Raw genomic sequence first — 72,089 nt, forward strand, 5'->3', positions numbered from 1 at the left:
ATGCTTAGTGTGCAAGAGGTCCTGGGTTCAATCCCCAGCACCTCCATTAAAATAAATAAACCTAATTACCACTCCCCCCGCCCTCCCAAAAAAGGAGAATGTGTCCTCCTAAAAACAATCCTCAGTAATAAAAATATTATTTTAATATTTTCTTTATGATTATATTTCAGGTGAGAAAAGGAAGACGATAACTCCTAGAGAGGAATCAAAACAATATTTAAAAATAAAGCCTTTGTGTCATGTCTATAAATTTCCAGTCACACAAATATATTTTTTAAAGACTGAATGTTTTAGATACACATTCTTGCGTGTTTAAAGACTAAGAGAATTATGTAAAAAGAAAACTGGCCTGAAGGATTTCTCTTCTTTGGGGCTTAAATCCTCTTTGTAACAATACTTATTTTTTTTGTCATAAGATTTTCCCCTGTAGGCCTTAAATTTAAAGCTGGAAGTTGAAGTATACAGCGAAATGCCATTTATATAGGGTGTATATGCATGCACACGGAACAGTAATGTATACTTTGCAAGAACACAAGAAAACAAATTCACCTTGAATACACTGGGATGGTTACCTCGTGGAGGTAGCCGGGACCGAATAAAGAAATAAAGACGAGAAATGTATTCGTTTTCTTGGACTGCCATAACATAATACCACAGACTTGGTGGCTTAAACAACAGAGATAAATTTCCTCAGTTCTGGAGTCTAGAAGTCCCAGATCAAGAGGATAGCACATTTGGTTTCTTCTGTGTGGCCTCTCTCCCTGGCTTGCAGATAAATGATCAATCATTATTGGGTTAGGGCTCACCCTAACAACCCACGTGAACTAATTACTCCTTTAAAGGCCTGGTCTCCAAGTACACTTACATTCTGAGATACTTAGTCTTCAACATATGAATTCTGGTGGGACACAATTCAGCCCAGAACAAATTGGAAAAATAAATAAATAAAAGAGAAGGGCTTTGCCTGGCCTAAAAATGATAAGGTGTCATGACCTGAGGGAGGTACTTATTCTGGACATCTTGCTCTAGGTTTCAAAACACTTGAAAACATGCATCTCTCCAGTAGGCAGAAAACGGCTTCTCGAAATCTGCTCTGCAGAAGTCATACAAATTAGTAAAATCTACAAAAATCTTCATGAGTATTCTTAGTATGGAGGAATGCTGGAAATATGTATATGGTTTGTCAATTTATTAAGTAAAGTATAGACATATATTTAATATAAATTTACATATCCTTTAAAACTTTGTCTATATGGATTATAAAAAAAATTCTCAAGTTAGAAAAGTAAGTTGTAGGGAATATGATGTATTGGGATTTTTTAAAAGTTCTTTCTATATGAATGATACTGCAGAATGCTATTAATATTAATTAACTTTATTTATATACTGTAAAAAGTAATGGAAGTGCTATAATTTGGTAAAGAAATATATGTGACCAAAAAAGTATTTGCAGTATAATGTAAAATATTACTCTAGAAAATAAAATTTATTTATAACAGTAAATACGATTAGGGACAGCATTGAAAACTACCATGGTAAACAAAATTGATATTTTTAGAGAATGCAATTTTGTATTTCTTTTATTTTGCTTAATTTATGTTTTCTTTCTTTTTTATTTACATTTTAAAAATATTTTCCAGCTTTATACAGATTATAATTGATAAATAAAATTTGTATGTATTTCCAGTGTACAATATGATATTCTGATATATGTGTATAAAGTTGATGTGATTATTATAATTAGCTAATTAACATATCCATTACTTCACACAATTTTTTTTCTTTTGTGGTGAGAACACTTAAGATGAACTCTCAATAAAGTAAACCACAGTGTATTAAAAAGGGACAAAATAAACAAAATGCATAGATCTGGGATAAAGAGACCCTAGTTCAGATTTTGATTTAATTCCCCACAATTTTCTCTTTAAATGTTAGCATAGATTGAAGCAAGCATGACTAGGGTAGCGTATATATTTAAAAAATTTTAAAAAGTCCATTTCAAACAGCAAAGAGGAGACTAAGACATGGAATCTGTTTATTTGCTGAGTGAGTACACAATGGGAATAAAGTATTGTTAGTGGAGTCCATTCAAAATATTGGCTCTGTGTATACACGAGCCCGCGAAGAAGACAAAATAGACGTAATAAAAGTGCAGTTAACCCTAGAGTGTGTCATTCATCTCTAATCTTTGTTATCGCTGCTAAAGATTTTCAAAATATTGATGTCATTTTAGTAAATGACCAGATAACTTAATTTTCTTGAGTTTGCCAATCTTAACGCAACTTGTTTGTTGGGAGGCTATCATAAGCCAAAGTTAGCTATAGTTTGACAGTCTATGGGAGACCCAGAGTTAGCCTATATTTTTCTCACGTTTTTTTTTTTTAACATTTTTTATTGATTTATGATCATTTTACAATGTTGTGTCAAATTCCAGTGTTCAGCTCTCATGGTTTTTAATTAAAAAAAAAAAAAAACTTCCCAAATGCTCATTCTAGCCTTGAGATTAAAAAATATGAACACAATCAGATTGAAAATTCCATTCTGAAGTTCAAGCTTTATTTCTTATTCAGCTTAGATTCTTGAAGCAGCTTGTTCATATTGTGTTATAATCAGAGATTTAGTTACTTTCTTGCCTCTTGTCTAACCCACATATTTTTCATGGTTCGATTTTATTTATATTTAATATACAGCGACTGCTGTGACATATACATTACTAATTTTCTGGTTAATGGTACTCCACGTTGACTATTTAAGACTTTTTCTTTCACCTCTGCAAGTCCAAATTTGAGCAAAAATTTGTCATGATCTGCCTTACCTCTAAAAAAATTTAAGTTCCAATATGACCTTGAAAATCATTTGGGACTTAAATTATCTGGCTGCCATATTTATTCAATTGAATTGGAAAAGAGTACAAGGAGTTTTAAGAGAAAGTGTTTTATTCAGAAAAAGAGAAAAAGAATCTGGTAAAACATTCCCACTTTTTGATGCTATAATCAGAGTGACAGGGTATTAAACAACAATCTTTGGACTTAATTTGTAACTGAATATTAAGATATTAATGGGACATTTTGCATCGATTGGTTAAAGTTCTCTTCAGAGCATCTTTTACTTCTTTGTTCCTCAGGCTATAGATCAATGGATTCAGCATAGGGATCACTAGGGTGTAAAACACAGAGGTCATTTTATCAATAGCAAAAGCATGGCTGGATTTGGGTTGCAGGTAAATAAACAATAATGTCCCATAGAACACGACCACCACTGTCAGGTGGGAACTGCAAGTGGAGAAGGCTTTGTATCTCCCCTCCGTTGAGTTCATTCTGAGAATGGTCACAAGAATAAACATGTAAGACACAAGAACCACCAAGAGGGAAGAGAGCAAATTGCACCCTGAAAAGATCAAAATGATCAATTCTAACTCATGTGTGTTGGAGCAGAGCATGGATATCAGAGGCAGGCGGTCACAGTAAAGGTAACTGATGATGTTGGAGTCACAGAAGGACAATTGAAATAACTTAATGGTGAGAAATAGTGACACAAAGGTGCCATAGAGATAGGGAGTGAGTACCAGCCCCCAACACACTTTCTCTGCCATGATGACCCCGTACAGAAGAGGCTTGCAGATGGCGACATAGCGATCATAGGCCATTGCTGATAGGATGAACAGTTCAGTGATGATGAAAACCTCAAAGAAGGCTAGCTGGGTGGCACACCAATGGTAGGAAATTGTATTTCTGTGCACCACAAAGTTGATCATCATTTTGGGGCCAATGACAGCAGAGTAACCAAGATCAGTAATCGACAAATGTCTAAGGAAAAAGTACATGGGAGTATGTGGCTTGGAGTCCGAATGGGTCAAGATAACCATGCCCAGATTGCCCATCACTGTGACCAATATGCCCACCACTATATGACCAGGAAGATTCCAAAAAGAGGTGCCTGCAGCCCTGGGCTGTCAGTGAGCCCCAGGAGAATAAATTCTGTCACTTTGGAGATTGCAGTATGATTATGTTTCTCCATATGGTTCATCCTGGTGACCTGTGTGTAAAATCAGTACTGATTATACTTGAGATGCTATCTTCTAAGAGAATTTCATACATGGTGCATGAGATACAGTCATTTTTCTTTGTCTCAAATTGTAAATAAAGATTCCTCTTCCCATCAGGCCAAAACTATACACATCTACATTCACACTGCAGTGAAAGGGCCTAATGATTAGCTTTTTTGATTGTAATATAAGTTCCTGACATTAAGCTTTTGATTGCTGAGGATTTCAAAGACATCCTTCTCAAATAAATATATTTCCAGCTACACAATCAGGTAGCCAGCCTTCCCTGTCTGTTAAATTCTCTTTTAGAAAATCCTAGATGATATAGGTAACTGACTGCTTGATTGACCCTGCTTTTCCCTTCCTGCATTTTAATTCCTACTCATGTTTTAAACGCACCATTAAAAAGTGAATCTAGGTGTCCCACCCTTGACCACAATCAAGCCAGAACTCATGGTATTCTCTCTCTCCCTCTCTCCTCAGCCTCTCTGCCTGGCCCTGAGTATGCCATGTACCCTCCAGAATGTGTGCAATAAACCTTGTTTTTCAAAAGTTCCCTGAAAATTGTTGCTTAGGTGCATCCTGCAATTGTAACAAAATTCACAAGGGCTGGTCCAGCCACCACCCAATGGCTCTGGTTGGGGAAATGTCTGTGGGGGCCCACTGCAAATAGTAAGGGGCACTAGAGTGCCCACAGGCTTTCCTCGTTGATAGAATCACTACCAATAGGCTGAGACTAACACGAAACACAGATTCACTGACACTTTAGTAAAGCATGTTTTAAGGGGGCAAGACATTTTGAAGACATTTTTTTGAGATGGCTACTATGGCCTACTTCTTTTTACCCAAGTCTTTTGAAATATATCAAGTGACTTATTATATTTCAGGTTTTAAAAATTTCCAAGTAATTTGTAAAAGAAAAAAATCTACACCCAAACCATAAACCTTATATTATTAACAATCACCATATCTGTTTAAAGTTGCAAGACACAAAAAGACTTTCTAAACAGTTGGAGTGATGAGTTAGACGGTGATTAGAAAAACCTCTGAGTACTGAGTACAAATTCCAGTACTTTTCACCAACTATAGCCCAGCTTGTTTTCCCAACAGAAGATCCAATGTTATAATATTTTAATTTCAGAATTTCATTGTTAATATCTTTGTCCTCATTTGCCACATTAGTTGTTTCTGACTATTGAATCACCTCGAATGATCTTCCAATCATACATCCCTCTTCTACATAAAAAGGGCTTGGCCATTCTGATTATTTATCAATGCTGGTGGATTATGGAAATTGATGTAAAGAGACCCACTGGAAAGAAGAATACAAATGAATATCAAGCACTGATAGAGAACTCATTAAATGCCAGGCATTTACCTGAGCACTTTACATATGGTGATTCATATGATCCACACAATAACTCTAGGAAATAAACTGTACAGTCAGCTGTCTGTTTTCACAGGGGATTGCTTCCAGGACCTGCTGCAGATGCCAACATCTGCAAATGCTTAAACCTTATGGTCCACCTTCCATATCCACAGGGGATTCTGCATCTGCAGATTCAACAAACCATCACTGATGAACATAGTAGCATACGTACTGAAAAAAAGATCTGCATGTAAGTGGATTGTGTAGTTCAAACCCATGTTGTTCGAAGGTCAACTGTATTAGCATAATCCATCTGAGTGTCAAGGAAACTGGGGCACAGGAAGTGAAATAACTAATGTCACCCAGGAAATAAGTGGTATTAATAAAAGTTACTCTGTCTTCAGAATATATCCTCATAAACACAGAGACATTCTTCTGCTTTATTAAGGTCACCCTAAGCAGAGAGGAAAGGAAAGTGGGACAGGAGGGACACCAGTTGAATTAGGATAGAGAAAGATTCTTGTTAAGATAGATAACTGAAGCATTAAGTTTATTTGAAAAACTGAAATGATCTAAATGCACAGAACAGAGTATCAGAGATGACATAACAGATCTGTCCTGCACACGAGTCCTACTGATGACCGGAAAGTACATTGCAAGGGGAGAAACTGTTTTGCAGAACTTAACGCCCTTCAAGCTCTACGGTGATGATTGGGTTTAAGCTGTATGTCCTGAGAAATTGTGGAATACCAGTGTTTTCTACTCACCTTACTGGAGAATCTGCTTTGACTTTTACTGTTTTAATCCTCATTGTCTGTTGCAGAATGTTTTTAAGTGTTTTGCTATCCCCTTGAGACTCATTTTGTTAACGTTTTGATCTGATTCAAGGATTAAAAAAATGTACCTAATCACCTGAGGGAGGGTGCCTTGTATACCTGTTAATTATTCTCCAAATGTTCTACTAGGAAAAATAAAAATATTTTGTGCCTGGGTCTAATGAAATAAATTATACATCACTAAACACTGAAAAACATAAGTATAACTTTGTCAGCATCTCAATTACAAAATATAATATGCATATTAGATGTATCACACACACATGTACACAAAATGCACGAGCAAATGAATAAATGACTTTGTAGCAAAAGATTATGCAATATTTGATAATACAGTGTCCATTAACCAAGAATATTTTTGATGGACATATAATCCTTATGTCAACCTACAGGTTGACAATTGCAGGTTGAATTCCAAGGATTTCTCTTTATCATTGGTTTTCAGACATTTTATGTGATGTGATTTGGTATAATTTCCTTTCTGTTTATCCTGCTTAGAATTATTTTAGCTTCTTATATCTTGGGTTATAGGGTTTCTTTTTTTAAAATTCTGTCCAACATTCTTCCAATGGTTTTGCTGCACCATGTAATGTCTTCTTTCCACTTGGATCTACACTTAGATGTACAGTATGTAGCTTGTTATTTTTCTACAGATCACTAAGACTATTTTCATGGTATTTATTCAGTATTTTTGTTTCTCTCTGGCTTTGTTTTAGGTAACGTCTGTTGTTATGTGTTTAAGAGCAGTTACTGTTTCTTTTTCACTGTATAATCTGCTGTTACCCTTATTCAGCAAATATTAGTTTATATCTAGTACTCTATTTTCATCTCCTGAAGTCCCATTTGGTTATTTTTAATCTTTTTTTTTTTTGCCTCCTCAAAAGGTTAGTGTTTTTATTAAGTTATTCAGTATGTTGAACGTATTTATAATAAATTTAAAGTCCTTGCCCAATAATTCCATCATCGTGGTCATCTAAGAATCCATTTTAATCATCTCCTGGATGAGATCACATGTTCCTGCTCTCACATACAACTAGTATTTGGGATTGAAGGCTAAATATTGTGAATTTTTATGTTAATAAGTGTTGCATTTTTTTCTGTCTTCTTAAAAGAATGTTAAATGTTTTAAACAGGGATTTGGTGGCTCTGTTTAGGACTTGTTTTCAAATTGTATGAGCAGAAGTCTAAAGTAGATCTTACCTCTGAGATCCTCTATACTGGATGCCCAGGTGTTGAACAAAGATTCTGCTTTCTGGCTTTTTGTAACTATAATGTCTTCCTGGGCTTTGTCATCTCTGGAATTATTCAGCTTATAATTCTGTGATTATTCTTTGTTAATAGATTTGTGCATTTTGACTGTAGGCATGACCAAATTAATGTTCAGTAAGAAACTCAAAGAAATCTTGTAAAATTGTTACTTTGAATGTAAATGGATTAAAGTCTCCAAAGGCAGAGACTAGTAGAATGAATTAAAAAAAAAATCACGATCCAATTATCTGCTCTTTAAGAGGATTACTGTTTACACTGCTGTTTTGTGCAGAAAATACAATGAAAACATGATTGAAAAGATACCTGCCATAAAGAAAAAAAAAAAAAAAACCTGGCAGAAACAAACACAGTTTGGTGACATAGAGTTTAATAAATGTTTCTGTTGGGAGAGATGGGGGATTCTGTGGAACCATTAAAGGAAGCATTGGATCAACAGCAAGGAATGTTGGGATGTTGGGGAAGGAGTGACATTTAATTGAGATCTAAAATATGAAGATTCATTTGGCTGAATATAAGCAAAACAATGCATTTACCTGTGCATTTTAATTAGCCTTTGCTCTGGAGCCAAAAAGAATGCAATTATATTTATTAGAAATATTATCAAGTAACGTTTGCCTTTTTCATAGTTTATTAAAACAATATTCCGTATTGGGTATTAGGTACAAAGTTTGCATTGATTCTTAAAGATCCTATAAAAGGCGTTTTTTACTTCTTTGTTCCTTAAGCTGTAGATGAAGGGGTTAAGCATGGGGATCACTAAAGTGTAAAACACGGAGGCCAGTTTATCAGTATGGAAGGAGTGAGCAGAGTTAGGCTCCATGTACATAAAGAGTAGAGACCCGTAGAATACAACCACCACTGTCAGATGTGAACCACACGCAGAGAAAGCTTTTCTCCTGCCCTCTGCAGAACGCATTCGAAATATGGATATCAGAATCAGTACATAGGACAGTAGGATGGCCAGGAGGGAAGAGATCAAATTAAGTGCTGAAAATAGTATGATCAACAATTCTATTTCTTGTGCATTTGAGCAGAGCGTAAGTAACAAGGGGACATCATCACAGTAGAAATGACTGATGACATTAGAGCCACAAAAGGGTAAAGTAAAAATCTTAATAGTGAACATTAGAGCCTGAAAGGTACCATAGAGATATGGGATGCCCACCAGCACATGACAAAGTCTCTGGGACATGATGACACTGTAGTGCAGAGGGTGACAGATGGCCAAATAGCGATCATAGGCCATGGCTGACAAGATAAAAAATTCACTGATAATGAACATAAGAAAGAAAGCCAACTGTGTGGCACATGCATAATAGGATATGGTATTTTGATCCACAACGAAATTTACCAGCATCTTGGGACAAATGACAGTAGAATTACCAAGATCAATGAAAGCCAGATGTTTGATAAAAAAATACATAGGTGTGTGTAGATGAGAGTCCACTTGGGTCAAGGTAATCATGCCCAGATTGCCCACCACTGTGACTGTGTAGATGATGAGGAAGACCCCAAAAAGGGGGACCTGCAGTTCAGGCTGCCTTGTGACTCCCATCAGAATGAATTCAGTCAACGATGATAGATTCTGTTGGCCCATTTAGTCCAGTTAGCTTTTCTGGGAAAAAACAGTGGGTTTATTATTAGTTTCATGTAGCGTCACCTACACAAAGTATAATATATGTAGACAGAATGGATGTTTTCTTAGTAATAGGACATTGGAAAATAATTTCCACATCTGATTTTGAAACTAAAATAAATGATAGACTCTTTTACTTCCCAAGAAAGGGTAGTCAAATGAAACACATGCTCTGTTATGACACATGAGATTCTAAAGCATCAGAAATATTTAGAATATATCCATTGATTTAGAAAAATCCATATAGGTGTTAACAGAGAAATGTTAGACTTCATTTCATCTACACAATCATATCCCAATTTTTCTTTTGTACACTTCCATTTTTGTCTGAGAATTCTTGCAGTGCTCTCAAATTGTACAAAAGTGTATATAAAGAACATAACACTGGAATTTTAAAATATTTCAGTGATAAGTGTCAACCTCTGCATTTTATAAAATTTATGTAGGAAGTCAGTAAAACCAAGTGGAACCACTCTGATTGAAGATAATGAACCTGCTTTAACTTAATCCACCTGGATTCCCTTCCTTTCACATTCAGTTTCTTCTCCATGAAACTCTGGAGCCCTGTAAGCATGATTTTCAGTTGGAGGAGTCATTGGAGTTCAACATACTCAATCAGGCAAAATGCAGGGTAGAATTATTATAATGTAATAAAATGCTCAGTTCTAGCCTGCCCAGTCCAAATGGACCAAGGCAGAAACTCCTCTCTATCAGGTGAAAATTCTGGGAGTTGTTGAAGAAAAATTTAATCAGTCGATCTAAGAAAGAAATGGAGGATTTTATTCAAACCAAATTGAGGATTATAATCCAGGAACAGCCTCTCAGAAAGCTCTGAGAACTGTCCACCTATTAGAGGTCAAAACATAGTTACATAATTTTTTGAAACAGAGGAACGTGCATTAAGTGATGTATTATTGACAGTTTACACGATCCAGCTCTACCCGTACAAGGTGAGTAGTGGGTCATGGGTCATCGTGGTCCCTGACAAGATTAGAAAGGAAAGCTCTCTCCTAAGGAGTTACCTCATTGATAGAACATTGCTCTTTATGGCTGAGCTGATGGGTATTTCTGCTGATGGGGGCGGTTTGGTACATAATGCAGGCACTCAATGCACAGAAGGGGGGAGAAGAGCTTAAAAGGCAGAGGAAAGTTTTTATGTTTAAAGTTCTTTGACTTGCCTTAGAGTATAAATTTTTATTTCATCAGAGCTGTCAGGGAGGAAGAAATTTTCCTCTACCCTTCTAAGTTCTTTTGGCTGGTCTAAGAATTAAATTGCTGTGAGACAGATTAACAGGAGAAAATCAAATAAAATTTATATACTGTGTATACATGAGAGAGACCCAGGAAATTTGAGTAACTCGCCCAAATGACTGAAGTCCTCACCTTAAATACCATCTTCAGCTAAAGACAGAAGAGGATGTTGGGGGTAGTGGTTTGAAATTTCAAAAGTGAGGGAGGCAATTCACATGGAGATGGAAAAGCAAGTATTTGGTAAACAGATGTTTGCTGGGCCATGCACAGACAATGGTACACAGCGTGAATACTGATCTCATCTCGATGCACTGCCTGAGTTTCCCTCACCACGCTAGGCAACTGTCTCTTTAGCTGCCACTGGTGATAGTTCTATTCTGGGAACAAGCCATTTATCTAATTACTTGGGGATAAGGGAGAAGTTCAATGTTTCTTCCTGAATCTTTTGGGCCTTGGTGGTTTTCAGGTGGAAATAATCCACATGCCAAAGAAACTTTTGGTGGAGGGGGGGAGTTGCTCCCCTACAGAGTCCAGCAAAATGTCACCTGGAGTATGAAGCCACCAGCGGCACTTGGCAGGACTCTAGATATCGCTCGTTTTTAGTGTGGATTTAGCCAGTTCGATCCAAGGAATAGGAATGAGGGAGGAAGGCAATAGTGAATATTGCTGAGCCATTTCTCTCTTTTTCCTGGATGATTCTGTCTGTTGTTCCTCCATTGAGTCCCATTCTGCTTACAGGATTTTTGTTTTGCTTTGTTTTTTTTTTTTGTTTTGTTTTGTTTTGTTTTTTTTTACCATTTTACAAATAATAGTCAAGTGTTTCAGGACCTTCTATTAAGGTTTTCCTGCAGAATGAGAGACACACTGAGTTAAGCAAAGGAAATCAAAATTCCAGTCCCGATCTTACCACTCTGAAGTTTTCAGTGTTGCTAAGAATGATTCTAGTGTTTACTGAGTTTGTCTCCATTTTCAGTGTCAGTTATTACTTCCCTCTGAAGATGTCTTGATTCTTTGGGCTTGCCCATTCTAGTAAGAGAATGTGCTAAGTGAAAAATACAGTATTGCTAACTATACACAATGTTGTACAGCAGATCTCTGATACTGTTCATCTTGCATAATTTAAATTTCATATTTGTTGATTAGCAATTCCCCGTATGATCCAGCAATCTCATTTCTGGGCATTTATGAAAAGCATTGCCATCAGGATATTAAAGTGATATTAATACCTTGCCCATTCTTCTTATTTGGGAAAGGATATCTCTGGTCATGTTTGGACATCTTGATGCAACATTTTATATACTTCCATTTAGGGCTAACCATTAGCACAGGCAGGATACAAAAATGACGCAAAAGGATGACTGCTTTTCCATCCTCAGACCTGGTGATAGCAGTTTGGAATTATTTGGGTTTCAGGGCTTTCTCCATAACTCTTAAATAATTCTATTTATTTGCCAGTCTACTAACTCAGTTTGTAAAGCCTGTTCTGAAAAAAAAAAAATTAACCAAAGGGTAAGCAACCAGTAGGGAAAACAAGCAGACAACTAAAAAAATCTATATATTCATGCATGGGAGTTTATCCTTATATAGAAGGACTTGTATCCTTATATTCAAATTATGTTCATTTAAAAATATTGCAAAATTTTATAAAATATTATAATATAGTACATATTGTAACATATTATGTTTCAAACATTGCATTGGATGTGTTTATATAAAACTATACTTATCAAATATTATATAGGACATATACTAAGAAAAAAAGTTTAATCTGAAATTCAGATGTGACTGGGTATCCTGTATTTTATCTAGAAATCCTAACCTTAATAGATTCTAATAGATGAGATCAGCGATGATTTTTTCAGATATTTCCAACTTCTTCTTCACATGCAATATCCAAATGCACTTTCAACATTCAGAAATCAAAAGGATATATGACATCTAGTAAATTCATAGGATTTAAAGTCCTAACAATACTGTAGTACTCCAGTTAAAAAGGGAAATAATGAACTTTTGTGGTATAAAGTATCAGCTGTCAGTGACCATAAGAGTGTCAATGGTCAGCAGCCAGAAACCATGGGAAATTACCAACACCCAGGTGATAATCAAAATCAACCTTCCTCTCTACTCACCTTTAATGAAGTACTGGGTTTTCTCCAAAATTACATTTACTTTTTCTCTGGGTAGGGAGAATATAGGCCTTTCCTCTCTCTTTGTGATGATGCCTGAGGAAATAGCATATAATTTATTCAGATGATTAAGCCCAAATTATCTCAGTGATTTTTTTTAAATTGCCTGTGGTGCTTACTAATTATCCAGGCCATCCTATATACTCCCTAGTGAAAAAAATGTAACAGGCAATTTAAGGAAATGGACAAAATAAGATAAATGATCTGTACAGTTTATGGAGACCTACATAAATGCACTCACTCCCATGCAGAGTCGATGATTAAAGTAACAATGGAAAATACTTTGACATCAGCTTTATCCTAGTAAAACTGGAACAGTTCAAAACTCATGATACATTTTACGTGACATTATCATCATCACATAAGATTTTTTCTTTGAATTTATTATTCAGATAAAACTATGTAGTAGGCACTGGGTTAAAGATATATAAAGAAATTAAAACCTCATCTTTAAATGAGTGCTATACCTGCCTTGTCCTTTCCTATGGTAAACCCACAACGATTGTTGCAATGCCATGTATTACTCTAATGATTGCCTCAACTGTAGTGTTTCTTGAGCTGAAATCCCACCACTCTTGGGTAATGTTCAGTACAACCTCATTAAGAATAAAATCTAATATAAGATACTACTTTCCTTCTCGTAACATTTCGCTCATGCCCTCTTTCTCTATAACTTCCATATGTACAAGAATTGAGGGAAATTCACATACAGCTAAAGATGCATACATTTTGAAGAATAATTTATTTGTTCCTAATACCTAAATCAAGATATAGAACATTTTCAACACCAAAGACATCTCCCTGATGCTTTATACCCCCTACAACCTAGACCATGCCCATCAGGAGGAAATTTTCCTTATCTCTTGACTCCCCAAATAATATTGTCCCACCTCCAGCAACTGCAGCTCTGGTTTCTACCCCTAAACTTATTTTTCCCATTTCTGAATTTCATATAAGTCGAATCACACAATACATACTTTCAATCTGGTTTCTTTCATTCAGTATAATGAGTTTGAAATTCATCTCTGTTGTGTTCTTATGGATACACGGTCCACCGTGTGCATATGCCACGATTCCTTATTCTCCTATTGATGGATATTTGAGTTTTGATTTATTATAAAAAGTCTAGTGTAAACACTCCTATATAAGTTTATTTGTGAACAGGTGGATTAATTTCTCTTTGTTAGATCAAAGTGAAATTATTTTATCATAAGGTAAGTGTATATTTAAGTTTATAGAAAACTTCAAGCTTTCCAAACTTACTATAGCATTTTACATCACCAACAAATATATATGTGATGTCCATTTTCTCCATATCTTTGCCAATATTTGATGTAGATTTTTTTTTTATTTTGAAATGGAACCTGGGGGAAATCATTTCATTGTGATTTTAATTTTCATTTACTTGATGACTAAAGATAATGAACACTTTCCTTTGTACCCATGGGTCATTCATCTAGCTTCTTTTAAAGTATCCAAACTTTTGCCCATTTTAATGTGATTATTTTTCAATCAGTTTTTTTGGAAATTTTATATGTGTGCTGGATAAAACAGCTCTTCCGAATTTTCTTCTAGAAGTTTTATTGCTTCAGTTGTTTGGCCCAGGATCCTGCAGTGATACAAAGCAGAGTTGTGCTACCACTAGGAGGGGCAGAAAACTCTCTCCCACCTGAGCGCTCCACATATACAGTCAGATGTGGGAAAGGGGATGGCGTATGTAGGAGAAGCCATAAAGTAGTGAAGCCCCAGCCCATGGTGCACAGACTCTCTGATGACTGAGAAGGTAGCAGAACCAAGAACCACTCTCTGTCATCACTTTAAGGGTTGCTTTCATTTTCTTGTACATTTGTGTGTCAAGGAATTTTGGATTCTATCTTGGACATTGTAATATCATGCTACAAAGATGTCTGAATATTGTTATATACTTCTTAAGAGGGTTGATTTTATTTGTTCTTTTTCTTTTATATTTTATCAGAAAATTAACATGGTTTGACTCAAACTACAAGTCCTGTCTCCTGGGTGGTAATACAAATGTTACTTCATATCTTTAGCTCTGTCTGGCATACTGGGATCTGCTCCACACTTCCATGGCTCAGGGTCAGTTAACTTGGTACACAGAGTATGAATCTAACATTCCCTGGCTTTCCCCTTCCTGGAATTCATCCTTTATTTTCCTTTGACTGTGTTTGTCCCCATTCTGGCTTTCCGTTCTTTAGCTCAGAAAGGCAGTGTGTTATATACAAGTTTCCCATTTGGAGTGGATCAAGGCCTTTCTCAAAAAAAAATTTGTAAAATGAGAAAATCACTGGTTCCATTCGTGTCTAATGCCTTTCAGACTCTGCCTGATTTTCTGTCTCCACTGATTGCAGGCTTGTTTTGTTTTGTATTTTCTAAGATATTAGTTTTTTAACTGTGAGGTGGCATGTCTTAGCAAAGCTTACTTGGTCATTACCAGGAACAAATAAGGAAAATGTATATTTCTTTGAGTTTCTAAATTATGTTTTTGCCTGATACAGAATTATTGTTTGATATTTTTCCAGTGTTTTAAAGAGGTTGCTCAATTTTCTTCTGCATCCCATTATTTTTGTCACAAAGTGTGTGTTCATTCTTATCTTTTTTTTCCCTGTATGTATTATTTTTAGGTCTTTCAAGTGTCTACACTTTTAATGCTTTCTATTTAATCTCTTGGTACTTAAGTGTGGATAATTTCTATTGTCTTATGTTCAAATTCACTAATTTATTTCTGTAATGTATAATCTGCCTTTAACAAATACACAATAAAATATTCATATCTGATATGGTATTCTGCCCTAGTCACTCAATTGGGTTTTCTATCATGATTCTTCTCTTTTTAATATTCATGTTTGCCTTGGAATTCTTAGAAATGTTTATCACTGTTTTAAAGTTCTTATCTGCCAATTCTATCATCTCTGGTTTTCCTGGGTCCAGATATGATGATTTATTTTTCATAATGTTAATATTTATTAATGTTTCATAATGTCAATGGTTATGCATAAAATATTCCTTCTTCTTCAACATGCATATAAATATTTCTTTGGATGTTGGACATTGTGACCATTTTTCAGTTGAGTCCAGAATTTTAAATCTTTTTTCAAACAGTGTTGAGCTTTGTTTTGGCAGGAAATTTATTTACTTGCAAGTCTGCTTAATCCTTTTGTGAGCTAATGTGGAGTTTTGTTAGAGTGGAGTACAGTTCATCCTTTCCTCTGGGGTCAGTCCTCTCTTCTGCTGTCTCCACTGAAAGCCCTAGAGATTCAGTGAGATTCCTCACTAAGATATGACAGAACTTGAATGTGTCCCAACCCTGTGTAAACTGGTGGTTTTCATCATGCAGATCCCTGGTGGCTTCTTTTTCCCTGGTAGCTGTTATGATCTAGCGTTATGGAATCTCACCTTAATGAGTAGATGCAGTTTAGAAATCAACCAGCATCTCACGTTGATATGCGATCACTTCGTCAGCTTGGGTGTCTCCACTCCAGTACCCAGTTCCACGTGTTCCAGGCACCTTATCCCTTCCTGATCTGACTTTGTGTCTTTATCTTGACATGGTTGTTGTCTTCTCCATGTACCCACCATCACTCCATGTCAGGGACCAGAATCATGTCCCTTCTCTCACAGGTCCTGGTTTTGTGCTGAGAGACATCAAATATATGAAAACTTCTGTTACATGCCTCCCTCTAATTTTCCAGTTGTTTTCAGCAGCCTATTTATTAAAATTCAACATTCCAGGTACCAAGACTGACAAAAGCCCTCAGGAAATGCATACTACCAGTTTCCCTCCCGGTCTAATTTGAGCATCCTTCCCATTTTTCCCTATAGTGATGTTCCATGTTTTCTCCATGATTTATAAAAGCCTATTTCCTGTTTTAGTAACGGATTCCTAGATAATCTAAGTGTCTTTGGGAGTACATTTATTATTCAATCTTTCTAAAAATGAAGATTTGATCATTCTGGTAACCCCCTTGTCTCTGGTGTGTAACATGATGCCTAGAGGGTGGCATCCTTCGGTAAATATTAGTTTGATGAATGTAAGCCTTGAATTTACACATTTCTAGAATTCTTTCCAACGTACTCTACACAGTAAGCTGAAATTAGTGACAGGCGACCTAACCATCAGAACTCGTGTTTGTGTGTGTTGTGTGTGCATGTGGTCTTTAAAGGGTCTTTAAAAGTAACAGCATTTTCGGGTTCCTTATCTTGAACATCTGCATAAAGACAAAATTTGTAACAAACCTAGCAATGTCTAACCACTTATCACTTAGGTCATTTTCTGTTCTATGGAGGAAATTCTTCTCAATTATTATTCCTATTATATGTTACTGAATTCAAGAATCCCCTCCCCCTAGCTTGATGTTTTCTTAAATTCTTTATAGCATTTTAGTTAATTACAGACTTTAGGGAGATTTATGAGTCATGGGAAAATGTAAAGTCCCTTAAGAGCAGGGCCTCCCAAGGTTTCATGCATTGCTCTGTAACATTTAAGCTGTAAGGGCTCATTAGAGGCTGATGTAAAATGTATATGTGTATACAGTTCTCCCTTTTATCCAAATTTGTCCTCTTGGAGGAAAAAACAATATGTTAAGACTTTATTTGTTGGTTCAGTATTCTGCTTGTTGTGTATTAATAGTAAAGATTTACCTTCAATCCTTTTACCTGCAGGTGTCTTCAGTTACATACTATTAATATATTGTTTTTGTTATAAGTAAGAAAACATGGAAAAGGACATGAGGTTTCTAGAGCTGAAATTTTAAAATATTTTCTTTTGGTAAGTTAAACTTATTTTATAAAAACTGATCTTTTTCTTTTCTTTTTAGAATTTCCTTATTATCCGAAAGTTTGTTTTAAATCAGATAGAATCATGAATGTTTACAATATTTAATCCAATTCCATTCTATCCATGCCACCTCTGTCATTCAGTTCTATTCACAATACCACCTGAAGTTATGCAGGAGATGGGCATCCCTGAACAAGGAATATAGTTTAATTTCTAAATTCTATCTGGAAATCCCATCTCCTTAATTATGCTTTCAATGAACACTATTCACAATCCTTCTTTGAGAAAATTTTATTTAACTGGTACTCTAAAACATGAGTCAGAGAGCTAGGGGAGCTTTCTAACCAACACACGTATTCCTGCAGTGATGGAAGTGTTCTGTAATTAGTGCCATTCAATGCAGTGGCTACTAGCTGCAAATGGCTATAGAACGCTTGAACTCGGGATTAATTCAAAGAGCAGAAATTTCCTCTAGTTCTATTTAAATATTCACATAAAGTTACTAGCTAGTGTTTTGGATAGTTCAGGTGTCATGGACTAATGTTATATTTGGTTTTGAAATACCTAGATTTAATATTATTGCTGAAAGAACTAATACATTTTGGCAAGTATTTTGGTAGTGGCTAAGAAGCATATAAGAAATTGTGTGATGTAGGTGTAATTATGCTCTGTCTGAGAGAATATAAATTACTTTACCAAAGTCAATAAATCAATAAATGACAGAAACATATTTTAAAAGCAGTTTGGGCTAATGCCAACCACTTCCCTTTTTGTGGCAACTGAAGTATATTAATTAAAGTAAATCAATAGAATTGACATAGATAAACCAAATTTTATCATTGTGTTTATATCTTTATTCCTAAAAATACACTTAAGTATATTAATTAAAATAAATCAATAGAATTGATGTAGATAAACCAAATCTTATCATTGTGTTTATATCTTTATTCCTAAAAATATACTTAATCTTGACTAAATATAGAATATGGGAGAGCTCTATTCTATTTTGGATATATATATTTTCTTCAAAAAGCAGGATATATTAGAACAAAAAGCCTAAGTAACAAAAAGTATTTAATGAATGGAAACTGGATTTAGAAAACCATAACAGTTTATATACATGTATGTATATATATATATAATTATATAAAGGATAAGAAAAAGTATTCCAGACCAATAGGTAATTGTGGTTATCTACATGTTAAATTTTATCTTATCTATGTATGTGTGTATGTGGGTATATACATATATATATTTATATATGCATAACTATAATTGATATATTAAATAATTAAATATAGAAAATATTAGGCATATAATTTTTATAGAAATTTATATAACAACACATAAATAAGTATATAAGCATAATGTGCATAAGAAAAAAAATCAGCATATAATTTACTATGTCTTCTAACTGCTCCACGCAGGCAAGATGTAGTTCTCTGTGCTCTGGGTCTCGCAGTTGAGTGAGTCCACTGATGATCTCCTTCCATGGTGCTGATAAGGAGGCATCTGAAGGGGCCAGAAATTTAGGCACTTTTAAGAGGATCATGACATCATCTTTGGTGGTCAGAATCCCATCTCATAATCTTTGTCTATCTCTGCTTATATCATAGTGCTTTTGTGGATTAGTTACATAGGTAATAGTAGAGCTCATTTGAGATCTTCTTGTAATTCACTTCTTTTATATCTAAAAATGAGGAGTTTTAAAGAAGGCTTAAATTAAATTTTGTAAATTTTCACTTGTCATCAATGTCCTTCATGCCAGGTGTCATTTTCTTATAGAGGCAGGCACTTTGGAGACAAAGTTAAATTTGTAAGAGCCAAAATGCATTTTCATCATTTTCTTACAGAATAGAACTACACGTAACACACACACACACACACACACACACACACACACAAATCAAAGCAATCTAATCAAGCTCCAAGGACAGAATCCTATAATGTTTCTGTTATCTTTTAATAATAAATATCAGATTCTCCTGTGTCCATTCTAACTCGCATATATTTTTCACCTCAGACTTCAAGATAAAGAATTAACCAATGGCTGAAGAGAATTTTACGGTTGTCACTGAATTTATTCTCTTGGGACTGACAGACCGGGCTGAGCTGAAAGTTGTGCTTTTTGTGTTGTTCCTGGTGGTTTATGCTGTTACTTTGGTGGGGAACCTGGGCATGATCTTCTTAATCCAAATCAGTCCCAGGCTCCACACTCCCATGTACTTTTTTCTCAGCTGCCTTTCATTTGTGGCTGCCTGCTACTCATCTGTTATTGCACCAAAAATGCTCACCTGCTTCTTGGTTGTGAGGGAAACCATCTCGTTCTCTGCCTGCCTAATGCAGCATTTGTTTTTGGGGTGTTCATCACCACAGAAGGCTTCCTGCTGTCGGTGATGGCATACGACCGTTACGTGGCCATTGTCAACCCTTTGCTTTACAAGATAGCCATGTCTAAGAGGACATGTGTAGGGCTGGTCACTGGATCATTCATTGGTGGAATGATTAACTCACTGACACACACCATAAGCTTAGGGAGACTGTCCTTCTGTGGCTCCAATGTTGTTGGTCACTTCTTCTGTGATGTTCCCCCACTGCTAAAGCTGTCTTGTTCTGATACCTCCATGAGTGAGCTGCTGCTGTTAACCTTCACTGGGATCATCGCCATGGCCACCTTCTTGACTGTGATCATTTCCTACATGTTCATTGCTGTTGCTCTTCTGAGGATCCACTGAGCAGCAGGCAGACAGAAAGCTATCTCCACCTGTGCCTCTCATCTGACTGCTGTGACCATATTCTATGGTACCATAAGCTTTAATTACATTCAGCCAAATTCCCAGTATTCTGTAGAACAGGAGAAGGTGGTGTCTGTGTTCTACACACTAGTGATTCCCACGTTAAACCCCCTGATTTACAGTCTGAGAAACAAAGAGGTGAAGGATGCTGTGAGAAGAGCCATAGAAATGAAACATTCCCCCTGTTAATTCCAAGTCATTTACTCCTACAGCACTCAACAGTCAGTTCTTCACTTGCTAACATTAGCATGAATCCAATGAATTCTAGAATTTCTAGGATAGTACAAATCATTTTATCCTACATAGTGCTTTTCACATGAGAAAATGAGACTAAGAATTAGAAGTGACTTAATCACAACTGCATTAAACTTCAGGTTATTAATATTTGCACTAATCCCTCTTAATACAATAAATTTAATAAAATTATTTTATTCCTCCATAAAATTGCATTCATACTTTCTGGTATTTGGAAAACTGAGTCTTTATGAATGTGTATGTACTTTTTGAGATACAAGGAGTTAAAACTTTTTCTAAGATACTTAAAATTATTTACTAAGAAAATTAATTGTTTACATGACATTTTCTCTTATTTTTTAAAACATGCATTAAATGTTAAATATTGGTAAATCCCCAAGTTAGCTCAAAATGAGAGGACAATTCCAAGTGAGGTTTTTCAACTGGCAGTGATTTGCTTACTTTTCTTCCCTTTCTTAGACTTCAGTGACCTCAGTAACAAAAATATGAGTTGTGAGAAACTGACCCTATTATAATTTTCAGTTTGCAATAATATACTCCCCTGAAAAAAATCCGACTAAACTATATACATATATAGAATTACTACATTTGGGAGTAAGTAAAATTCATCACCTTTTCCCTCCATCTCTGCCTTCAAGAATCTACTTCAGATTTCTTCAAGATTAAAACAAAAAATCTCATAATTAAATCACATGATGGGTGTCACTGCTGACCTAGAGCTTCTGTTCTGTTCTGGAATTACTTAATTAAATAACTTCATCACTTCCCATCATTTTGAAATCATTATCTCTCACCAAAGGTACTGTGAAGAATATTGTAATAAATTTTGAAAATAATTACTTATATACAATTTTCTGTATTTTAGAGTCTTTATTAACTTCTGAGATCACAAGATACAACCTGGGGTATTTAAAACTAATGAGAAAGTGTTTAAAGTAGTTAAACAATTTTACATTTGCTGTTTCATACTTGACATGAAGACATAGTCAGTAGGCTAGTAACAATGACAGGATTTAAAACAGGAAAAGCAATTTTATTACCACTATAAACAACAACAACAGAACTACAGTAAATGTAGTTATCTTTCTATATATAGTTTGCAACACATGGGGCATGAAAGTAGGTTGTTTTGAAAAAAAAGTGATATTCATTCAGGCGGGATGTGAGTCAAATTCTATAAGAGTGTAGTTCCAAATAGAGTAACCATCTTTATCATTATAATGCTATTATAATTATTATAATAGTTCATAACATAACAATAGCAATTGTAAAATATGCCTAATTATTTGAACTTTTAGTTTTTATATCCTGATTATCAGAAAACTTTTCTTAAAATCTCTTTGATGCCAATTTGCTATCCACCTTCATTTAGTATATTTTAGGATAAATTTCTTCATTCTTTATCTTACAAATTTTTCATGTCATTAAATTTTCATTTTTTATTTATTCATATGTATTTTATAATATGTATATGCTTACTCAAATCTCTGAAATTGTTATTGACCTAAATCTGTATTTTCTTCTTCAGACTCATGAAGACTTGCTTCCAGCCCTATTTGATAATATCTATATAAGTATATTTTTTTCCCTAAATTCTGGAAACCCAAGGGTCTTTCTAGTAACTAGCTTAATTTGGTAGAATCTTCTTTTAGGAATATGTGAATTTGCCTCTGCTGAATGCCAGGTAATCGCCTGCACTGACTGGGCTCTCCAGCCCAACTCTGTTAGTCCTGTCGTCCATTCTAATACTGATTTTGATTTTATTGCCTGATTTTGATTTTATCCCTGTTTCAGCTCATTGGCTTTTGAGGCTCTTTCTTCTACACTCAGGGCTGCCATATTTAGAAATCTACAATTCAACCAAGACAGAGTTGTGATATAACAAAAACATCATTTGGGATATATTGAAAAAAAAACTAAAGAGATCTGACCACTAAATTCAATGTACTGGAGGGAAAAGCTCTTATTAAAAAAATTATGTCAACTGACAAAACTGGAATATAGTTAAGTTAGGCAAAAGTAATATCAACTTTAAATTTATTGAAGTTGACAGTTATACTGTAATTATGCAAGAGAATATCTCTGCCTTTAGTAAATATACACCAAAGTGTTTAGGGATAAAGGACCATATTGTAAGTTACCCTCAAATGCTTTAGGGGACAAATGCTTTAGGGGACACGCAAGAAAGAGAAGACAAACAAAATGTTAATCACAGGTGAATAAGTGTATTTTTTTCACTTTTCTTATTCATGAAATTTTTCTGTATATTTGAAATTACTTTCACATAAAAAGTTTAAAAAATGCCAAAAAAAAAACCCACCCCAAAACCCTTCCTTTGGGGGTTCTTGTCCAACATATTGTTAGAAGGTTAAGTTCTTCTCATGTTACCAGCATTCTCCTCTGATAATTTTAGGATGTATATTAAAAATATACGTATTAAATTCTTAATCTGCTTTGTAAAATTATTTCAGAATTTTTTTTTGCTTGTTTTCTGATAGAGGAAATAGAGTTAAGGAAATTATTTATTTATTTTTTTAGATGTGTAGTGATTTTCCCCATCGAACTTATATTTCCGTGAAGAATTTTTTCCATTGATCATTGTCATTACCTAGGAGAATGGAGCCCTAGTCCATAACTGAACTTGGTGTGTTATGAAAGAAAGGTATTCCTTGTGACAAGAGAACTCGGGCTGTCATTTAACTGCTCTTACATAATTCTACCCAACCTATTGCATTATATCCCCACCACACACACAGAAAAAAAATAAAAAAACACTTATTTTAACTTCCCTCCCTACATTTTTAGAAAGCTTTTAGCCCCTAGGTTAGTGAGGAAGCAGAAAAGACCATCAGAAAGACTGAGTCTGCAGGGCTTCTCCCCTGAGCCTAAATACATTCTTCTTTTTTGTCTATGACCTATAGTTTGCTGCTGATCCCAAGAGCAGAACTGGGTTGGCCTTGCTTGGTGTTGAAATCAGTGGTGATAATGACACTGCCAGAACGATTTTCAGGGGAGAAAAATAAATCATTTAACATCTCTTTTTGGAAAGAGTTTGTTTGTTTGTTTTTTTGCATTCTAATCCATATCACAACAGTGGGCTGTTGGGGGATATTTGGCGGGGCCAGTGATATGGGTTGGTAAGAAGAATTTACCAAAGGCAAGGGAAAGTTTGAGAACAAAGGAAGGTTCAATAGTTATGCTGCTATAGGCAACAGCAGGCCACACAGGCAAGAGGTGCCCAGCGTGCCCCCTGAATGTGAATGTGCAGGGTCTTTTGATGAGGAAGGGGCTGTGTACACAAAGGCATAGGGGAACACATTTCTGATTGGCTATAAGTGAGGTAAGGGGCTCTGGTGTACAGGAGGACAGTGGATTTATGACTCAAATAAGATGTAGATATCAGCTGACACATGAAAGGTACTGGAATTTATGATTCTGATAAGGAGGAGACATGGGCTGAGAAGAGTCAGCCTGAGCTACGGTGAGACTAGTCATTTCCCGAGGCTGGTAACTGTGCTCACACAAACACCAGTCAGGAGTTTACCTCCAAAAGAGGAGCAGGCAGATGCCTAAGGGCTGCAAGTTGCGGGGGCGGGGTCCGCAGGCACCAGTCAGCACTGCGTGGGCCACTGTGCATTTCTCGCATTATGATTCACCTTGTTTTCATCTAGATAGCTTTCCTCACAGGTATTTATTTATTCATTCACACATTTATTCATTCATTTATTCTCCCTAATCCTTTGCTAAGAACATTGCCAATCAGTCAGCCTATAAACCTTGTCTCTTTGAAGGAGGTCTTATCCATTTTCTTTTTTTTTTTCCCTTTTAGTCTTTATTCTTAAAAACATTTTAAGTATATTTCTGGCTTTCCATAGTCTTCTTTTTGAAATGTTCTTTCTCATTGTGTTTTGTGAGTGAATGGTGAGTTCACATCTAACAGGACCGTCTCTGTGATATCCTGGAAGATTGCTTCTGTAGGGCAGCGCTACCGACTCAGATTACCATTATGTATAGTAATTTCTAGCTTGAAGGAGCCTCCCTTGCACAGACAGCAAAATCCAAACGTGAACCTGGGTGAGAAACACTGTGGTACCGATTCTTAGATAAGGCTCTTTTCCCAACCAGGTATCAGATCATGTTAGACAAGTTTACCTGTAATTTTTGCTGATAAGCAGATATTGTTAGCATTTATAATGAAAATGTCCATTTTTCAAAGTAATGGATTTATATTTGGGTGCTATTAGAATTCTGTTTTGTTCATGGGACTAAAGACTTGGTATTTTTTTTTCAACAAACTGAGTCTCACTTATAAAATTAAAAATTTTGCCAAATGCCTACAGGAGGGTCATGATGTCTGTGTCCACATTGGTGTCTGATTTTCTTCTTTTTCTTCCTTTTAAGCCTGATAACAACTTCATTTATTTATTTATTTGTTATCTGCAATAGTTATAGAATATTTTACTTTTATATTTAGTATTTCAATATATTCTATTAAAAGTATTTTTTTGAGGAGGGTGGAGTTATATAGAGTCTTCCACTTGTAAGAAGGGGAAGTCCAGTCATGTGTGCTTGTCAGTGATAACCCCTGTCTGTCTAGTGTCTAACAGGACGTCCAGCTTGACTTCATTCCTCAAGAAACATTTGTTAAATAACTGAGAATATTGACACTAAATGTAATATCTGATAGGAGTGAAACATGGTCATTCGACCTGTGATACAGAATGCAGAATTTGACTCTGAACAGAAGTGTGTAGATATGGGTGATGGCATGTTGCTTCCTAGGACGTTTTTAGAAAAAATGGCATGGCAAGCCCAATTCCACTTAGCACCCTTCTGCCTCACAAAGGGCAGGACCAGTTCATACTACATCTTAATGAGAGGCTCTCCAATTTATGCAGATTGTTTACAATCACTATTTCTACTATCTTCTCATCCTTGGCTTTATGGTGCTTTCCATACTTTGTAACATGTTTTTGTTACAAAATCTTAGAACAATGTGTTTTGTAACACATCTTAGAAAAAAACAGTTCCACTGGGACACCTTGAGAAGGTCCCATGAGAAACCAGGATGCAGACCACAGTGTGTTTGGTGGGTGTTGCTTTGGTGTAATCAGTGTCTGAGCTGCAGGGATTCTGGCCTCATTAAAACAAAAACCTATATATTTATATGTGTGTGCTTGTCCTTTCTTTCCAACTTGCCCTCTTTGAGGAGAGAATTAAAGATGTAAAATTTTTACAAAATCCATTATGTTTATTTTGTACTAAGTTGCACTTGATTTTTTTTCAACCTGGAATGATTTTCAGTTTTCTACCCTTAAAATATTGATCACTCTGAATCTCAGAGAAATATTAACTGATTTCATTTCCAAGAAGAGAGTAAGAAACCATGGAGGTGTATGTGAGCATTCTAAATAAACTGATATCCTAAAAGGGTGTCCATCTTTGATAAGCTAATTGCATTTCATGTGCTCCTATTTTATTTACTTTTCTCAGATATAGCACTCATTCTGCATATAATTGAAAATTTCAAACATGGTGGAGTCCTAGCAGTGTGTTCAATCTTAAAATTAGTGTAAGTTAAGTTCATAGCATATATAATTCAATTTATAAATTTGCCACCAAATTCTGCTGCTAAAGTTAAATAGTTTTATATTTTGATGGTTAACTTGATTTCTAATTTTTTAAGCATTCTAGTTCCTAGATTATAGTTTACAATAAAGTTCATAACTATATGTGGCTGTTTATAAACAAAAATATTCAATTAATAACCAAAGAATAACAGAAGAAAGAACAGGTATAAGACAAATTTGTGAAAATGCAGTTTTGAAATATTCAGACTTATTATTTTTTGACAATGCTCTCCCATTTGTCAGAGTTGTTGGTAATCTTAAAGATCATGTAAAATATTCTTTAAAAAGTAGATGCTTATTTTAATTATCTCACATTTAACAAGGCTAGTTTCTAAATTATAAACTGAGATCACCCTGCAATTATTAAAACAAATAAACACAAATAGTGCTTAAGCACTGTAGAAATGCTCTGAAATAGAAACTGTTCAATTACAATATTTTCAAAGTTTAATGCCCATCAGTATGAACCAAAAAGCATCACACACTAAATGGGTATCACTGTTCTATCCAGCTAGCCATGCCTCATATATGTAAGGCATGTAACTATCTACCTCATTGTTCAGTGCTTAATTTATACTCAAGGCAACACTAAATACTTTGTTGGAACAGTCCCCTTCAATCCTCTCAACAGCCTTGGAAAAGAAAATATAATTATACCCTGGATGCAGGAAGTTAAATTGTCTAATGAAATAAAACCTGTTATTATCAACAATAGGATTTGATCCAGGAGTGATGGATTCCCACCTTCTCACTGTTGTGGCAATTGAAACGTTTTAATTAAGATGAGTAAGTGATATCAATTAGACATAAACCATAATAATCACCATCTGTTTCTCATTATTTCTAAAACAACACTCCAATTAATAGAGAAGATGGGAGAGACAGTTAATTCTGAAACAGAAGAACAGCTTTGAATATAGGGCATCCAAACTTTGCATGTAAATTATACTTTTAAAAAGCCTTAAAACTGTGTAAACTGTCTATTATAAGGTGAAGAATTTGTGTCTCCTGGGCTGGAGTCCTGCTAAATCCCCCCAAAATATCCCTTTATTTCCATCAGATCTTTATTTCTGAAATTTTAGTTAACTGACATCAGTAATTGTCTGTATTTGAGATATATATATCCTAATATATTGTAATTTCTGCATCTTTTGTTCCCACGCCAGATTTTTTTTTAATAGAAACACAGAAATGGCTGAAGAGAATTTTACAGTTGTCACTGAATTTATTCTTTTGCGACTGACAGACCGGGCTGAGCTGAAAGTTGTGCTTTTTGTGTTGTTCCTGGTGGTTTATGCTGTTACTTTGGTGGGGAACCTGGGCATGATCTTCTTAATCCAAATCAGTCCCAGGCTCCACACTCCCGTGTACTTTTTCCTCAGCTGCCTTTCATTTGTGGATGCCTGCTATTCATCTGCCATAGCACCCAAGATGCTGACAAACCTCCTGGTTGTGAAGGGAACCATCTCTTTCTCCGTTTGCATGGTGCAGCATTTATATTTTGGGATCTTTGTTACCACAGAAGGCTTCGTGATGTCAGTGATAGCCTCCTCGTAAGCTGCATGCAGCATACAATTATGTCAACTGGACTCCCATGCATCATTTTTGGAAGAGTATTTTTATTTATCTGTTTTTCCATATAGTCCCCACAAATTCCTTGAGCTAATTCTGGAAGTGAGCTCTGTCAAGTAGAGGATCATCAGGTGTCCCATGGACTAGAAACAATTACACAAACTAACCATTAAGGAATTTCTTCCACTTTTTAACTTTGACTTTTGTTATTTGCTACATATTCCTTAGATATTTTTGGAAATGTTTACTAAGTCCATTTCTATAATGTTTTACATACAAATGGAGACACATTAAAATGCTGACCATTCATAGAACCCAAATTATCCAATGTCAAGTTGAGATTTTGTAAACAAAAACATATTACCCATAACTGCAGCCCCTTATATGTTTTATGACATTTCTTTTCCTCTGTCCTATATCTCTTAATTCCTTTTTACCTTCCTACAGTTTTTTTTCTGGACAATAAGCTACTGTATATGTAACTTATCCAAAGCTAAAGGTACTACTTTCTCTGACAATGTGACCCCCAATTGTTTTTATGTCATGGGGCTTTTAGGTCAACCTCACATAATATGTTCCTTGAGATCACTTTTTTCATAAGTTTTATTTTCATTCAGGTTAGCAAGGGAAGTTACGGAGCCTCTGCTGTACCAAACGGTTGCAGCACACTCAGCAAATCACATGTCAGTTAATATCACCACTTTATTTTAACAGATTTTCCAAGCCAAAGTACCCTCTTTTCTAAGATCATACATTTCTAGACCAGGAGAGTCAGTTGAGACAGTTTTCATTAGACTTCAGTTTCTGTCTAGTTTGTGGACACCATTATAACCCAGCAACGAAGGTCAGGTCCTCACCAACTTGGGTTTCCAGTTACCAGTTTGAAGGCCTAAGTCCGACCTGTAAGTCAGACAGCTTTGCAAATGACACATCAGCCAGTCCTTCCCTCCTGAGGGCTTGCTGTGCACATTTTAATTCATCAGTTTTGTGGTAGTTGCAGGACAATTGCACATTTCCTCATCAGCTTTACAAGCAGACTGTGCAACACAGCCATGTTTCCTGGTGGAGAGATCTCTCTCTGGTCTCTGTCTCTGTCTGGGCAGACATGCTCTTCTTACGATGGTGAACCTCCAGGAAAACCCTTCGGATGGAGCTGGCATAAGAAGCCTGGCCTCCAAGGGCCTCGAGCCTCTCTTAGACTGTTGTGGCCAGTCAGCTTAGCCACTGTAAGTGTTGTTGCCACAGAGTATTTGCAGAAAGGAGCGACTCAATTTTAATCACGCACTCCAAAGCATTACGTCACGCCAGAGATTATTAGTGGTGTATATTCAATGGGGTATGATTCAAGGCTTCCTATAGTGGATAATATTTATTTTTTTGTTTTATGTGAATACAAACTGATACAAGTCAAGGCTTCCCATAACTGGATATGCATTACAATGCAAAACACACAAGTTTGTCAGGACTTCATACAAAATATTTTAATCCTTATCATCAAGAAGCTAATGAAGGTAAGATTGCCTGTAAATACAACGTAAACTTCTGTTCAAATATGAAATAGTAGGAAATGGAGAAGCACCGCATGCCCTTGTGAAGGGCATGCCCCTCATAGTTCCCAGGTATGAGACTCATATGTACTAGAAATTAGAATAGAACCCCTCCTGTTCCATGACTTTGAGAGCTGTCTTCTTGATAGCATCCCTGTTCAGCTCTCCAGCGGTTACTTTCTCCAGGGGATCCTGAGATACTTGTGGTACCGATTTGTTATTTCCCACACTCTCCTTCTTTCCTAGTGGCACATTTCTCCAATGAAGAAACCATACGCAGATGCAGTTTGACACTTGGGAATATGATGATTATTGTGGGTCATTAAATATCTAATGAATTGCTTATTCTAAAGATAATATCTAATTTTCAGACTCAAGCTTCTCAATTAGTATTGTTTTTCTCTCTCATTTTTAGTCACTCTTTCAATGACATATTGTGTAGGTTTATCAGTGAAGCTTCTTTCCATGAAGTTGGTAGATATTCCTGAGTTGTATGTTCCTTTCATCTGTCCAGTCACTGTGCTGGGCAGCCATTGGGTATTTCCATGAGTCAGAGCAACACTTAATATGTGTACCTTTTTGGGAAGGTGTTTTTCACATCTTGGTCTATAGATGAATGCTACACCCTAAAATACCATAGTACCCAAACTTTGCACCTGCATGTGACACTCAGGCTTTCCCCACTGCATCATTTAGGCGTACTGTCACCATGCATGTAATGGATCATTTAACAAATCCTATCTCAACAGAGCTTAATTAAAAAAAAAAAACAGTGATCATATGTTATGCTTTATGGCTTTCATTGTTTAAGTAGCTCAACAGTATTAGAGTCAATATATTCTCTTGTCCTTAAATTAATTTCTCAAGTGGCTGAATCTCATATAAAAAGCTTCTTCAAAGTCTGAGAAGCAGAAGGTGATGGAGTATATTTCCCTCACAGACTTCTCTTTTTTGGGAAAGACCATTTATCTCTTGTATTGTGCCTTACAGAATTCCTCCTACAAATCATTAGGGATATTTCTTAAAATGGAAACTCCCTTGTTTCCTTTTCAACATGCATATTCCTGACAACTTAATATTAATTTTTGACCTCCTTCAATTTATTATAGATCTACTTAGATTTTGTCTTGTCTTCACTTTGCTATGGATTTCTATTTTAACAAGGATACAGAAACAACTGGAATATAACTTTTAAACATGGATAATTACTTTTTTTTTGTCAAAAAGACAAGAATATTACAATCTCCTAAACCAAACTGCCAGTTATGAAAAAAAGAACAATGACTTGGGAGAACAAAATGTACAAATCTGGGAGCTTATGAGGGACCACAAAATTTATCTTAATTGGAATATCTTCTGATATCAACAAAATGGACTGGTTGAGACAAAAATCAAGCACAGGATAGAACCTACAGATGTTTGGTGAATCTACTAGTCTCATATACAGAAGTAAAGGAATTGATGAGTAAAGAAGTGGAATCCCAATGTTTAAAATAAGGATATTTGATTAAAGTAATATAAGAGTACTTCAAGTCATCAAATACACAGATAAAACAATGAGAAAGAGTATGAAGGCTAAAACAGAAGGAAAAGAAAGGACTTGGACACACAGACAACACACTCTACAATTTTATTCTAATAGATGAGAAAAATATCAGAATCATTGACAGCTTTTTTCTGGTCTATATCCACCTAACACATCCTACTGTATTATAACATTTACTATACTTCTGTATGTAATTGATAGTTCCCACTCAAGGTAGTCAAATATTTTTACTATTTTGTTCATTAATTTATTTACAATAATTAGAAATACCTGGCATATGTAAGACAATCTATAAATATATGTTGAACTCATTTATGCTCACTATTTCTTTTGGAGGCAAATAGAGCAAAACTTAAAGTCCATAACTAGTTTATAGGACTCATATTGTATGTAAACTTTGAGAAAAATTATTGCATAGTTTTTTCCACGTCCTTTGTAGGGCACATTTCACATCTTTGTTCCTCAAGCTATAGATCAAGGGATTTAACATGGGGATGACAAGGGTATAAAATATAGATGCCACTTTATCAGTGTCAAAGGAATGACTGGACTCTGGTTGCACATACATAAAAATCAAAGTCCCATAGAACACTGTGACCACAGTCAGGTGCGACCCACAGGTAGAAAAAGCCTTCCTCCTACCTTCAGCAGAGTTCATCCTGAGAATAGACTCAAGAATGAGCAGGTAAGACACGAGAACTATCAGAAGGGATGAAATCAAATCAAAACCAGCTAAAATCAGAATAATCATTTCAGTTTCATGAGTATTTGAGCAGAGTAAAGATATCAAGGGGAGACTGTCACAGTAGAAATGACTGATGACATTGTAGCCACAGAAGGATGAATTAAATACCTTTACAGTGACTAGAAGAGACACAAATGTGCTATAGAGATAGGGGACTGCCACCAGCACCCAACAGACCCTTTGTGACATGATGACTGTGTAGAGCAGAGGGTTACAGATGGCCACATAGCGGTCATAGGACATTGCTGACAGAATAAAAATTTCAGTAACAATAAAAACAAGAAAAAAGGCTAATTGTACAGCACAAGAATAATAAGAGATAGTATTTTGATCCACAACAAAATTTACCAACATTTTGGGTCCAACTGTTGTTGAATAACCTAGATCAGTAAGAGCCAGGTGTCTGAGGAAGAAGTACATGGGTGTCTGCAGCCTGGAGTCCACCTTGGTGAGGATGACCATGCCCAAGTTGCCCACCACTGAGATCATGTAGATGACAAGGAAGAGCCCAAATAACGGAGCCCGCAGCTCAGGGCGGTCTGTGATGCCCATGAGAATGAATTTGTTCACCACAGTTCCATTGTGTGTTTCCATCCAGGTTTTTCAGGAAACCTATTTGGAATAGAGACATCAGCGTAGTCAACAGGTTTTATGTATTATCACTTGGGATATTTTTAGTGTGCAAAGCTAGTGTAATAAATAAGATACATTTAAACTTTCCTATTTAGGATATTTGAAAATCAGCCCATCTCTTACATATCCTAATATGCATGAATACAGATAGAAACAGAGACAGTCACTGGTTTTCAAATAGAAGTTATTTTACTAACCTAAGAACATTTATTAATGTCCAGAAGATTTGTTGGTTTTCACAGCTGGGAGGTGGATGCTGTTGGCATATAATTGTTAGAGGTCAGTTATGCTTCTAAACATTCATTCTATAATGACCCATATCAGTCCCAAATCTCAATACTGCTAAGGTTGAAAAGCCAATTTGATATAGATAGATAGATGATAGATAGCTAAAGAGATACATACAGAGATACATAGATAGGTGTAGACACGTAAGATACATAGATACATATAAAGAAAAAAGTTAAAACCTAAAAATTTGAAGGTTACATATGTAAACTATTATTGTGTTGTTCTTTTGGGTTTTCTGTTAGTCATTTACATAATTGCAATCACATAGTGACATGTATAAATTACATTTAATAATATGGCTCAATGCATGTGCCAGTTATATAATCAACTATATTACACAATTAAACAAAAATTCTAATGGAAATGTAGAGCCAGAAACTCCAAAAAGTATTGAATCCACTACACAACACATAGTTCTATAAAATCCTGTATATGAGTGATACAGGCTGAAACAATTAAGACACTTGGCACATATTAGACAGGTGTATAAATAAGAAAACTGTAACAGATTGCAGTGAGAATTGTCTTTATGTGAAGAAACATATGAGACACACACACACACACACATATATATATATCTGTGTTGTAATAACTCCATTTATAGTATATACAAAGGGTTACCAGATTACTTTTGGCAAATAATTTAACTTACATGAAACTTTATTGTCATATACAAAACCAATACATCCTTACAGGATGGTTGGGTACAAAATGAAAAGATTAAATATGTCAATGTGTCTATACTACTTGGAAGTTAAGTACATTGGAGTTTTTATTTTTATTCTTTTTAATAGTGACAATAATTAAACTCACAGAGCATTTCTTTACATATTCGTGGGTAAATTCTTCTGCAGTGTGGCATCTTCTCTGCCAGGGCTATGATGATCAACAGGTGAGGAACAGGTCAAGTAGGATGGGATGCCTGTGATGTACTCTAAGCCCTACCCTTTCCCCCTTCTCTGTGACTAAAATTGGACCACCAAGGTGCTATTATTTTGGAATTATTTACCTTTTAAATGTCTTAGCTATTTTAGAGAAGTATGAATGTAAGTTTATTTTGATATAAATTTCTTAAAATATTTGTCTTCCCTTAGAGACATTTTCACCAAAATTGACATTTACTAACTTGTATGTAACAATTCAAACGCACTTTACCGTGCAAGAACCCAGAAGTATATGTGGAAATCTGAGCAAACTGAAAGAAAGAGGAGTAATTTGCATTGTTTTTATTTATTGAATGTTATAAAAACCTCCTTTGGATAAAGAGATACTATACTTTAAAATAAAGTGTTTAAATTCCCTGTGTTACACAACACTGTATGGCTGAAATTATGTGCAGTGTAGAATGGCTGTACGTGGGTCCTTGGTTTTTACCTTAAATTCTACATCTTAAGGCCACAGGAGCTCCTTCAAACTGTGATATAATATAAAACACAGATAAACATTTTTATATAATCAAATAGAAATGTGTCTGAATGTCCCTAATAATACACAGATTAAGAACATACCAGAATAAGGTAGATGGCAAATTAGGTAAGAGAATTATTAAATTTAAAATACTGTGAGCCTGAATGTTTTCCTTAAAAAGAATAGAAATTATACTGGTTACAATAAAAACTACAGTGACAGTAGTCTCCGATCTAGAAGAAAATCAATAAAAACACACAATTTTATAACATGAAATATGAAAATGATTATATGAAATTTGCATTTAATGCACTTAAAATATTGCTTATAATTTTGTGACCTCGTGAGAGCCTGCCTTACCTGGATGCACACACTCTTCTTATATCAGAAGTATGGGAATGGGTATAGGTAGACAGTCATTACAGAGAAATGTCTTCAATACGATACATTTATTAAGAAGCAATATAAACCTTGTTTTTGTTTTGTTGTTTTGTTTTGCAAATATGTAAGGCTGAGAAAAATCAGACTTGGTAAATTCCAATTTCCCTGTAAGGTAAGAAAAGATGGAAGTCATTATTTTTCTCTCTCTCTCTCTTTCTTACAAGCTATAGCGTTCTACACAAAGACCCAAATAGCTTTTTCATAGTTTAACAACTTTGTTGAACACTGATTGTAATTTTTTTTAAGCTGTACTCCATGAGATAATCATATCTGCTTTCTGCCAGATCATTTGAAATTGAGAAACATGCTGAACATTCTACCATAACCATTAAACTGGGTCCTTAAAAGTCTGCTAATATCCCAGTAATGCTTTTCACATCTCAGTGTGCGGCAGAAGTCCCCTTTTGTCCCTTCAAGGGATCTGGAAAGACTCATACATTTATTTAAATAATCATTAAATATTAAATTGTAATTGGGGGGTCACAAAAAAAGCACCTAGAGCACTAATTAAATAAGAATTTGGGAAGATATCAAAATGAGAGATGAAATATTCACAGCTTCTTAATTTTGCCAGTTTCTAAAAATTCACCTCTCTTTAGTTAGGCTTCGCTTGCTCTCAGTTTTGGCCTCCATTAGAGACAGTATTGTTTCTGTAAAGGAAATAACATGATGATGTTTCAAAGATACTTTTCGGCATTTAGTCGGTCAACCACTCAAAAAATTAATATGAAGAGAAAGGAGGAGGTGTCCTATTCCAGCTCAGGCATGACGGAGTACGGGAAAGCAAAGAGAAGTTCATCAGAAATGGCCTCATTCTTCTCAGGCTTTGCCATTGGGTTAAAGTGAAATTTTGAAGATGTCACTTTAGCATTGACGGTATTGAAAACTTAAAGGCGTCACATGAAATAGTCCATCATTTTACCTGTAATGATGCCTCTGTCTTGACTCCCTCATGTGTTTCTTACACTTTGTAGTGAGAACAGTTTATGGATTTCTTTCCCCTTTGGAGACTCTCCCTGAGGAAATGCCAAGCAATTTGTTGATTATCCCTAAAGTATTGAGAGCACAACAAAATGTCTGGAGATTGTCCTTTAATTGTCACGGGCAATTTGTTTCCAGTGCCTTTTCTTTCTCTCCTTCCTTTCTTCCTTCCTGACTTCCTGTCTGTATTCTTTCCTCCCTTCCTCCTTTCTTCCCTGCCTTCCATTTTTCACTCTTGGTTAAACCAAGCTCCTTTTGTAGCCCTAAGGACACTCGATTAAAGCATTGTGCCTATCAGGCACGCCAGTCAGGAGTCAGCACCTCCACAGTGGTCTTCTCAAACGTATGACCTGTAGAAATGTTTAAACACGGCCTTGTTACATCACTTACACATTTTTAAGGAATTAAAATAACACATGATGCTGCTATGAGGTGTTGCCTCCTGGCTTTGTTGCCCATGTGACTGTTTTTACTTGTCCCTCAGAGACAGAAAAGAGTCACTGTTACTTCTCATTTCATTCTGACTTTCTCTCATAGGTCTGTTCACCACTTCTGTGCTGCTGCTTTTCCCCTTGACTGCATAGTGCACCGTTAGTTATTCCATTCTGTGCAGCCCCTTTCCAGTACAGACCTATTCCATCACCACAAGTGCCCTTGCCATGGAATTACTCCCAAAGACAGCCTAAGAAAGCAAAGACCTTCATGTGCCTCCAGCTGTAGAAGCACTAATCTGAGATAACAGGTAGGCGACAGTGGGATGGGACTGTCCCAGCACTAAGAAGGCAATTATGATCGAAATGACAAAGTCCCCTTATGGACTGAAAAGTTTTCTTGAGGCTAATTTCCCTAAGAATTGGCAAAAGTGCTGGCTGCCTGTCATTTCATGTCTCCGGCCCCAGCCAGTCAGCCTCCCAATGCAAGCCAGACATCCTGCACCCTCAGCTGGCAGAAACCTGGGGGGACATTCCTGCTGGTTACAAGCTCTCAGGACACATAAAAAGGCGTGTGGGGCCAAATGACATCCTTCAAAGTCCAGTGACCCCCGATTCTGGGCTCTCAGATGTCTGCCTGTGATCCCGCAACACAGAAGTACATTCTTTACTGGGTGTTTGTGCCCCAACAAACTAACAGCCCTAGGTAATGCCTAACCTCACAGCTGCTCAGGCTGGCCTGTTTCAGCCCACCTTATGAGAGTCATAAACCCCACTGCCCTTCACAGACCCTAAATGTCTTACCTCTCCTACAACCAATCAGAGCCTTGTGCACAAGCTGATCATGCACCTGTGACCCTCCCCTATGAAAGACCCCAGAAGCTGGCCCTCGGTGCTCACACAGGCCCCTCTCATCTGTGTGGCTGCTGTCGTCTCCGACTGCACCCCTCATAAACTCCTTTACTCTTCTCCTCCTTCATCTTTGGTAGATTCTTTCACCTCCAGAGACACCGGCCCGCTGTGTTCCCCAACAAGGAGTGTTGCTGAACGCAAGTTCTTGTGCCCGATGCACAGTGAGGCCAAATCGACCTAAACATTGGGGTCTGGAGCAGATCTGTTGCAGGGCTGAGCAAGGAGGACTGGTGGTTCATGCTCAAAAGATGTGAAATTCCCTGGCAGTTTGCAGGGAAGAGTTTTTATAGGCAAAATTGGAGGGAGAGCCACAGGGTGTGTGGCCCTTCTCTGATTGTTTTGTGGTGAGATAACAGGTGTTCTAGGAACCTTGCGCTCAGCCTGAATTTGCCTTCCTCCACCTGGGTGGGGGCCTTAGTTCCTGCAGAAGAACACAAAGGTACATTACTATCTGCATATGTCTCTTGAGGAGGAACCAGGACCCTGCTTATCTGTGCACTATTGTTTCTTGGCTGCTGCTCCTTTGTGTCTGTGTTCCCTCACTTCCCTGGTTAGTAATTGTTTGAATCTACCCTTTGGAACCCAGGCTGAAGCCTTTTCCCTACAAACATGGGATGGGGGAAACAGAAAGGCTTTTGTATCCAAGAGGGACCCACTGGGTCTTGCTCTGTTTCAAGAGACCCTCATTTATAGATTTTCCTCCTTATGGTAAACAACACAAAAGACAGAGACAAAGGAAAACAATGACAGTTTCTGGGAAGCTAACAATCAGTGATAAACCAAGGGCATCCGGAACCAAATTCACATGGGTCACAACTCAAGGAACTAATTCTTAGAAATTCATTTTCTCATGTCCGAATTTGGAAAAGAAGGGACAAAAGGAAAACTTTGTCTTCCTCTCTTAACTTGGCACTGCAGGCAGAGACCTGAGAGAATGACGTGGTAAGAATATTTACCTTTGATGGCTTTAGATCACAGGAAAAACTTATGTGCTTATTTACCATCTTTCTATGTTATTTGATAAAGCAATTGTTCAAACATTTTACCCGTTCTGGAGATATTATTATTTACTATTATTGTTTTGTGATTTCTCTACATATTATGGAACAATCCTTTTATGAAATAGGTTACCTGAAAATAATGTTTTCCAGAATGTAAGTTGTTTTTACATCCTCTTAAGTGTATCTTTTGAAAAATAAAAGATTTAATTTTGAAGTTTTCTAATGTATCAAGTTTTTATTTTATTGATTTTACTTTTGTTGTTTTATCTAAGAAGTCTTTACATTTCCCAAGTCATGAATATTTTCTACTATGTTTTATTCTGAAATTTTTAGACTTTTCAGTACTACATTTACATCTATGATACACTTTTTTGTGTCTCTTTGTATGAGTTATAGATCAAAGTTCAATATTTTGCATACGTATATCTAATTAGTCTGTCCCTATTTGTTGAAAAGTTTATCCTTTCTTCATGAAATGCCCTTTTCCTTTTGCCTTGTAGAAAATTTGTTGCTCATCCAGGCATGAGTCTGTTTCAGGTCTATCAATCTTGTTTCATTGATCTGTTTGTCATTTCTTATACCAGTACCACTTTTAAAAAAATAACTATAGCTTTGGAATATGACTAGACACTTATTTAGTGTTCTCTTAGTGTTTGCATTACATTACTTCTTTTTTTCTAAGTTAATTAAGCTATTCTAGGTTTTTTTTGCATTCATTTATATATTTTGGTTTCAGCTTCTCAATTCCTACCAAAAAAAAAAAAAAATGCCTGTTTGGATTTTTATTGGATTTGCATTAAGAAAAATGTAGTATTTTAACAATATTGAATAACCCAGCAAATAATTATAGTATGGCTCTCATTTATTTCGTGTTAGTCTTCTTTAATGTTTTTCAGAAATGTTTCCTAATGTTTAGTGTACAGGCCTTACAAATTTTTTTCAGATTTATCTTTAAGTATTTTATAGTTTTGATACATTTGTAATAGGTACTTGAAAATTCCACCTCTAATTTTTGATTGCTTATGTACAGAAATTTAAAAAAAAATTGTGTGCGGATCTTTCTTTTGAAATCATGCTAAATTCACGTTAGTTCAATTTTTTCTACAGATTCCATTAGATTTCCACCTCTATAATCTTGCTCTGTATCAATAAATACAGTTTAACTTCCTGCTTTCCAATCTGACTTTTTCTCTTCTTTTTCCTTGCCATATTGTGTTGGGCATGTCAACTAAAAAAAAAAAAAATGCAAAACCTAAAAATTGAGAATTCTGTTTTACTCAACAGACTTGCTGAGGACCTAAGCCTGAAAGACAGCCTCTCAGATAGTTCTGAGGGACTGCTCTGAAGTTAAGGAAGTAGCTAATATATATAGGAGGTTTTGGTAACAAAAACCAGGTAGTCAGGAACAGCAAAAGATTACTTTGAGTTAAAGAAAAACAAACACTTCAAATTAATGAATTTAGTGCTTTCCTATGTGTGGGAAAGATGCCGGAGGCTGGGCTCATTGAAATCATTACTTGATGTGCACCTTCACTACCTAGGGTCAGTATCCTGCTCTTCTCCATCCTGAGTTCCCTCAGGGCACACAGCTAGGGGTGGCTGCAGTGGCTGATGGCTTGATGGCTGCACCATACTTTGTTTGCTGATATGGCAGGGGACAGACTCATTCACAGATATAACCTCCAGTACCATTTGAATGTAGTTGAAAAGAAGAGGCTTACTTGCCTTGGTTCTGATTTAGTGAAAATGTATTTGAGTTTTTAATATGATATGTGATGTTCCCTGCAGGTTTTTCACTGGTTCCCTTTTATCAGTTTTAGGGAGTTCCATTTATTCATTTGGTCAAAGTTTTTATTCCTAAAACATATTGAAACTTTAACATGTTTTGCTGAATTTATTGAGATGTCAGAAAAATGTTTCCTTTTTACTCTCTTAATATGGTAATTTTAATTTTGAATGATAAAGCCCATTTCTGGGATAAGGCTAACATGGTACATTGTTGTTTCTACATATTGCTAGATTCAATTTGCTAGAATTTTTATTAAAATTGTTGCATAATGGGCATAACTTATACTGCTGTGTTTTCTTATAATGCTATATTATATTCTAATATTCTTCACAATATCAAATGAAACATTTCAGTTGTGTTCCAATTTCTGATTTAATTTTTATATTTTGTGTAAAAATATACAACTTACTAAGATAAATTATATGTGTACTTAATAATGAAATAGAAAATAACCTTTAAAATGAATAATATATAATAACAAAATTTGTAAATCTTGAAACATTTTGGTCTTTCTTATCGTTTATCATTTGAAGGAGTATAAAAGCCACATCAAGATTTATTTTAGAAATGAGAGATTGTGTTATGTTTAGTCATAGTTTATTTGTTTTTCAAATCCTCATATTAGAGGGTTTTTTTTTTCCTTTTCTTACAAGAATGTTAATAAAAAATCACTGAAAATAACTTGAGGACGTGACTAAGAAGTATTAATTAAACATTTTCATAATCTAGCAGTCACCAATAACTAATGTTAGCATTTCACTGTATATCTGTCCAAGGTACATTTTCTGGAAACCAAAATTTATTTGTCTACATTTAGCTTTGCAAAGATTGTTGCTGCAGAATAGCTGCTGTGCCCTGAAAGCCAGATGCAGACTTGGAGGCAGAGTTTTGGGGAAAAAAAGAACAGCTTTATTGCTTCACCAGGCAAATGCCTTAGAGACTGTGCATCTGTCTTGGAGTTAAGGCCTTGAAGTTTTGAAGAAAAACTAGATGGAACAGAAAAGGTAATAACAACCAGGAGACTTACAGGGCACTGCTACATTTCTCTTAACCTTGATGAATCTTTCTGGCATCATGGGGGAACTGTGGAGGGTCTGACCATTCTTCTGAGATTATCTATCAGCTCATGAGCTTCTTCCTGGAGTGTATCCTCTGGATTAAAACTGTTGTAAAGAATGTAAGGGAGAAATTGGGGGATTGCTTAGCACAAAAGCAGTAAGGGAGAGAGAGCAAATTGCTGGATTTCCTGGAAAGAATCCACAAACAGTTTTAACATCAGGGAAGTTAGTTCATTTCCTACTCCTTCAAGTTCATCCTCAGTACATATTTTTTCTTAATAATTAAAATAATCAACTATTTAAACACTTTATTATTATTTAATCTCATTTGCAAATATACATGTAATTTTTTAATTCCAATGATTTATTCTTATTTAAATTTGATTGACTACATAGAAAATTTTATCCCATGATGGTGGACAATCAGTCCAGTCTCTCTATTATGTAAATAAAGTTTCATAAATGTTAAAAATATTACAATTAAACAAAAAGGTGGAAATTTAGAAGGGCTAGAAGATGTTTGTTGAGAAACATAACATATAAATACAATTGCTACGTATCTTACTACATTTTCACTAGAAATATAAGATAGACAAAATCATGGGATTCTCCCCTTTGCTTCCTACAGGGAGTTTATCAAACCAAGACAGTCAAACACTAGATCCTAATAAAAGATATTGCACACTCATAGGAACCAATATTTAACCCAATAAGAGGCAACAAACCTAGTTCAATAGAGCAGATCTCTCATGCAAAGATACAGAAATGATGGAAAAGCAATTTTAATCAAGAAGTATTTTTTTTTCAGAGAGATAAGGAAATGTAGCAATCCTATTAGACACAAACAAACAGTTAGAAATCAAGATTCCTATGAAATGTAAATAAACATTTTTAAAATTGGAAGCTTCCATGGAGGACCTCAAGAAATTTCTTTTTGTTTTCTTCCAGCTTTACTGACAGAATTGACAGATAATAACACTGATATAGTGCAATATGATTACAATTTAGCATTAGCTAACACCTCAGATCACATGATTACCATTTCTTTTTTGTGGTGACAATTTTTAAGACCGATTCTCTTAACAACTTTCCAGTACACAGCACAGTACTGTTAATTACAGTCAAGAAAACATGTCTTAATTGGCATTTCCACTTCTGTAGAGACACAGACTGACTTAGATTACGAAGATGTGCTGACTTTTGTGAGTTACTGAATCCCTGAGTAAGTTGAGCTAATAGACTTTGCAGGACGTAGATATGAAAACAACTGCACTGATGAGAATAGAACAGGATCCTAAGATCCCCCATGTGGTATGGGAGCATCTGAACAAATTCAGATGATTGATGTGTTCAAATCATTACACTACAATGAGCCTCTTTGAAACCACAATAAGTTCAAGTTTAACACATGCCTTAGACGAGTATGAAGCCAAAACAGAAGGGTGTACTTACACAAAAACACATGCACCTGCCCAAATATACGTGTAGACACGGGGAAGTTTATTCTAATAGTTGAAAATAACAATAATCATCTGAACTCCCCTTTTGTACCTACTATTCATCCTCACGCCCATCTGGTATACCCAATCTCCTTATCTGCTCTTAGAGTCTGTAACGTCCTCATGCATTCTGAGGTATGATAAAATTTACTTAATTATATTTATAATTCATCTTTCCTCATCAAGGAAGGCAGACAGTGTTTGCAGTTTTATGTGCTAATGTATGTACAATGCATAGAAGTGTGACTGGCACATAGAAGACCATCTCTATATGGGTTTTGAACATATTTGTGCTTGTTACTCCTTTTGGAGACACATGGAGCAAAGTTTGAAGCCTGCAACCTAATGCACAGGATTCCTACAGTACATAAACTTTAAGAGAAAACATTGTATAGTTTTTTCCACGTCCTTTGTAGGGCACATTTCACATCTTTGTTCCTCAAGCTATAGATCAAGGGATTTAACATGGGGATGACAAGGGCATAAAATATAGATGCCACTTTATCAGTGTCAAAGGAATGACTGGACTCTGGTTGCACATACATAAAAATCAAAGTCCCGTAGAACACTGTGACCACTGTCAGGTGGGATCCACAGGTAGAAAAAGCCTTGTGCCGACTTTCAGCAGAGTTCATCTTGAGAACGGATTCAAGAATGAGCAGGTAAGACACGAGAATTATCAGAAGGGAGAAAATCAAATTAAAACCTGCTAAGATCAGAATAATCAGTTCAATTTCATGAGTGTTTGAGCAGAGCAAAGATATCAAAGGAAGACTGTCACAGTAGAAATGCTTAATGACATTGTAGCCACAGAAGGATAAATTAAATATCTTTACAGTGACTAGAAGAGACACAAATGTGCTATAGAGATAGGGGACTGCCACCAGCACCCGACACACCCTTTGAGACATGACGACTGTGTAGAGCAGAGGGTTACAGATGGCCACGTAGCGGTCATAGGACATTGCCGACAGAATGAAAAGTTCACTAATGATGAACACAAGAAAGAAAGCTAGTTGTGAGGCACAGAAATAATAGGAGATTTTATTTTGATCTGCAACAAAGTTTACCAACATTTTGGGTCCTACGGTAGTTGAATAACCCAGATCAGTAAGAGCCAGGTGTCTGAGGAAGAAGTACATGGGTGTCTGCAGCCTGGTGTCCACCATAGTGAGGATGACCATGCCCAAGTTGCCCACCACTGAGATCACGTAGATGACGAGGAAGAGCCCAAATAACGGAGCCTGCAGCTCAGGGCGGTCTGTGATGCCCATGAGAATGAATTTGCTCAGCACTGTTTGATTGTAGTTTTCCATCCAGACTTATTAGAGAAGGTATTCTGAATAGAGACATCAGCATAGTCAATAGATTTTATGAATTATCTCCTCTGAGATGTGTTAGTATGCAAAGCTAGTGTGAATAAGATTCATTTAAACATTCCAGGTTAGAATATTTGAAAATAGACTCATCTGCCAGACATTAAAATCTAGAGATAGAAAAAAATATGGAAATAGATCAGTGGTTCTCTAATGTAGTGATTTTACTCCTCAGATAATATTTAATGGTTTGAGGCCAGTTAAGCTGTTCAGTATTTCACTGTATTTACTTTCCAAACTGTAACAATATTCAGCCAGTGGTCACAATTGTATCAAAGCTGAGAAACCCTGATGATACACATATAGACAGATATAGAGAGACAGACAGACAGAGTTACATAAATATGGATAACAAAACAAAAAAGAAAGCACAATAAAACAATGTTAAAGCTTCAGGTATTAAATATATGGGCAGTTATTTAACCATTCTTTAAAATTTTCCTTTTACTATTTATATGGTACAATCACATAATGACATTTATAAAATGCATCAATAATAGAACATAATACATATGACAATTATATAATAAAAATTTCAAACCACAAATTCCAAAAGTTCATTTAACCCACTACTCAAAACATAGTCCTATGAAAGATTTTATACCTTCAGGTGGTACTGGCTGAAAAGTTAGTGCTTGGCAGATACGGATAAGTGTATGAATAAGGAAAGTATAATGGGTCTCAGTTGGGATTATTTTTGTGTATATGGTGAAACATACTGGGAAATAAGTGTATGTAAATACAGTTTCTGCCGTACCTTATGTATGGTATAGACAAAGGGTTAATTGGGCAAATAGTGTAAATTATCTAAAACTGTTTGTTCTCCTATACAAAGCAAAGTATTTTGCAGGGTTGTTGGAAAGGATAAAGATTCCATGATTCAATGAGTCTCTGTTACCTGGAAGTATTTTTCAAATGTCAAATATATAGTTCTTTGTTTTTTTCTTTTTTAATAGTGATGGTAACTCTCCTGGAAAAGGTTTTATATATAAATTTATTCTCTGGAATGTGACTCCTTTGGCGGAGCTATAGTGTTAGATAGGTGAGGAATTGGAAGGCTGTAACACATGCAACTTACCCCAGTCCCTACCCCCTATTCACGAGTAAACTTGAACAATTGAGTTGTTATTCTTTGGGATTACTTATCTTCTAATTTTAATCCATTTTACCAGCATTTTAATGCAAGTTCTTTTGATATAAATTTGCTTAAAATATTTTTCCCCTTGCAGCATTTTCATTAAGATTGAAATACACTACCTTGTGTGTAACAAATCAGAAGCACTATGTCATGCAAGAAACTAGGGAACTACAAAGAAATCTGGGCCAACTGGGAGGAAAAGAGGTCACTGGTAGTGGTTTTACATAGTGAAGCTTTGTAAAAATTCCCTTTGGATTATGGGATACAATACTTTTTTTTTTTGATACAATACTTTAAAGAAAAAAATGTTTAAAATCATGATGATGCACGATACCATAGACACAAGATAAAACGCGCCAAAGATGAGACATACATGGATTCCTAGATGTGATTTGAAATCCTTCTGCACATTAAGCCCACAGGAACTCTTTCAAACTATGATAAAGCACATAAGTCAGATAACCATGTATATAATGACATGAAATGTATCTAAAATACCTTAAAAACCCACAGATAAAAAATTATAGCAGAGTAGGAGGTGAATCACATGTTAAGGTAAGATAATTATTTTTGGTTTAAAACTTCCGGGCATCAGAGCTCCTGGGTTTTTGTTGTTGTTATTGTTTGTTTTTTATTTTCTCTCTTTTTTTTTTTTTAAGGAATAGAAATTATTCTTTTTAAATGAAATTGCAAATCAAGAGTCTCTGAGTGGGCTCTAAGCAGACAAAAATATAGAATTTCACCACATTAAATATAAAGGTAATTACATGCAATTTACGCTAAATTACTGAAAATGTTGCTTCTAAATTAGTGATCTTCTGCTATTCTACACTGCCTTGAAGCACACACTTTTTTTTTTTTAAGAAACCTGGAAATGTGCATCAGTAGACTGTAATATTAGAGAAATAGTAAACCCAATAAAGGGGGGGATAAATCTTGGTTTTTGCTTGTTTTTTTTTTTTGTTTGTTTGTTTTGTTTTGTTTTCTTTTCTTTTTGTTTCCCTTTACCATCATGGAAGGCTAAAAAAGCAAACAGCACATAGTAAGTACCAATTTTCCCATAAGGTAAGGGAAGATAAAATCATTTTCCCACACCAGCTTTTGAGTTCGATGGAAAGAACCAAATTGTTCTTTCACAGTTTAGTATCTCTGTTGAATATTCAGTTTTTATTTTTTTGAAGCTATACTCTTTGAGATAATTATATCTGGTTTCTGTCAGATCTCACTAGACAATGAAGCATATGCTGAATATTGCATCATTAACATAAAACTGGGTGCTTAAAAGGCTCCTAGTGTCCCAGTAAAGCCTTTCCCACCTCAGTGTGAGGTGGCAACCTCTTTTTTCCTCATCAAGTTATCAAATGAGAATTCTCTTTCTATGGTTATTTAAATGATCATTTAAAGTTAAATTACCTTTGAAAGGATTACAAAAACAGTCCAGCATCACTAAAAGAGTATTTGGAAGGACATCAAAATGAGAGACTGAATACCTGCAGTTTCTTAATTTTGGCAATTAAAAAATTTCGCACCTCTCTTTTTTAATGGAGGTGCTGGGGATCGAACCCGGGACCTTGTACATGCGCTCTACCACTGAGCTATACCCTCCCCCATCACCTCCCTTAAAAGAAATATTTTACAAACAATACGACAATGATTCAAAGAGGCATATGAGCTTTTAGCCTCTCAATCCATGTGACAGTATTCAACAATTTAGAAGAAAGAAAGAGTTCCTATTCTTACTCTAGCATTATGGCTGTTAGAAAGAAAACAGGACTGAATCAGAAATGGGCACATTTGGCTTTGGCTTTGCCGTGGAATTAGAGTGGAACTTGGCAAATGTCACTGAGACAGTGCGGATATTGGTAGCATACGGTACCACGTGAAATATGCTATCATTTTTACCTTTAATGAAGCCTCTGTCTTGACTCCCATATGTGTTTCTTAACATGGCATATTGAGAACAATTTATATATTTTGTTCACCTTTTGAGACTCTCCCGGAGGAGATGCCAAGCAATTTGTTGATTATCCCTAAAGCACAGGAGAGCACAGCAAAATGCCTGGAGGTCGTTCAATAATTGTCAAGGACAATTTGTATTCACCAGTGAGTAAATGTATTATCTGTTTAATTCCTATTTTTCACTCTTAGTTAACTTTCCATTTGTACCACACAGGACTCGTGAGTAAATGGTTGGATGTTTAGGACCAGATGATCAAGAGTGCCCGAACCCACAGAGGTCTCCTCAAGTGGGTAACATGGTGGAGAAGTGTTAAATTCTGTCCTATTACATTCTTTGAAAAATTTAAATAGAGTAAAAATGATGCATTAGGGAAATGTGACCTGTTATTTCCTTGATTTCAGTTGTTTTTGTTGTTTTCCTTCCCTCTGAAGCAGGCATCTGTTATTCATTTTTCCTCACTTCATAGAGTGTTGCCATCTTTGACTAGTTACAACTTCTCTTTTGATATGTTTTTTCCTTAATTGCATGTTGCAGCATTTCATTTATTCCATTCTGTGCAATTCCTACTCCAATTTTTCTTTCCCACCTAGAAATGTTCTACTAATCTACGAACTCAGTATATCTTATAGTTCATTCAGATCTTCTTTGATTTATTAATCAGCCTACTTTTCCACATACATATCCTGCACATTTTCTGAGTTTCTTACTATTTCATTACACTTGTGTGATTGTAAGTTGTACATGTATATACAAGTGAGTATATACATATATATTTTGATTTCTGCATGTTATTTATATACATATATAAATTAACATCTTGCTGAACTCACTTTGTGGGGAGAATTCCTTGAGATTTTTCTATTCAACAGCACGTTGTTTGCAGTTACAGACCATCTTACTTCTTCTTTTCCAAGATGATGATTTTTATGCATCCCCCCCCTTTTTTTTTTTGTACTTTCTGGGATTTCCTGTTTGATCTGCTTTATACAACGATAGATGTATGCATTTTAGATTTTTTTGTAATTTAATTTTGGATTATTTACTCTTTTAAGTCAGCATCCTTTCCTCTGCATAATAATTTTGAAAGTCATCCATGTTTTCATTGTACCAATAATTCACTACTTTTTATAGCTCTGTGATATTCACTTGCTTGGATAGCCCACAATTTGTTTATCTATTCTCAAGTGGATGAACTTCTGGATTGTTTTCAGTGTCTGACTGCCACAAATAAAGATTATATGGACATTTGCATACATGTATTTGTAATGAAATGTGCTTTCATATCTTGTGGGTAAATACAGGGCAGTGGAATAGCTAAATACTGTGTTAGAGTCATGTTTAATTTTTAAGACAGTGAATCTTAAATCAGATGTTTTACAATATTTATATATCATTTTATTTTCTATCAGTAATGAATGAAAGTTCTTTCACACAGAAACAACTAGATACTCTACTTGAATATAGTTTTATCTCATCAAAATTTAAATGAAAATTATTTAGTGAATAATGAGACTGAACGACTTTTTATGTTATGTACCAGTTCCTGATTTTTACATTTAATATTCTATGGAAAATATATTTTCTGATACAAATTATGTATCTATTTGATAATGAAATAAAGACCAATTTTTGAATGAATGAAATATTTTTCAAAATATGTAAATCTTAATGCATTTTTTCTTTTTGTTTTATAACCTGAGGGATAATCAAAGATACTCCATTATTTATTTTAGACATGAGATACTGGGTTGCATTTATTCACAGTTTGTTTTTTCAATCCATATATTACTAACATTGTACTGTATTTTTGTCCAAGATACATAATCTAGGAAACACGTTTTTAAAAAATGTTTATGTATGCATAGCTCATACTTAGGTATATAATTTTTCTTAATAATTAAAAAATAAACTGTAAAAATGCCAATAATATTTACCTCATTGACTGTATATCCTTATGAATTATTTTTATTCAAATTTGATGGGCTTCACTGATAATTTTATTCCACAATGATGAACTCAGAAAACAGTTCAGTATCTCTATGATGTAAATAAGTCTATTGAATATTAAAAAGTAATACAAATGAACAAACAATAAGAGAATTTAATGAGGGTCCAAAAGACATGACAACTTTATAAATGACTACATATTACACTGCACATTCACTAGAAATACAGTATCATCCAAATCATGGAATCATCTCATTTTGCTTCTTCCAAGTATGGTCATCAAGTTGATGTAGTCTCAATCAAATTAAATGAATCTTAATCAAAACATAGTGACCCTCAGTCACATCAAATTCGTGGAAAGGCAGCCAAATTAAAGCGAGGCAACACCCCAATTTATCCCAGAGCAGACCTCATAAGCAAGAAGACAAAAACAACTGGAAAATGACTTTTAAACAAGAATTATTCTTATTTTTCAGAAAGATTAAAAAAGAAGGTAACAATCCCTTAAACAAAAGCAAGTGGTTAGGAATCAAGATCAGTTGGTAAGAAAAATAAAAAGTAAAAACCCAGGAAGCTTCTATGGCAAACCACAAGAAACAGAGCTCAATTGGTATATCCATTTTTATAAACAAATGGAATGATTTAGACAAACTTAGCTGTTGTGTTGGTCTGGGTCACTGAAATGCCAAGTATGTTGAGTTAATCAACTATCTAAGGTTCATATGTGAAAGTAATGATACTGATGAGAAAAGAGCAGGACACAAAGATCCCCTTGTGGGAAGGAGACATTGAGCAGATTCAGATGAGTTCAGATTAACACAATACACTGAGCCTCCTTGAAACTAACATCAAGTATGTTTTAACCCACCGTATAGAAACGAATGAAGGCTAAGCAGAAAGCATGTGCTTACAGGAAAGCAAACATACATACACACTAATATGCAGGCACTGGAACTTCTATTCTACTATTAGAGAATAACATAAGTCATTTTAATTCCCTGTCTGTACCAGCTAATGTTTTTCACTCCCACGGATCATACCCACACTCTTTGCCTGTGGCTATAGTCTAACCCATATAATGGGACTCCCTAACCCATTATACTGTAGCAGTAAGTTACCTAATTATTATGTTTATAATACATCTCTTCCATCAAAAAAGGAAAAGATATTTATTGTTCATTAACTAATGTATTTAGAGCACTTAGAAGTATGGCTGGTGCTTAGAAGTCAATCTCTAAATATATGTTGAACTCATTTATCCTTGCTTTTCCCTCTGAGGGAGCACATAGCAATGCTTCATAATGTTCATAGCCTAATTCAGAGGAACCACATAGTAAAATGAATTTAAGAAAAGATATTGCATATTTTTCTCCATATCCTATTAGCAGCATATTTTACATCTTTGTTCCTCAAGCTATAGATCAAGGGATTCAACATGGGGATAATGAGGGTATAAAATATAGAAGTCACTTTGTCAGTATCAAAGGAATGTCTGGACTTGGGCTGCAAATACATAAAGAATAAAGTCCCATAGAACACTGTCGCCACTGTCAGGTGGGATCCACAGGTAGACCAAGCCTTGTGCCGACCCCCAGTGGAGTTCATCCTGAGAATGGTTACAAGGATACACAGGTAAGAGACAAGAACCACCAGAAGGGATGAAATCAAATTAAACACTGAGAAAATCATAATAATCAATTCAATATCCTGGGTATCTGAGCAGAGCAAAGATAACAAGGAAAGACAGTCACAGTAGAAATGACTGATGACATTGTAGCCACAGAAGGATAAATTAAATATCTTTACAGTGACTAGAAGAGACACAAATGTGCTATAGAGATAGGGGACTGCCACCAGCAGCTGACACACCCTTTGCGACATGATGACTGTGTAGAGCAGAGGGTTACAGATGGCCACGTAGCGGTCATAGGACATTAGTGACAGAATGAAAAATTCACTAATGATGAACATAATGTAGAAAGCTCCTTGTGTGGCACAAAAGTAATAGGAGATTGTATTTTGATCCACAACAAAACTTGCTAACATTTTGGGTCCCACGGTTGTTGAATAACCCAGATCAGTGAGAGACAGATGTTTGAGGAAGAAGTACATGGGTGTCTGTAGCCTGGTGTCCACCATAGTGAGGATGACCATGCCCAAGTTGCCCACCACTGAGATCACGTAGATGATGAGGAAGAGCCCAAATAACGGAGCCTGCAGCTCAGGGCGGTCTGTGATGCCCATGAGAATGAACTCGCTCAGCGCGGTTCCATTGTGCGTTTCCATCCAGGTTTATCAGAAAGCCTACCCTGCATAAAGACATCAGCACAGTCAACAGCTGTTGTGTAGTATCAGCTGGTCGTGTTTTAGGACGCTGAGCTAGAACCAATATGACAAGTCCAAATTTCCAATTCGGGGTATTTTAAAATAAACCCGCCTGCCACAGTAAACATGTATTACAATGATAGATAGATAGATAATCAGTGATGATAGAGATGGGGCTGGAGACAGAAATAGATCAGTGGTTTTTCAATCGGGGATGATTTGTAGCCCAAAGAACATCTGGAAATCTTTTGAGGCAGTTTGATTGCCACAAGCAGAGTGAGTGAAAGAGGGGAGCTACTGGCATCTGATGGTTGGAGTCTAGTGATGCTGCCGTTTGTTCCGCTACGTTAGGACTACACCCCCACACACTACAACACAGTTTTATCAAAACCAAAATGTCAATAAGGCCAAGATTTACAAACACTTACATAGACAGATATAGATAGATATAAATACAGATGTAAATACAGATATAGGCAGTAATTTTTTTGAATGGTAAAAAAAATGTATATGAATATCCCTAATAAGCTGCTAATTAAAAAAATACCAGAATAGAAGGAGGATGGCAGGGTAGAGTAAAATGATTAGTGGTTTAGAAAATTGACTATCAGCGTTTCAAAAGAAAGAGAAAGAGAAAGAAAGAAGGGAGGAAGGAAAAAGAAAAAGGGAATTGATACCGGTTACAAGGAAAATATGTGTCCAGTGTCTCTTAGTGAGCCATAAGAAAGGGAATAGAAAAATACAGCACTAACAGCATTCAATTATGTATCTATACTGTATATGTTTACAGAAAATCCACCTTTTTCTCACATAAAACATGGCTTATAACCTTGTGAGTGTCTGATATCCTATCCCCATGTGCTTACCTCTCCATGTCAGAAATACTGAACTACTCTTAAAAATATTTAAATCAAAGAAATAAGAAGCAATATAAATCTTGTTTAAGTACAATGATGAAAAGCTAAAGAAAAATTGTATTAAATGCTGATTTTCCAGTAAAATAAGAAACGTTACAGTTTCTGTCACCATTTTTAGACATCTATGGACAGCATCAAATTGCGTTTTCAAACTTTACTATCTGTGTTGATTATCTGACTATTATTTTTAAGGCTTTGTATCTTTTGAGAAAATTGAATGTGTTTCCTTCAGATTCCACTGGAAACCACACATGCTGTATATTGGACCATCACCTTAAAACTGGATACTTAAAATTTTTCTGAACACCAAAAGTTATTTTTCATATCAATGTAAGATTTTGCTCATTTTGCTCATCAGAATTTCAGGAAAAATATCACATTTATAGATTCTTTAATTTGATATTAATTATTAGAATATTTTGAGATGAAAATAAAAAGAGCCACAGTTACCAACTGACTAAAGATTTAGAAAGACATCAGACGAGAACCTGACCACCTGCAGCTTCATGATTCTGCCATAATTTTTATTATTTATTCCTGGCTCTTTATTTAGCCTTTCTTGTTCCACGGTTTTGTCCTTTCTTAATCATATGATTAAATATTTATATAGAATATAAATATTACATGAACAACATGGCACTGACATTTCAAAGATACTCATTAGCATTTGTGAAAATATTTGAACAATTAATCTGAAGGGAAGGGGGGAAGTCCTGTTCTGCTCAGGCATTATTAATAGTAGGATGTACATGGAACTAGAAGTCCTCATATTTTGCTGTGCTTTGTCACAGAATAAAAGTGTTATCTTGCAAATGACTCCGAAACTATTCAGATACAAGTATAATATGATGCCCCATGAAATATACTGTTTACCTGTAATGGAACCTCTGACTTGGCTTCCCCATGTGCTTCATAAGGTGCGTAGTGAGATCAATTTATTCATTCTTTTTCATCCTTTGAGACTCTCCCTGAGGAGACCCCAAGCAATTTCTTGATTGTCCCTGAAGCACTGAGATCACAACAGAAAAAGGGAGAGTGTGTTTATTAGTCCAGAACAATTTTACACACCAGTGAGTTAGATGTATTTTTGTATGTGTATTACATTTCTACCTTTTACTCCTGTAATTTTCTTTTTTTCCTGACTCTGATGTTTATTTATTTTTTGCCCATGTGGTTAGACTATGCCACCCAGTTGTTTGGTCAAACATCAGTCTAGATGTGGCTATGGGGATATTTTTCAAATGTGATTAACTTTTAAAGCAGTAGATTTTGAGTACAGCCAACTTCCTTCCAGAATGTGGGTGGGTCCTTTTCTATCAAGAGTAAAGACTGAGAACCCCTAAAGAAAAAGGAATTCTGCTTCCAGATTGCCAGAAAGAAATTCTGCCTCAGTTTCCCGCACTTGTGCTCAGCATCCACCCTTGCTATCTGCCAGGCCCCAGAATCACATTGTATAATCTTACACGGTCCTGTGTGGATATTGATACAGCTACAACTACACTTAAAATGATACTTATTTCCATTCTTAAGTGCTCACACAGCAGTGAGATCTCTTGATGAGAACAAATATAGTGTGTCAATGAATTTTGTTAACTATTTCAGATTAATTATATCAAAACGCTCTTCCACAAGTAAATATACAAGTTTTCCTCTATGACAGTTGCCTTAACTATGTTCTCTCTTGTTAATTATTACTACAAGGTGTGTGTATCTATTATTGACTTCTTCTTGTTTTTGGTGTGATTTTTGGTAGGTCTAGTAATTAAATAAACACTTTATTGAGGCATCTTTGAATATAATAAACTGCACATATATAAACTGTAAAATTTGATGTTTTGACATATGTATGCATCTGTGAAACATTAGAACAATCTTGATTAAAGAGCATACCCATCACCCCTAAAGTTTCTTAGCATCTCTGTAGTGCTTCCATTCTGCTCTTTCTTATCCTACACTGTCCCAAGCAGCCTTAGACATGAGGTTTTATTTTTTTTAACTTTTTATGTTAAAGTAATTATAGAATTACGGGAAATTCTAAAAAAGAGCACAGGGAATCCTTGTGCCCCACTTAGTTTTTCTAGTAGTGACAACTTGCATAAATCCATTACAATATCACGAGCATAAAATTAACATAGCTACAACTCACTGACCAGATTTCAGCAGGTTTGCGTGCACTCATTTGTGCCTTTGCATTGATACAACTCCATGCAACTTTATCATATGTGTACACATGTAACCACCATAACAGTCAACATATTACAACTTATTCTGTCACCAGGATGCTATCTCTCATGCTATTCCTTTAGAGACACACCCTTCCCTTCGGCTCATTTCCTTGTCTGTATCCCGTTAACCACTAATCTGTTTTTCATCACTGTCATTTTAACTTTTGAAGAGTGTTTTATAAAGGAAATACCATTTGTTACCTTCTGCAATAGGCTGTCTTCACCCAAGACAATTTTCTTGGGGTCCATCCAGGCTTTCGTGTGCATTGATGTTTGTTCCTTTATTACTTATGAGGATTTGTCCATGGTATTGATGATAGACTTTATTTACTCACTGAAAGACATGTGGGTTGTTCCCAATCTTAAACTCCTGCAGACAAAACTTCTATAACCATTTTCATCAAGGTGATTGTCCAAATGTAAGTTTTCATTCCTGGGCTGAATGCCCAAGAGTATGATTGGCAGGTTGCTCTAATTCTGATGCAGTAAAACTTACAGATGTTTACTTTTACAGATAGTGATTTGGATGCTGTGTCTATAAACACTTCACTAATTATGGGTCCTAGATAGAGACTTTGCTCTGTGTTCTTGTCTAAATGTTTTATAGTTTTACATTTTACATTTTCTTCTATTTTTAACCAGTTTGATTTACATAGGGTTTAGGTCAACATTACTTGTAGCTTTCTTTGTTTTTCCTTTGAACGTCCTGTTACTCCAAAACCATATTTAAACATTCTTTTGTTAACTCACCTTTGTACACGTATGAAGAATTGATCAGGCTTTGGCAAGGTCTACTTGTGAGCTCTCAAATCTGCTCCATCAATTGATGTGTCCATCTCTCCACCGGCACCACCCAGTCTTGATTTCTGTAGCCATATACTACGTCTTAACATGGCATAGAATGTTTCTTCTTTATTATTCTACATTTTAACATGTGTTTTAGTTATGCTAGGTCCTTGGCCTTTCATGTACATTTTAGTATAAGGTCATCTGTATCTCCAAAATATCTTGCTGAGTGATTTTATTTGAGTTCACATTAAACCTATAGATCACTTTGGACAGGACTGGTATCTTTATTACATTCAGTCTTCTAATTGTGAACTGAGTATGTTTACCAACTCATCGAGATCTTCTTTGATTTTTTTAATCAGTATTTTATATTTTTCTGTATACAGATCTTCTTCATTTTTTCTTAATTTCACCAAAGTATTTCATTACACTTGGGTGATTTGCATGTTTCCTTGTTTTCTACCTCACTATTTCATTATGCTTGGGGTGCTTTCAATGGTATGTGTGTAAATTGAGTTTTGAATATTAAACTTACCTCACTTTTCTGAGATAAGTCAATAATCATTGTTCGCTATTGTTTTTTATATATTATTAGATTCAATGTGTAAAAATTTTGTTTAGAATTTTTGAATATGTGTTAAGACTGATATTGTTATTATTTTTACAATAATACCTTCTCCTGTACTTTATACAAGAGGAAAATTCTTCTAATAAAGTTGGAAAATGAAACTTCTCTTTTGTTTTCTGGAAGAATAAGAAGATAATTGGTTACTTCTTTTTCCCTAAACATTACGTGGTGTTCCCTAGTAAAGGCACCTGGACCTGATTCTGGTGGGGAGTTATTTTTAATACAAATTTCTATTTGAGATCATTTTTATTCTTGAATTTTTTATAGTATTTCTTAGTGTCCATACACATGTATATATATATGATATATATAATATATATATACACACACACACATATATAATTTAAATTACATCCATTTTTATTATTCTGACATAAAGCAGATTGCTATTTCAAACACAAAATTAATTTGATAAAGTTTCTTTTGTATGTTTCTTTTTCTAATTTCTATTGTTTTAAAAAATTATTATGGTATTGTGTAATAAATTTTCTTGATATTCAAAATATTCTATCGAACTTTTCATTTACATAGAAATTTCTGGGTTTTTTGAATGTTTGTGTTCTATGGAAAATTAGACAACTTCCTTAAATAACATATGTCTACTTAATAATGAAGTAGAGAGTAACTTATAAAATGAATGAAGTACATTATAAACTTCAGTAAATCTCAATACAATTTGTTCTCTTTTTGTACATCTTTTTAAGGACTATCATTCTAGGGCACACCTAGATTTATTTTAGAAATGGGATATTGGATTGTGTTTATTTAGTCAAAGTTTGTTTTTTTTTTTTCAAATCCAGATATTAGAGACTTTTAATTCTTAATTATAAAAGTTATAATTATTTACTGAAGATATTTTGGGGAAAACATATAAGCAAAAAATAAGCATTTTATTAATCTCAGCTGCCACCACTACCTAATATTAATGTTTTGATGTATCTCTGTCCATAATTTTCTAGGAACAAAAACAGTTTCTTATATTTATATATGCATAGTTTATACTCAGGTTTAATATTTTTTCTTGGTAATTAAAAAATCAGCTGTAAAATTTGTGCATATTTTTAACATGATAATATTCCATTATTTGGGTCCAATTAATTTTGTTTATTCAAAGTTATTTGACTACAGAGAAAATTGTAGTCCATGTCTGTACACAGAGTCCAGTCCCTCTGTGATGTAAATGAAGTGCCATGAAAGTTAAAAAATATTAAAAATAAACAAAAATATGGAGGAATTCAGAGAAGATATGGAGGAAGTTTGTCCAGAGGCGGTAAGATGTACATCAGTCGTTACATGTCATGTACACTTTCACTAGAAACACAGAGTAGACCAAATAAAGGGATTAGCTCCTTTAACTTCTTAAATCAATGCAGTGAGACAGTGGATCCTAATCAAAATACAGTACACACTCAATGAATCAAATTTTAGGAAAGTCAGCAACATGGAAGAGAAGCAACAAAACTAATTTATCTTGGAGTAGACCTCTTATGGAAATAGACACAATAAAAACATGACTTTTAAACAAGAATTCTTTTTGTTTTTAAGAAATTTATTTTAATTGATACATCCACTGGTGTAGACAAAGGGACTGATTTAGACAAAATGAGATCTGTGATGATCTTCTGAGTTGCTAACATGCCATGATGTTGAGTTAATGGACTAGAACTCAAACATGAAAATAATAGCGCTGAGGAGAAAAGAACAAGACCCTGAGATGCCCACGTGGAATGAGGGGTTTTGAGCAAATTCAGATGAATGTTGACTTTAAATCACCTCACTCCAATGAGCCTCCTTGAAACCACAATCCAGATTGCTCTTAACACATCCCGTGGAAGAGAATGAAGACTGAACTGGGATAAATGTGCTCACACAAAAGCACACATGTGTACACAAACATGTATAGATACATGAAAGTATATTCTAAAGGTTGAGGATACTACAAGAGTCATTTAAATTCCCTCTTTGTGCCTACTATTCTCCCTCACTCCCACAGAGCACATCCACTCTCCTTGACTGCTCTTATGGTCTGTAACGTCCTAACTCATTCTGCTGTACTCCAGAATTAACTTCATTATTTTGCTTATGTTTCATCTCCTCTTGTTAGAGATGGCAAAGATTTTTTTTCTATCTTTCTTACACTAATAGACTTATAGCACTTAGAAGTCCAACTGACACATAGAAGACATTCTCTAAATATATGAGGAACTTATTTGTGTTTGTTTTCCCTTTGAAAGCACGCACAGCAAGGTGGAAAACCCTTAACCTAATTTATAAGAATCAGTGATCTTTAAGAAAAGATATGGCAGAGTTTTTTCCACGTCCTTTGTAGGGCATATTTTACATCTTTGTTCCTCAAGCTATAGATCAAGGGATTTAACATGGGGATGACAAGGGTATAAAATATAGATGCCACTTTATCAGTGTCAAAGGAATGACTGGACTTGGGTTTCACATACATAAATGTCAAAGTCCCATAGAACACGGTGACCACTGTCAGGTGGGATCCACAGGTAGAAAAAGCCTTCCTCCTACCTTCAGCAGAGTTCATCCTGAGAATAGCTACAAAGATGAGCAGGTAAGACACGAGAACTATCGCAAAGGTGAAAATCAAATTAAAAGCTGAGAAAATCATTATCATATATTCGATTTCATGTGTGTTCGAGCAAAGCAAAGATATCAAGGGGAAATTGTCACAGTAGAAATGATTGATGACATTATAGCCACAGAAGGATAAATTAAAGAGTTTTATGGTGACTAGAAGAGACACAAATGTGCTATAGAGATAGGGGACTGCCACCAGCAGCTGACACACCCTTTGCGACATGATGACTGTGTAGAGCAGAGGGTTACAGATGGCCACGTAGCGGTCATAGGACATTGCCGACAGAATAAAAAGTTCACTAATAATGAACATGATGAAGAAAGCCAGCTGTGTTGCACAAAAGTAATAGGAGATTGTATTTTGATCCACAACAAAATTTACCAACATTTTGGGGCCCACCGTTGTTGAATAACCCAGATCAGTAAGAGCCAGGTGTCTGAGGAAGAAGTACATGGGTGTCTGCAGCCTGGAGTCCACCTTGGTGAGGATGACCATGCCCAAGTTGCCCACCACAGAGATCACGTAGATGACGAGGAAGAGCCCAAATAACGGAGCCTGCAGCTCAGGGCGGTCTGTGATGCCCATGAGAATGAATTCGCTCAGCATAGTTAGGTTGTGTGTTTCCATCTGGGTTTCATCAGAGAATCTATTCTGGATAGAGACATCAGCACAGTCAATAATAGTTCCATGCAGTAAATTCTGGTGATTTTTTTATATTCAAAACTGGTATAAATAAAATAAATCCAAATTTGCATATAAGCTCTATTAAAATAATCCATTCCCTGCAAATAAAACATACATGTATAGAAACAGAATCAAAAATCAAAATAAAGAGAAAGTTGGAGAAAGGGAGAGACTTGTAATTTCCAAGGGGAACAATTTGTCCCCCAAAGAACATTTGATAATGTCTTGAAGCATTTTGGTTGTCACCACTGGAGAAGGGGTGCTGCTGACCTCTAATGTTTATAGCCCAGCGAGCCTGCTAATTATAGTACTATTATCAGTGTAACCCCCAACAAGAGAGAATCATATGGCCCAGACTGCCAAAGAGCTAAGATTGGCAAACCCTGATACATGCGTCGCTATATACAGGGATTGATATAAAGGTAGAAAGAGGAAGCAGAGATGAAAAGAAATGATATAAACTTTAGATTGTTTAATAGGTCAAGGTAAACCTTTCTACTGTCTTTTCTAGAATGATAATTGTATTTACACAATTATGATCACATTATATAACTCCTGCCCTAATTACATCATAAAATTTTAAAGCCCAATTTCCAGTTATGTGTGAAACATTTAGAAGCCCCTGTTTTAAAACAAGTTTATTTGAAAGATCTTATGTACTGATGCTACAGGATAAAAAAATTAACACAATTGACTAATTTTGGACAGAGGTATAAAGGTAAAGAAATATTATCAGACCATATTAGATATTATTTGTCTTCATACAAGGAGACTTTCCAAGAAATATACATAAGATGTAATCTCTGTTATATCTCCATTTTTGGTATATACAAAGGAGAACTTGGGCAAATGTAAATTATTTTAATGTCTTTAAATCAGCCAAATCAGCCATTTCTTGTGGGGTTATTGGGAAGATAATTGAGAATTAAACCTTTCAATGTATTCTTGGTACCTGGAAATACCCTCAGATCTCAATTACATAGGATTTTTCTGTTGTTTGTTCTTAATTTCTTAGTAGAGATGGCATGTTACCTAAAAGGGATTATCTTTATTCATGAACATATAAACTATTTTTGTGTGACTTAACATTTTTGTGAGGGTGTGATGAGGAATAGATCATGTATTATCTAGGCAACAGGTCCCAGTGCCCCTCACCATGACCCAACTTCATGACTACAATGGGACACCAGTGTGCACTTCTGGATAATTTATCTTCTACCTTACTTAAAACATGTAATATATATTTACCTCAAATTAAACATGTTTCCTCCCTTCAAGTGCACTTTCATTGTAACACAAATTCCAAATTGTTTGTAACACATAAGGTGTATTTTGTCAAGGAGGATCCTAGGCTAGTGTGAGGAAATTCAGCAAATTGAGACAGTAATGTCACTGGAACTGGTTTTATATAATGAAGTTTCGTAAACGTTTCTTTTGGATAAAAGATTCTCTGCAGAAAAACATAGGTTTAAAATCACTACATTACACAATAGGATACTGGCAAAATAAAATACATAGACAATTATATATATTTTGATACATAAATACTTATCTATTATATAATTATTTTTACGTTCTCTATATATTTATATGGACTCCGGAATGTTATTTGATGTTTAAGTGCACATTAAAGCCATAAAGAACTCCTCCATAGCATGGTACAGCATTTAATGCAGACAAATAAAAGTCCAATGAAATAAAGATGTATATGAATATCTCCAATAAGCCATCATTTAAAAACACCAGAGTAGTTTCAGAGTAGGCGGATGTCAGCTAAGATAAAAGAAATATCAGTTTAAAAAGTTGTATTAGTGTGTACCTAAAAAAAAATAAAGATAAAAGAAAGTAATAGAATTGTTCCTAACTACAAAGAAAATAGCAGTATCAGGAGTCGTAGTGAGTTATAAGAAAGCAAAAAAAAAAAAAAAAAAAAAGCTTGTAATATCAAGTTATAAATATGTTTAAAGGAATAAACACATCTCGCACAAACCGGGCGTGTAAGGTTGTGAGCCTCCGATACCGTACCTGTCCCCAGGTACATACATTTCTCATGTAAGAAACACTGAACTACAATTAGGAAAAACGTATTTTAAATGAATGGAAAAGGTGATATAAATCTTCTTTAGGTGCAAGGGTGAAAGGCTACAGAAACAAATTACGTTGGTAAGTGCTGATTTTGTTGTGTAATAATGGGGGATTGAAGACCTTTTTCTAACCAGCATCAGAGTTGTAGGGAAGGCATCGAATTAATTTCTCATAGTTTATCATCTGTGCTGATTATCTGATTATTTTTTGAAGTTATACTCTTTGAGAAAATTATATGTGCTGTCTGATTTCACTGGAAACTGAACATGCTGTATATTGTACCTTCCCCATAACACTGGGTCCTCAAAATCTCTTAGCCTCTAAAACTTGCTGTGCACATCTCAGTGCAGGTGGAAACCACCATTTTGCTCATCAAGATAATCAGAAAAAAAAATATTTACACATTAATTTAAATATTCATTAAATATACAATATTTTGAGAAGGGACTGAGAAGAGCCCAGTGTCACTAACTGACCAAAGATTTGGAAGGACATCAAACCAGAAACTGACCACCTGCAGCTTCATAATTCTGCCATTTTTAAATTTCTTACTCTTCAGGCTTTCTTGTCTCTCAGTTTTGTCCTTTCTTATTCATATGAGTAAGTATGTAAACAAAACATAAATATTACATAAACAATATGGCACTGACATTTCAAAAATACTCATTAGCTTTTGTGAAACTATTTGAACATTAATCTGAAGGAAAAGGAAAGCCAACCTGCTCTGCTCCATGCATTATCGATGGCGGGATGTACATGGAAGTGGATCAGAAACCCTCATACTTTACTACGCTTTATCATAGAATAAGTGCTCCACTGCAAATCACCAAACTGCCTGGATATTGGTAAAATACGGCACCAACATGAAATATGCTGTCTGCTTACCTGTAATGAGACCTCTGTCTTGGCTTCCCCACGTGTTTCACAACACGCACAGTGAGCTCAATTTATAAATTCTCTTCCACTTTCTAAGACTCTCCCTGAGGAGATGCCAAGCAATCTCTTGATTGTCCCTGACGCACTGAAATCTTAGAAAAGGAAGGGATGTGTTTATTAGCGGTCCGAGGCAATTTGTATAGCCCAGCAAATGAGTTCTATTATTTGCGTGTATTTCATTCCTACTTTTACTCTTGATTAGCTCCCTATTTATTCTGTTCTCTAATTTACTCTAATACAACCACATAGTGATCTAGATTAATATATTTCATCCATACAACAAGTCTGCCAGTATCCCCCTAGCTCTGCAGTGGTCTCAAATGAGATGATACAACAGAGATGTGCCTAAAAACTATCTTATTGTATCACTTAAAATATTTAAATGAACTAAAAATAATAATGTTTGTATATGTAAGATTGTTGCATTCACTTTTTCTTTTTTCTTTTTTCCAATAGGGAATTACTGATTTAATTAGTTACTCCTATTTCTCATTCTCATTTTATACTCATCACTGTCTGTATAGGATTTCTCTTTCATTATATTTGCCTTCATTATATTTCACTCTTTCTTGTTTTTCTACCAAGTCCAATACACACTCCAATTCTCGTCTACCTTGACACATGTTCTGCTGTGCTTCATATATGCCTTGCATGATCAATATACATATATACAAGAATACAATATACAGAATATACATTCTTGCAGAATACATGCACAATTTTGTGTGCATATGCTTTAGTATGCATAAGTTAAGGGGCTGTAAAATTGCATTGTTGAATTTAATTCACCAGTTATCTGTGGTAACATGTGACATTTTTACTTCTTTATTAGTATAGTCAAAAATGTAATTTCCTAGGTCTTTTCTTTATTGGTAGATATTTTGTTTGTATCCAGTATCAGCTGTTAGTAAAACTACCACAACATACAGTCCAAGAAGAAGCCTTGAGTTTACAATGTCAATATGTTGTGAACAACTTTTCCATGATACACACATTACACAGCTGCCTCTGTGTGTGTGCCTGTGTGGATATAGCCATGGATATATTTACAGGTACACTTACACACATTTCCATGCTTATGGGCTCCCGAAGTAGTGAGATCTCTTGGTAGGAGCAAATGTAAAACTTCTATCACTTTTGTTAACTACTTCAGATTGGTTGTACCAATACACTCGTCCATAAATAAATACACGAGGTTTCTTGGATCTCACCTCTATGAGAGGTACCTAAATTATGTTCTCTTGTTAACTAAGTGATATTATAAGATGTGTGTTTCTGTTATTGACTTTCCCCCTCCTTGTTGGTTAGATATATAGCATGTTTAATAATGAAACAGTTTATCGAGGCATTTATTTATTCTGGCATCACTGAATACAATAAACTGCACATATATGAAGTGTAAAATTTGATAAATTTGCCTGAAGGATATTCAGCTGTGGCCCACTCTTGAATTCCTTCTTGTGTGAAGCCAAGGAACCATGCTTGGCAAGGTACATCCCAGGGATTCAGCTGAGACCTAGGACATGGCCCTCCTCTCACCCCACATTTGCTTTACCTGTATCATCTCTCTCTTTCTCATTTTTTTTTTTTTTAGTAAAGATAGATTTATTTAGGGAGATACATCTTACACAGAGTGTAGGCTGTGGAGGTTAGGCGCTCAGGTTAAAGTAAAAGGAGATACACACTCCATAGACAGAGTGCTGACCATCACCAAAGATGAGGGAGCAAGGGAGGTGGCTATGAGGCACAGTGTTGCTAGTTTTTATGGGCTTGATAGCTTTATATGTTAACAAGTGGGAGGACCATTCCAACTACCCTGAGGAAGGGGCTAGGCTTCCCAGGAATTGGGCCACTGCCCACTCTTTGACCTTTTATGGTCAGCTTTGAAGCTGTCATGGTACCTGTGGGAGTGTCATTTACCTTGTTAATATTACTACGAACGTACAATGAAGTTCAAAGTCTACCAGAAGTCAAATCTCCTGCCATATTGAGTCTCAAGGCTTACTGGGAGTTGAATCTTCCACCATTTGGTGTTAATTGCTGTGTCATTCCTTGGATGGCTGTGCCCTGCCTCCTTCCCTCCTGTCCCATATCCACCAGTGTAGACAAATAGACTGATTTAGATAAAATTAGATACTGTACTGATCTGAGTTGCTGAAATGCCATGATGTTGAGTTAATAAGCTCTCTAAAACTCATGTGAAAATATACTGCTGAGGAGAAAAGAACAGGACCTTAAGATCCCCGTGTGGAAGGGGAGTATTTGAGCAACTTCAGATGACTGTTGATTTCAAACCATCCTACTCCAGTGAGTCTTCTTGAAACCCCAATCAAGTTTGCTCTCAACACACTCCACGGAATAGCGAAGGAGTTGGAAACAAATGAACTTCCTTGATGCTAAAACTGTTTGTTGATTCTTTCTAAGAAATTCTGCATTTTGCTTTCTCTCCCTTAATGCTTTCTATGCTAAACAATCCATAAACATTCAATAGTTTAACCAGGAAGTAGGCAGTGGGTCAATCACCTCAGAAGAATAGACAGACTCTTTTCAGCTCCCCCATGACACCAGAAAGATTCATGGAGGTTAACGTAGCAGCACCCTGTAAAGTGCCCTGATTATTATCACCTTTTCTGTTCCTTCCAGTTTTTTCTATGAAACTTCAAGACTCCAACTCCAAGATGGATTCACAATCTCTAAGGCATGAGCCTGCCGTGACTCCGCTTTGCCTGGCAAAGCAATAGAGCTGTTCTTTTCTTATTCTCCCAAAACTCTGCCTCCGAGTCTCAATCGATTTTGGGGGTACAGAGGCCAGTTTTGTGGCAACAGTAGCATGGAATAATATGAAGCCCAAAATAGAATGAAGGCGCTAACACAAACACACACAGGCACACAAGTAAGAAGGAGTACAATGCAAATTAACAAACTGGCTTCACTGACGCAAAACCATTTGCTGAATCATTCTTTACTGAGAATAACTTTAACCCAGAGGCTATGCTCCAGGAAGAAGATAACAGGCTGATAATCTCGCAAGAAAGGACAGACACTCTGGAGTTCCTCCTGAAGATTCGTTGCATTTAAGAGGAATACAGCTCCTTGTAAAACGCCCTGATTGTTATCACCTATTCTGTTCCACTCAGTTTTTCTATAAAACCTCAAGACCCCCACACCATGGTGGGCTCACAGTTTTTAAGCCTGCTGCGGCTCGCTGTGACTCCCTTTGCCATGCAAAGCAATAAAGCTGCTCTTTTCTTTCCTCCCCAAACTCCTCCATCCAAATTTGAATTTGCTTCTTGGGTGAAATTGAATTTGCTTTTTGGGGGTGGAGAGGCTGATTTTTTGGCAACAAGTACAAACACATATAGATACTTGAAAGTTTATTCTAAAGGGGAATTTAAATGACTCTGTGTCATCAATAAAAAGGTGAATGGAGCTGTACAGGAATATAGGTTTCATATGAGGTTGAACTTAAGTTAGTATCAATTCAAATTAGATAGTTTTAACTTTAGGATGTTATGTGTAATAATCCCCCTTTAAGCAAAATAAAATATGCATAGAATATTCAGGAAAGGAGATGAGGAGGGAATCAGAATGTATCACTGCAGGACATCAGCAGAATCAGGCTAACCAAGAGAAAGCCATATTCAAAATGGTAGAAAATTCTGTGAACTTTTTGCTTATCTTTCCCCCAGCGCCATATCTGGAACAATTCGAAGTGGTTAGGAAAGAGCCCCCTGGTTCCAGTTGCCTCCCTCAGGATAGAAGGAAAGGAATGGAACTTGCCTTCCTTTCTGTCTTGTTTAAGGGCTGCCCTGGGAGTGCCTCGGGGTTTCTGCCTCTCTACCTCAGAGCACTAACAGGAATCGTGGCAGAAGATGAATATCAACACGGAGGTCAATGGAAGACACTGAGGCCTTAGATGACTGCTTGGCAAAGGTATATCCTTGGATGCCTGGGGCAAGGGGTTGTTAGCAACTGCAGACAACACAACAGAGCAAACAGCTAAGGCTCTGAGAAGAAGCAAAGGTGAGACTGTTAGAAAAATGAAGACATTTAAAACCGGCAATGTATAGCATGGAGCTGGGACAAAAAATGCGTGCTCAGATTCAGGGAAGACACATCCTCAGAAGAAGGTTGAGAGGACTCTGGCTTTCACGCCAGGCTGGTTAGTAAAATCTAGACCACAAAAAAAGGGAGAAGTTACTGTTTTTTCAAATGCCCAATTTTCAACGAAATACCACACAGCATCACGAAGCAACACACAAAAATATCACAAAGATACAAGGCAAAAAGTCCCATTCAATCACACAAAATAAATGTCCAATATGTAAACAAAATGAAGATATAAACAAGGGATGTTGTAGAGAAAAACCTTTGTTTTGTTGGAGGTTTACAGGGAAACCATGACCTTTCCCACGGGGAGGGCTGCCAGAACAAAGAGTGCCTGCAGCAAGGAGATTGCAACAACCAACCGCACCCCCTCACTTGTTTTTTTTTGTATTAAAGGAGCCTGTATTCTGGATAGAGCAGGATGTCCAAGATATTAGTCTGCCATCCTCTCGGTCTGCCTTGGGGCTGTCATGGCGCCTGCGGGCATGTTCTTGATCACGGGGTTACAATGAGCATGTGATGAAGCTCAAGGTTTACAGAAGTCAAACCTCTAAATCCTCAAGGCCAGCTGGGAGTTGATTCTTCCACCATTTTTGTGTTAAATTGCTGTCATTCCTTGAGTGGCTGTGCCCTGTCCCCTTCCCTCCTGTCTCAAGATTATCAAAATAAATAATAAACAAGAAAGGCAATTAAGAGTCATATAAACTCCCCTTTTGTAGCTACTCTTCTTCCTCACTCCCACATAGCATAACCCACTCTTCTTGACTGATCTTATGGTCCAATGCATTCCAAGGCATTCTATTGCACTCTAAAATTGACTTAATTATTATGTTACATTTCATCTCTTCTCAGAGATTGCAAAGACTTTTCTGGGTTTTTTTTTCCACTGATGTATTTATACTACTTAGGTGTGTGTTTAGCACATAGAAGCATACTCTAAATATATGATGAACTTATTGGTAGTTGCTTTTCCCTCTGAAAGCACACACAGCAAAGTAGGAAGTCCTTAACCTAATTTATAGGAATCACATTGACAGTGATCTTTAAGAAAAGATATGGCAGCGATTTTTCTGCATTCTTTGTAGGGCATATTTTACATCTTTGTTCCTCAAGCTATAGATCAAGGGATTTAACATGGGGATGACAAGGGTATAAAATATAGATGCCACTTTATCAGTGTCAAAGGAATGACTGGATTTGGGCTTCACATACATAAATATTAAAGTCCCGTAGAACACGGTGACCACTGTCAGGTGAGAACCACAGGTAGAAAAAGCCTTCCTCCTACCTTCAGAAGAGTTCATCCTGAGAATGGCTACAAGGATGAGCAAGTAAGACACAACAACTATCAAAAGGGAGAAAATCAAATTCAATCCTGATAAGATAAGAATGATTAATTCAATTTCATGTGTGTTCGAGCAGAGCAAAGATATCAAGGGGAGACTGTCACAGTAGAAATGACTGATGACACTGTAGCCACAGAAGGATGAATTAAATATCTTTACAGTGACTAGAAGAGACACAAATGTGCTATAGAGATAGGGGACTGCCACCAGCACCCGACACACCCTTTGAGACATGATGACTGTGTAGAGCAGAGGGTTACAGATGGCCACGTAGCGGTCATAGGACATTGCCGACAGAATGAAAAGTTCACTAATAATGAACATGATGAAGAAAGCCAGCTGTGTTGCACAAAAGTAATAGGAGATTGTATTTTGATCCACAACAAAATTTACCAACATTTTGGGGCCCACCGTTGTTGAATAACCCAGATCAGTAAGGCCCAGGTGTCTGAGGAAGAAGTACATGGGTGTCTGCAGCCTGGAGTCCACCTTGGTGAGGATGACCATGCCCAAGTTGCCCACCACTGAGATCATGTAGATGATGAGGAAGAGCCCAAATAACGGAGCCCGCAGCTGAGGGCGGTTTGTGAGTCCCGTGAGAATGAATTCGGTCAGCACGGTTCCATTGTGTGTTTCCATCTGGGTTTATCAGAGAATCTATTCTGAATAGAAACATCAGCAGTCAATGACATCATATAGTACAACTGGTGATTTTTTAAGTGTACAAAGCTGACATAAAGAAAATAAATTTAAATTTATATTTTAATCACAATGAAAAAATCCACCTCCTATAAATAAAACATCCAAATAGAAATATATTAAGAAATAGAGATAAATATATAGTTGGAAATAGAGAGAGAGATTTCTAGTTTTCCACCGAGGATGGTTTACTCCCCCAAAGGACGTTTGATAATATTTTTAGGCATTTTGATTGTTACCACTGGAGGTGGTTTGAGGCTAGTGAGGCTGGTACTTATCCTAACATATTATGGCAGCCCTCAACAGCAAGGAATTATACAGCCCAAAATGCCAAAGAACTACATTATCCAACCCTGATAATATGTGTAGATACAGATATGGAATGATATAAAAGTAGATGAGGGAAGTATTTCTGAAAAAAATGATATAACTTTTTGATCTTGTTTTAAAAGTGAAGGTAAACTTTTCTATTGCCTTTTATATAATGACAATTATATACTTACAAAATTAAAATCACATAATAGTACATCATACATGTGCTAATGATATCATAAAAATTAAAATAAAAATTCCAATTGTGTGTGGAAACGTTTAGAAGCCCTTGCTTTAAAAAAATATGTTCATGTGAAAGTCCTTATGTCTACAGGTGAGACAGGATAAAACAATTAACATCCTTGGCCAATATCAGACTGAGATGTAAATAAACATAAGGAAATTCTAACAGATCATAGTCCACACTTTTGTCTTTATACAGGGAAATATTCCATGAAATACACATAGGTTGATATAATCTCGGCCATACCTGGACTTTTTGTATATACAAAACTGCACTTTGGGCAAATGTTGTAAAGTATCTTAATCTCTTTGTACACACTAGTAAGATCAACTGTTTCTTGCAGGGTTGTTGGGAAGATATGTGAGAATTAAACACTTACATGCATTCATGGTAGTACCTGAAAATATCCCTAAAATGCATAGAATTTTTTTTTGAGCATTTGTTTTTAATTTCTTAATGGAAACAACATGTTTCTGGAAATGGATTATCATTATACATGTACATATATATGTTTCTTGAGTGACTTAACTTTTGTGTTAGGGGTACGATGAGGAATAGATGGAGAACTTCGTAACAGTTCCGAGTGCCCCTCAACACGACTCATCTCCATGGCTACAATGGGGATCCTTCACGTGCTCTTGCTTTGGATAACTTATCTTCTATCTCACTTAATATTATTAATATATATTTATCTAACAATTAGCATATACCTCCTCCCCAAGTGCACTTTCATGATGACTGACATATACTGAATCATTTAAACATGTAAGGTATGTTTTGCTGTGAAGGAACCTAAGTTAGTATGAGGAAATTGAGCAAATTAAGAGAAAGTCGTGTCCCTTGCAACTGGTTTCATAGAATAAAGGTTCATAAACATATCCTTTGGATAACGAGATTCTCTACTTTACAGAAAAAAAGAAAGTTCTAAAATCACTATATATTACACAACATCATACTGGAAAAATAAAATAAAAAGATAAAATACTAAGAATATTATATAATTCCAGAATGTTACTTTGTCTGCCTTCACATTAAGGCCACAAAGATCCTCTGTATAGCATTTAATGCAGACATATAAAAATGTGATAAGGTAAAGATATATATGAATATTTCAATTAAGCCATCAATTAAAAAAACACACACACACACACACAAGAGTAATACCAGAGTAGAATGAGGGTGGCTGGCTAAGGTAAAAGAATTAGTGATTTAAAAAATTGTATTAATACTTACTAAAAGAAAAAAAAATAAATAGAATTGACCCTGATTACATGAAAGTTAGTCAGAAGAAAGAAAATAAAAATATGTTTATAAAATTAAATTATGTATATGTTTATAGGAAATCCACACTCATCTCACAAAATAACATTGTTTATAAGGTTGTGAGCTTCTAACATCATACTCTGTCCCCACATACATGCCTTTCTCATGTCAGAAATACTGAACTACAATTAGGAAAACAATTTTTAAATAATGAAATTGGAAGTTATATAATCTTGTTTAGATGCACTGATGAAAGTGTACCAGAACAACTTACATTGATAAGTGCTGAGTTTCCTGTAGGATAAGGGAGAGCTGAAGAGCTTTTCCTTACCAGCAACAGAGTTGTATGGAAGGTACCAAATTAATTTTTTATAGTTTACTATCTGTGTTGATTATCTGATTATTATTTTTAAAGCTATATTCTTTGAGAAAATTGTATGTGCTTTCTGTCTGATGGCACTGGAAACTGAACATTGTACCTTCACTGTAACACTGGGTACTCAAAATCTCCTAGCTTCCAACAGTTGCTTTTCACATCTCAGTACAAGGTAGAAACCTCCTTCGTGCTCAACAAGAGATCAGAAAAATTCACATTTATACATTGATTTCAATATTCATTAAATACACAATATTTTTGAGAAAGGAATAAGAAGCGCCTAGAATCACTAACTGACTAAGGATTTGACAGGACATCAAACTAGAAACTGACCACCTGCAGCTTCTTAATCCTGCCATGATTTCAACTTTTTATTCCTGACTCTTTAGTTAGGCTTTCTTGTCCCTCAGTTTTGACATTTCTTCTTCGTGTGACTAAAGTCTATATATAAAATTTAAATATTACATAAACAGTATGGCACTGACATTTCAAAGATGCTCATTAGCTTTTGTGAAAATATTTGCACATCAATCTGAAGGAAAAGGGAAGCCGTCCTGTTCTGCTCCGTGCATTATCAATGGCAGGATGTACACGGAAGTGAGTCAGACATCCTCATGTTTTACTGTGCTTTGTCATAGAATAAGTGCTCTACTGCAAATCACCAAACTGCCTGGATATTGGTAAAATACGGCACCAACATGAAATATACTACCTGTTTAGCTGTTATGAGACGTCTGCCTTGGCTTCCCAGCGTGTTCCAAGACACACATAGTGAGATCATTTTATGGGTCTTTTTCACCCCCTGAGACTCTCCCTCAGGGGATGCCAAGCACTTTCTTGATTGTCCCTGAAGCACTGAAATCATAACAGATTACAAGGGAGAGGGTAATTTACTAATAGTACAGAACAATTTGTTTTTACCAGTAGGTGATTTAGATTGCATTCTTACTTTTTACTGTTTATTAACTTTCTATTTTTTCTGCTTTGATAGTTAATTTCTGCATCCCTTTGGCTAGGCTATGGCACCCAGTCATTTGGTCAAACATCAGTCTAGACGTCATTGTGAAGATTTAAAGCTTTTATTAACATTTAAATCAATAGACTCTTAGTATAGACAGTTATCCTCCTGAATAGAGGTGTGCTTCATCTAATTAGCTGAATGTCCTAAAGAGCAAATACCGAGGTCCCCTGATCTCTCTATATATATTCATATATATGTATGAATCTTCTTTTGAATCTGTTTCTCTGAGTAACCCTTCCTAATACAATCCCACAGGGAAATGGATTTCTATATTTTATCAATACAACAACTTGTCAGTATTCCTCCCATCTACAATGGTCTCCACAAATGGGTGATAACTGAGACATTTTAAACAATGTCCTATCACATTATTTGAATGATTAAATGAACTCAAAGTAATAATGCATTATGTATATGAAGTGTGATTTCCTTCAATTATTTTTTCATTATTTTTCTTTCCTTCTTTTTTTTTTCTTTTTGACCACAGAGAGATAAATTAGTTACTTACACTTCCCATTCTCATCTTATGTTGTATTGTCATCATCTCTTTAGGTCTTCTCTTTCATTACATTTGCCTGTGTTACATTTCAGTATTTCTTATTCTTCCATTATGTCCAATTTTCACTCCAACCCTTCTTGTCTAACTTGACACATATTCTACTGTGCTTGATATATACCCAGCATGATCAATGTGGTCTGCAAAAATGTAATATTTTCTGTGCATGTATTTTACTGTATTATTTTGCCCTAAATTGTTTTGTTGCATTTTAGATCACTTTATTTGTCATGAATCCATGTTGTGAAATTTTTTTCGTTTCTTTCTTCATTATAATCAATAATATATGATAAATTTCATACATCTATTCTTTATTGGTAGGTATGTGTTTCCAACCTCAGTTATCACCAACACTGCTACAACATACAGTTCAGTGAAAAGTCTTGAGCTTGCCTGGCTAATATGTTTTAAACAAAATTATCCATGATTTGCATTTCACATATCTGCATTTGTGTGTTTGCATGTGTTGATTTAGATAGATAGATAGAAACGTACATACATACACCTATGCCTATACCCATGCCTAAGCACACACATGGTAGTTAAACCTCTTGATAAAATAGAATATAACAAAACGTTTTATTTTGCTAAATATTTCAGATTGATTGTACCAATACAATTTTCCATTAGTAA

At 35.6% G+C, this 72,089-nt stretch overlaps 8 protein-coding genes across 8 annotated transcripts; 1 reads left to right on the forward strand and 7 right to left on the reverse strand.

Moving 5' to 3' along the window:
* Nucleotides 1-3,055: 3,055 nt before the first annotated feature.
* LOC141578930 (olfactory receptor 8K1-like) lies at nt 3,056-4,026 on the reverse strand. Its single transcript, XM_074372992.1, is given in 2 exon segments — nt 3,056-3,895; nt 3,898-4,026. Coding segments are annotated over 2 exon segments (969 nt in total).
* A 4,148-nt stretch (nt 4,027-8,174) lies between these two features.
* OR8K5 (olfactory receptor family 8 subfamily K member 5) lies at nt 8,175-9,116 on the reverse strand. The gene has a single exon (XM_010970158.2). It carries the CDS (start codon nt 9,114-9,116, stop codon nt 8,175-8,177), a length of 942 nt encoding a protein of 313 aa, XP_010968460.2.
* A 10,317-nt stretch (nt 9,117-19,433) lies between these two features.
* On the forward strand, nt 19,434-20,371 carry LOC105081039 (olfactory receptor 5J3). The gene is given in 2 exon segments (XM_010970159.2): nt 19,434-19,737; nt 19,740-20,371. Coding segments are annotated over 2 exon segments (936 nt in total).
* A 10,740-nt stretch (nt 20,372-31,111) lies between these two features.
* LOC105081040 (olfactory receptor 8K3-like) lies at nt 31,112-32,071 on the reverse strand. The gene has a single exon (XM_010970160.2). It carries the CDS (start codon nt 32,069-32,071, stop codon nt 31,112-31,114), a length of 960 nt encoding a protein of 319 aa, XP_010968462.2.
* Nucleotides 32,072-42,294: 10,223 nt separating this feature from the next.
* Nucleotides 42,295-43,236, reverse strand: LOC141578840 (olfactory receptor 8K3-like). The gene has a single exon (XM_074372002.1). The coding sequence runs from the start codon at nt 43,234-43,236 to the stop codon at nt 42,295-42,297; it is 942 nt and encodes a 313-aa protein (XP_074228103.1).
* A 6,449-nt stretch (nt 43,237-49,685) lies between these two features.
* Nucleotides 49,686-50,627, reverse strand: LOC141578841 (olfactory receptor 8K3-like). Its single transcript, XM_074372003.1, has one exon. It carries the CDS (start codon nt 50,625-50,627, stop codon nt 49,686-49,688), a length of 942 nt encoding a protein of 313 aa, XP_074228104.1.
* Nucleotides 50,628-57,512: 6,885 nt separating this feature from the next.
* Nucleotides 57,513-58,466, reverse strand: LOC105081008 (olfactory receptor 8K3-like). Its single transcript, XM_010970130.3, has one exon. The coding sequence runs from the start codon at nt 58,452-58,454 to the stop codon at nt 57,513-57,515; it is 942 nt and encodes a 313-aa protein (XP_010968432.1). The 5' UTR covers nt 58,455-58,466.
* Nucleotides 58,467-66,682: 8,216 nt separating this feature from the next.
* On the reverse strand, nt 66,683-67,624 carry LOC105081009 (olfactory receptor 8K3-like). Its single transcript, XM_010970131.2, has one exon. The coding sequence runs from the start codon at nt 67,622-67,624 to the stop codon at nt 66,683-66,685; it is 942 nt and encodes a 313-aa protein (XP_010968433.2).
* Nucleotides 67,625-72,089: the final 4,465 nt, after the last annotated feature.

The sequence above is a fragment of the Camelus bactrianus genome, chromosome 10, assembly GCF_048773025.1.
Source record: "Camelus bactrianus isolate YW-2024 breed Bactrian camel chromosome 10, ASM4877302v1, whole genome shotgun sequence".
Classification (NCBI taxonomy): domain Eukaryota; kingdom Metazoa; phylum Chordata; class Mammalia; order Artiodactyla; family Camelidae; genus Camelus; species Camelus bactrianus.

Excerpts from the sequence above, each read along its gene's own strand:
- LOC141578840 (XM_074372002.1), bottom strand. The coding sequence starts at position 43,236 with ATGGAAAACTACAATCAAACAGTGCTGAGCAAATTCATTCTCATGGGC.
- LOC141578841 (XM_074372003.1), bottom strand. The coding sequence starts at position 50,627 with ATGGAAACGCACAATGGAACCGCGCTGAGCGAGTTCATTCTCATGGGC.
- OR8K5 (XM_010970158.2), bottom strand. The coding sequence starts at position 9,116 with ATGGGCCAACAGAATCTATCATCGTTGACTGAATTCATTCTGATGGGA.
- LOC105081040 (XM_010970160.2), bottom strand. The coding sequence starts at position 32,071 with ATGGAAACACACAATGGAACTGTGGTGAACAAATTCATTCTCATGGGC.
- LOC105081008 (XM_010970130.3), bottom strand. The coding sequence starts at position 58,454 with ATGGAAACACACAACCTAACTATGCTGAGCGAATTCATTCTCATGGGC.
- LOC105081009 (XM_010970131.2), bottom strand. The coding sequence starts at position 67,624 with ATGGAAACACACAATGGAACCGTGCTGACCGAATTCATTCTCACGGGA.